The 56,096-nt window shown below is 38.3% G+C and overlaps 1 protein-coding gene across 1 annotated transcript; it reads right to left on the reverse strand.

Moving 5' to 3' along the window:
- Nucleotides 1-3,502: 3,502 nt before the first annotated feature.
- Nucleotides 3,503-52,192, reverse strand: LOC107567202 (protocadherin Fat 2-like). Its single transcript, XM_016252843.1, is given in 26 exon segments — nt 3,503-4,450; nt 5,892-6,400; nt 7,523-7,682; nt 8,548-8,989; nt 13,546-13,700; nt 15,108-15,909; nt 16,995-17,192; nt 19,580-19,723; nt 19,907-20,044; nt 21,412-21,614; nt 24,673-25,062; nt 26,274-26,320; nt 27,385-27,565; nt 28,141-28,294; nt 28,523-28,719; nt 28,954-32,994; nt 33,196-33,406; nt 33,744-34,019; nt 34,510-34,649; nt 37,411-37,621; nt 38,275-38,586; nt 39,958-40,016; nt 43,097-43,408; nt 45,588-48,193; nt 48,423-49,104; nt 52,017-52,192. Coding segments are annotated over 25 exon segments (13,014 nt in total). The 5' UTR covers nt 49,076-49,104; nt 52,017-52,192; the 3' UTR covers nt 3,503-3,977.
- Between the last annotated feature and the right edge of the window lie 3,904 nt (nt 52,193-56,096).

The following is a 56,096-nucleotide window of genomic DNA, read 5'->3' on the forward strand; positions in this document are numbered from 1 at the left end:
AATATGGACTAACCCAACTGTTGGGTTAAATTTTGGTTACATTTTTAAATGAGCTTTTTAACCCAACAGTTGGGTTAGTCCATATTTGACCCAACATTGGGTTGAAACAACCCAGCATTTTTTGGAGTGCAGGGAAGTATGTGATTTCAGATGTAGACATAGACACATTTTTACACATTAAAAAAAATATATTATAACGAATTGTAATTTATGTCAAAAAGAATGTATGACTAATACTAAAAATTGCTGATTTAGAAACACTGAATATGTAATACACATGAGGACATGAGAACTTGTCTGCCAACTTTTGTTAATGGGGTACATCTATGCATGGAAACCATCTGGCATGAAAGTTTTACTGTCATTTTATTGTAAAATATGAATTATTGTTTCAAGCGGACATCCGAAATCCACCAAACTCGAGAAATTACCCAAAATGTGTTTATGTCTCACAAACTCCAATCCACCCTGTTACATTGGTGCTACTTGCCCTTTAAATTCTTAAGCATGTGCCCTAAATCACATGACTTGCTGGAGTGAAAGCAACTCCAAACACAAAGTCACGAACTTTTCTTACTTTTCCTCAGTTTTAAATGGCTTATCTAAAATAGAGCAAAACATAACACGTCCACCCTGTTGTATCGCTTTATACTGGACATGAATTTTTTTTTTCTTTTATCTCTATTAATAGATTTGATATCTATTACAATTTTTAAATGTTATTCTACTGCTAGCATGTTCTGTCCATCCTGTTAAGGTCCACCTTGTTACAAAGTGCATTGTAAAAAATATCATGTGACAAATTTCCTGTATCACATGTGAAATATTTGGTCAGGATCATTAGATTACACTAGCCTAAGCTTGACTTTTGTGTTTTTCTAAATTAACAGACACTATCTCCCTCTGATAAGGCTAAAAAAAAAAATAATAACTGAAATTTAAAAATCTTTACAACAAACCTTCCCACTCCAAAATGCACCAAGCTTTCACAGCATCTAATCATGGACATTAATATTGAAGAGTGCCACTAGTGGATACTGCTTAATATTGCAAATGACATTCTAAACAGTTACATCCTACACTTCAGATGTCCTGTGTACGAGTACAAGATGAGTTAAGGCACTCAGTACTGTTATGAGATGACGGTTATTTCCGAAACGCTCAAGGGTCCTCAGCTGTGGGGTTATGTGAGATCCCTGTACCTCAGGACAGGAGATGTATACATTATGGGACTGCTCCATTTTCACTCGTGCATAAATCTTGGGGAGTTATCTTTATTGTCACTCTGTCTTGACCAATGCATTCTTGCTGAAAAAAAATGACGGATTACTTTTTTTAATTATTACTGAATTTTTGAATTTATAAGATTACAATTAATTAAAATACAACACAGTACATTCTGTATATTAAACATAATTTTATTTGATGTATTTCATACGTATTTTCTACACAGATGGGAAATGGCAAAGACAACACAATTCTCTCACAGAGGAACTCATTTAAAACATGAGTTTCATCCCATATTCAATTTTCAAAATTCAAAAAATTACATTCACACTTACCATACCCACTGCACAAACATACGGCAGATCATAACAAATATTTGCAACAGCTGCCAATAATATGTACATCAACACTGTACTGTGTCATTTGAAACACTATCGACTAAAAATTAAGTAGCAGTCATCGAGAGAAGGGGGCACATGCAATATCATTTGATGACACATGCACCAGTCTACTAAACCAGTCTTCAAAACCAGTCGCATTCAGGTCATCTTTGCATCCAATAAAATGTACTCTGTTGGAAATCCCTATTTATAACAAAAATATTGAACCCTAAAGATGTCATTAATGTTATGAATACAGTTCAAAGACAGAAGCGCTTTAGAATATAAAATGCACTTTGTTCACACAAACACACATACAGTATATATAATTCTTCAATCAGTTCAGTTTGGCAGTATTTTTTAAAATCTTTTTAATGATTAGTAAGCATTATGACAGTTTGTCAAGAAGCATAATTGAGCCATAAAACACTGCATAGAGATTTCTTATGGCTTAAGTTTGATTTCCTTTGATCACTGAAAACTACTAAAACTGCAAAACATCTAAGTGCGCAGCATAAGATAAAGCCAGCACAGAATAGTTCACCCAAAAATGAAAATTTGCTGAACATGTACTCACCCCCCAGTCCATTCAAGAAACACACATACAGTATATATAATTCTTCAATCAGTTCAGTTTGGCAGTATTTTTAAAAATCTTTTTAATGATTAGTAAGCATTATGACAGTTTGTCAAGAAGCATAATTGAGCCATAAAACACTGCATAGAGATTTCTTATGGCTTAAGTTTGATTTCCTTTGATCACTGAAAACTACTAAAACTGCAAAACATCTAAGTGCGCAGCATAAGATAAAGCCAGCACAGAATAGTTCACCCAAAAATGAAAATTTGCTGAACATGTACTCACCCCCCAGTCCATTCAAGATGTAAAGGAGTTTGTTTCTTCATCTGAACAGATTTGAAGAAATTTAGCATTACAGCACTTGCTCACCAATGTGAAAAAGTCCATCCCCTGCTGTGAGAGAAGCATTATAATGGACTCGTATTCTGCCCAGAAGCAACGGTTTAAAATTAAAATGCCTTGATGGATTTATTACGAACACGCAGCTTTTCACTTCACAAGACATTAACTGATGGACTGGAGTGGTGTGGATTACTTGTGGATTATTGTGATGTTTTTAATCAGCTGTTTGAACTCTCATTCTGACGGCACCCATTCACTGCAGAGGATCCATTGGTGAGCAAGTGATATAATGCAAAATTGGAACAAATCTGTTCTGATGAACAAACAAACTACATCTTGGAAGGCCTGAGTGCGTGAGGTGAACAATTCCTTTAACATAACAGTCGAAAAGTTGTACATTTCCCAACAACCAATGACACATCAACTTACCTATATTTGATATTTCATAAACATGCATGTTATATTTCACATTGTGCACTATAATTTTTTTTTGAAACAGCAGGGAGCCAGCCTCTGCTTCAATCGCATGTACAAATCAGCGTAACCTCTATACTGCTGTTTAGCTGTAGTGAAATGTGCTTCTAGATAACCTGCATCGCGAAAAATGTTTACACCATATGGGACGATTGAAAACATCAAATTTCATAGTACACTATTTTGGGTGAGCACATATGGGCTCGTATGTTTTACAAAAATAATCATCCATCCCACAGCTGGATTCCATTCTGACAAAAGTTGTACATTTCCCAACAACCAATGACACATCAACTTACCTATATTTGATATTTCATAAACATGCATGTTATATTTCACATTGTGCACTATAATTTTTTTTTTAAACAGCAGGGAGCCAGCCTCTGCTTCAATCGCATGTACAAATCAGCGTAACCTCTATACTGCTGTTTAGCTGTAGTGAAATGTGCTTCTAGATAACCTGCATCGCGAAAAATGTTTACACCATATGGGACGATTGAAAACATCAAATTTCATAGTACACTATTTTGGGTGAGCACATATGGGCTCGTATGTTTTACAAAAATAATCATCCATCCCACAGCTGGATTCCATTCTGATAATGACATGCAACACTACAATCAGTCAATTAACACATGCGCTGAACATAACATACTTTTTCCAACCAAACTGGATGGGGTGCGATTGAACTCGCAATACCAAATGAGGCCGCATTATCTCTAAACACTAATAACATCATTTATAACCACACCGTAGGCGTTTTAAGGTCATGCAATAATTCTACAGATTCCTAAAGGGCAAACAATGAGGAACGTTGCATTTCACACAGATGTATTTGTTTTCCCTGAAAGTGACTATTAATACTGATAGTGCTTCTGTGGCTTTCAGCCGTTGAGCTTCATATACTATATGTACGAGATGAGCTTCCCCTCTATAACCCCACTCATACGGGACCTTTGATCCACCGCAGTCTCTTAGAACATGACCTCCTCACAGCTGCCATAGTCGCTCTCCACCATATCTGAGTCAGCATAACTGTGAGGCGTCCTTCTAGTAGATCCAGGCCGTGTGGATCCGTCGCCGTCCGCGTATGAAGGCTGAGCCACGCTCAAACGCACACTGAGCCTCTTATAGCCACTGGAGACGTTGTCCAGGCTACAAGTGTGCTGAGTAGGGTAGTAGCTTATGGCAGTGTACTCGTTAGGGCACTGAGAGCTGGGCAGCGGCAGACCATCCGGCCCCAAGAAGTCATCTAAATTCTGATTGCTGTAACAAGGGGGTAATGGAGCGCGGCGGTCAGCACGGTCCAGTGGGAAAGGGAAGCCTCCGAAACGAGAGTTCCTGCGCGACTCTGTGGTAGCCGTCGAGTAGGTGCTTTCCACAATGTCAAACTGTGGGAACTCTTGAACCGTGGGTCGGCCGTAGTAGTCAGGATCAGCAGGATACACTGTGAATGAGAGTTATTATTAGAAATGGTTTATTTCTTGCAACTAGGGGTTGCACAAATTATTTGAGTAGTTCTGACAGTAGTGGATGAGTTGAGTCTATGTCAACTAGTTGTACCACATGATTTCACTTGCACTTAGTCTATACAAGTGTTCTACAAGTAGTGATGCACCAATATTAAAATTATATTTTCATGTTATGGCCGATAAACAATAAATGCTTGATATACACTACTGGTCAAAAGTTTGGGGTTGGTAAGATTTTTGATGTTTTTAAAGAAGTTCATTAAGGCTGCATTTATTTGATCAAAAATGCAATGAAAATAGTAATATTGTGCAATATTATTACTATTTAAAATATTTGTATTAACTTTTATTTAAATGTTTTTAATATATTTTTAAATATAATTTATTTGTGATGCAAAGCTGAATTTTCAGCAGTCATTATTCCAGTCTTCAGTGTCACAAGTCCTTCAGAAATCTCTCTGGTGTTTAAGAAACATTTATTATTATTATCAATAATAGAGTTGTGTTGCTTAATATTTTTGTCCATTTTAAAGTGTCCTTGATGAAGGATACATTTTTTTTAAACAAACAAAAAATCTTAATGAGTCTTAATGAAATCTTAAATCCCAAACTTTTGGACAGTATTTATTTATTTATTCTATATTGCCTAAATAATTTTTTTTCCATTTTTTTAAATACTTTTAAATAAAAATAAAAATGTAAAAAACAATTTAAATGCTACAAGTGAATTTAGGAATCACAGTACAGAATGAGATTTGTGTTATTAAACTTTATTAAAAAATAGTAAAAATTAGTAGTCATATTTAAGTTAAAAAGTAGACAAATTCGCAACTGTTTTTGAAATGCTTGAGTGTTAAAGATGTGCTTGAGAATTTTATGTCACAATTTTAAGTGACGTGACATGTGGCCAAGTATGGTTACCCATACTAGGAATTAGTGCTCTGCATTTAACCCATCCTAAGTGCACACACACAGCACACACACCGTGAACACACCATTTTTAGTGCGGCGCCCGGGGAGCAGTTGGGGGTTCGGTGCCTTGCTCAAGGGCACCTCAGTCGTGGTATTGAAGGTGGAAGAGAGCGCTGTACATTCACTCCCCCCACCCACAATTCCTGCTGGGACTCGAACCCGCAACCTTTGGGTTACGAGTCCGACTCTCTAACCATTAGGCCACGACTTCCCCAATAAATGTGATATACAGCTTTTCAAAACAGGAACACATGAGAAAGTGCTCAGTGCTGCAGCAAACAGAAGATATCATTGAATATGACCTGCACTTCCTTTTCCATTGACCTGCACAAGCACATGCAGCTATTTGCCCTGCAACGCCTTTCGTCTTTTATGATGTGACTAAATTCCAAATGAAGTGAAGTGCCTGTAGAAGCGGAGAAAATATTAATAAATAAAACTCACCTTCGTAGTCGTGCTCCCAGTTGTTTTTCATAATAGAGTCATTATCAGAGCTGGTGGAGGGTGGAGGAGGTAGATTGGGGGCCACGCTGCAAATCACAGGACCCTGAGGCCTCTGGGACCGAGGGCCAACCTGAGGGCCGAGCTCCCGCTGTTCACGAGGTTTGAGGGAACGAAATGGACTGTTATCCAGATCACCTGTGGAGCCAATCAGTGTGCTGATCTCCATAGGAGAGCTGATCTCAGTTTCTTTCATCATGCTTTTAGGCAACGTTGGGAAGTAGCCGTTGGAATCCTGCACGCAGCCAGACTTGTGCTTCTTATGGCTGACATAGTGTTTTCGGAAACACACAAAGGCCACGACGAGGAGGACAAGCCCCAGTATGCCTGCACAGATCTCTGCAATTTCCACATAAGAAGGGGAGGTGTTGCGCTCACAGTGGATGGAGTTTCCCGCAATTGAACATTCAAAACCTTCGCGACATGCATTGGGAGAGCATGCATTCTGACATCTGCAAAGAGAAGGAACAATTGACTGAATGTAGGAGTGTGTGAGTGGGCCACACTGATCTAGATATTCTCACACTCAGTCACAGATACCACAGATGAATTACCATTCAATGGAAACTTGAATATCTTCCTCATTCCAAACGTCCAGTGTATCAGATGCATTTCTTTTAAATTGTCTTTATGTATGCAAACAGTTATGTTATCAAGCTATCATCTGGCTGTTTCCACAACTCTTATTATCTTGAGAAATAAAGAGTATTTTATTTTTTTAATTCGTTCCATATTATTTAATCTGAGATATCTTGATATTAAAGAATGCTACTGTTAACTCTTTCCTTGGCAGCGTTTTTTTTTTAAAGTTGCCAGTCACCTCCAGCATTTTTGATAATTTTCACAAAATGGTCAGAATATTATGTTGTATATTATCGCCACCATATTGCTCAAGCTTTGGTGTTGTATATGAAAGAGGACAATCAATAATGTTTTAATTTGTCAACTCGAAGGCACACAGCAAATGGAAAACGCACATAACACATGTAACCTGTGTGGGCGAGTATTCATTCTCATGCAAATTAGTCCAACTTCTTAATGCCTTCACCAAGGACATAATATGCATGTGTGATTTCAAGAGCTTCGCTGTGTGAGTCTCACCTGTTTCCAGCAATTTGTGCAGAGCAGTTGCAGATGTACCCTTGATTATTTGGCATACACAAACCATTAGCACATGGCTGGGATGCACAAGGATCGATTCCATATTATTTAATCTGAGATATCTTGATATTAAAGAATGCTACTGTTAACTCTTTCCTTGGCAGCGTTTTTTTTTTTTAAGTTGCCAGTCACCTCCAGCATTTTTGATAATTTTCACAAAATGGTCAGAATATTATGTTGTATATTATCGCCACCATATTGCTCAAGCTTTGGTGTTGTATATGAAAGAGGACAATCAATAATGTTTTAATTTGTCAACTCGAAGGCACACAGCAAATGGAAAACGCACATAACACATGTAACCTGTGTGGGCGAGTATTCATTCTCATGCAAATTAGTCCAACTTCTTAATGCCTTCACCAAGGACATAATATGCATGTGTGATTTCAAGAGCTTCGCTGTGTGAGTCTCACCTGTTTCCAGCAATTTGTGCAGAGCAGTTGCAGATGTACCCTTGATTATTTGGCATACACAAACCATTAGCACATGGCTGGGATGCACAAGGATCGTCCGGCAGGATGCCGTTCTCACAGCGAGAGCCAGAGTATGGCAATGGACAGCTACAGTGAAACTCTGGAGGACAGATGGAAAAAATGCATCTTAGAGAAATGGACAAAATAATAATGACATTTCCATAGGAACTTCTCTGTGCTGAGATGAAAGTGTAGACTGACACTGGGGTATTGAGAAATCTTTTGAATGGAGATACAGTGGAGATTATTATCTCCCTAGCTTTATTTCCATATCTGTGTAGTGCTGCTTATATACTCCAAAGACACTACGGCATTTCAGTTTCTTACCAATTTGTTAAAGTACCTTGATTAATATTCAAGAATGAATTCCCTACTTCCAAGTTGTATAACATGAAACAGAGATGAAAACAAAAAGGTGAAATATGTAAGGGGTGAATAGATTTGCACCACTTTAGCACACTTTCAGTAACTACTTCCAACATTAGCACTGTAATAGACACGTAAAAGACACGTTCAGTTCATTTTAGTTAATGCAATTTTAAACTCACAATATCTTTTTTAAAATTAATTAACTAATGTTAATTTAAAATTAATTCATTTTTATCATTTAATTATTATTTTTTTTATTAAACCTTCTGTTTTTATTTGTTGTATACATTAACTAACGTTAACAATTTAAAAGTATTGTAAAGTGTCACCAATTCATTTTTTTTATTATTATTTTCAGCGCAAACCTTTTCTGTTTTTATTATTTCTACACATGATTTTTTTGTAAATGCATTTCATTTTACAGTGATGTTTGTGTACATTTTCTAGTGATCATGGCAGCAGTAATTCATCATATGCTGATTAAATGATGTAGCATTATAATCATCCATATATCAAAACTCAGGTTGTAGACAAGCAAGATGGGAAACTACATTGTGTGCAAAACAATGAAGAATGTGTGTCCATTGCTTTCCCACCTCCACTGGGGTCTTCAACACAAGTGCCTCCATTCTCACAAGGATTGCTGGCACATATCTTCACATCAGAGCAGCACTGGTAGATCCCAAAGAGTCTGCCGGTCTGCGGGCCAGTTCCTGTCATCCCCTCCTCTCCTCTCACCGCCTCTCCGTTGAACTGTACGCTCTCCAAACAGCCGGTGAAGCCCAGTCCCACTGCATCTGTGCTGGGATTGGAGTTGGCCAGCACCAGGGCTCCACCGGACTGACTGAGCCTGCAGGGCTGAGGCAGAACCACAGAGTTGGAGTGGCTGGCATCAATTGCGAGTCTAAGGGTTGAGCCGTTGACCTCCAGAGAGACGTGGTGCCAGCGGCCATCAGCCACAGGGTGGTTGGCCACATGCAGACTGGCAGGGAGCATGTTGCCACATCTATATCTGAGCCACAGCTCCTTGTCCACCAGCTAGATAAACACACAAAGAGTCAATGATAAATAACAGTATTCATGATAAGATCAGGAAAAATCTTTTTTTTTTTAAAGTTAGAAATGAACTCTTTTTATTCATATCGGTTTCATATGGATTTGAAAAACTTTTATAATATTCTTAATAAAAAGGTTAAATCTACTGACTATACAAATGTCATGTGGTGTAAGCATTAAAAAAGCGATAACATATTTTCACTTTGAATTTGAATTTTCTGATTTGAATCAAAAAAGTGATAATGTTAAAAGGTAATTAATTATTCAATAATTAAAAATATGTTTGGGTGCAATTTCGCAACCTGAACTAACGTTGCCTTGTCCTAAAAAGGTCACATTTTCAAGGTCACATGACCTTGACACATAGTCATGAGGACTTTGATACCGTGGCTCCAGCTCATGATCACTACTGCGCTGAATCGGGCTCCATATGAATCACTATTGTGCAAACTCACCCCTTGTCCAAATACCCACGCTTGCAGTCTTTGCACTTGACCACTTGACTACATCTATGACGTATTTCCTGTATTTGGTCCAAGTGTTCAAATGAGTGTGTGTAGAACTTTTCATTACCTGATGGGACACACTTATAGTGTTGTAAAAATGCAAGTGTTTACAGAGCTTTATTTTTATTTTCAATTCTTTGCATTTTAAAATCAACTTCTAAATGTCTGTTCAGTAGTCCCTATAACAGATGACACAATTTCATTTTGTGGTGCTTCTAATTAAATGATAAAAAGCAGTTGCAAATGCTGTACAAAATAATTATCACCACTACTCATTCACACCAATAAAACGTGCAACTCTTTGTTTTACTACCAAATTATATGTAGCTAATATCTAATTATGAATAATATTTGACATAGGCTACATTGGGAAGGTTTCTGTGACCTCTCGCGAGATCTCGGCAAAAAGTCTCACGATTTATTTCCACAACATGGTGCATGATGGGATACACTGAGCCTCGAATACCGCTCCGCAGTGTGGATAGTGTGGATTTAGTGTGCGTTAAGGGCACTGCGCCTTGGCATTTTTAAGACAGTCTTGCACACTTACTTCCTGTCGCGCGCACGCGCACTCAAGTGGCCAAGACCACAAGTGTGGGTATTTGGACAAGGGGTCAGGCTCCAAATGTATCACTACTGCACCGACTTGCTCCAAATGACATCATTTTCGCAAGATGACAGCGGCTATGCTGGGATGTTTTGGCTTCACTTTTGTACAGTGAAAGGACTTGGAGATGTGTCGTCCATTTTTTTTTACAGTCTATGGTCGAACTACATCAACAAATTAACATAACAATCTTAACAAAGCTGTAAAATACACAGATACTCAACAAGAGGTTGCAGAGGTGGTTCAACTCCATAAAATCTGAATTTCAAACTTCAGAAGAAAAGTTCAACACTCACTCTACAAACATACACTTGACTTTATTTATAAACAGTGATGTTTCGGCCAACTTTTAGGCCTTAGACAAAAGAAATAATGTCTATGTTTGTAGTATTCATGTCAATGCATGTATGAATTTCATATTGAATGTATTTTGAAAAGACTAAAGAAAAATGAGCATCACGTCATTGACCCAGAAAAACATCTTCAGTCTGGAAAATATTTAAAAAACATGAAAACAAAAGTAGGCTATACACTTATTAGCTTTAGCCTGACGTCACATATTTTACGGACTGTGCCCAGGTTGCTGAAGAGCCAGCGAAGCTCTTGCTGGAGTATATTAGATAGGTTGTGTTTTTGCACAGCTGGAAGCGTGTGCTCTCTGCACTCGCTCTGTGGGAGATAAGTAGCCCTTTGTGTGCGCTAAAGGTAGTTGTGAATGACAGAGCTCACGGGAGAACGTGGTTAGTTCTCCTTCAATCACACCAACAACTTTGTGCTGCAAAGCATTCAAACAGACGCTGACATTATGCCTCCTCAGCGATCCACCCACAAATAATGGATCACTCACATATGCATGTATTAGTTTCCTGTTCTGTGCATTAAAAAAACATAGCTAGTGTGTGTGTGCACTTCACATTTGAAAGTATTACACTGATACAGAGAGTATGCATTATTAACAATCATCTCCTTCACACCAGCCTCTTAATTGCTGTGGCAGAATCTTCAGAGAGTTGTGCGATGTGAGAAGCCAAGCACAGAGCCTTTTGCTCTGATCTGATACCAGTCAGCCCATGGGTTTTGCTCATTTGCTTTCATTGGACAGAGCTGCTGTTTGATTTTGCTGTGCTGGGCTGAACTGAGTGTGCAGTGATGGTGGGGGTGAGATGAGCACAAAAAAGGAAGAGGAACTTTTCCCAAGAGAACTCAATGAGGGAGAATGTTCGAGCTGAGTTTTGGTTCCTCGAGGGCAATGCTGAGTTTGACAGGTAAGAAGGTTGTTTATCCACCAGAGTCCACATCAAAAAAATCAGCTAGCTAAACATTTATGGTTAAGCAAGCAATGGAGAGTATCCTTAAAGGAGGTGATATTCCCTGCCCAGTTATTTGTCTTGTGAAATGATGACTGCAGAGTATGATGACAAAAATTAAGCTTTAGCGTTAGTTCTGGCAGGTCACGTGAGTCAAGCTTGCATCAGCTGATTCTCAGCTGATCACATCTACCTATAGGAATACGACACCTATCGCGGCATTCCTATATAAGCTGTATTCAGTATTATTCAGCAGCTTTTTAGCTTGCTTCGGAGCAAATTACCCTCCTCCATCCCCAGCTCCACCTTTCGCCACAGTCAGGACTTAGCTTTCTGATATTCCTTGCTAATCAGACTCCTTTATCTTGAATAAAGTGTTACACTTAAATATCATTAAGTACATTAATGATATCTGCCTTGTTCTGTTCTGTTAACCCTGGGGGGGTTATTATTGCTGCTCTCCCTGCTCATTCATGACAGGCTGCATGGATGGGCAGGGAGGTTTTTTGCCCAGAACAGAACCATACCGCCAAACCAAACTTTATGCTAAGTATCTATCATTTTGACGATAGTGGTCCTGACAGAAATTAAATTCTGTTTTGTTGATATGGTTAAACTAACTAATATTCATCATCAATACACAATTCTCTGGAATATTTGATCTTCATCGGTCAGTCGTGGCATTCTGTGGCCAAATAAAAATCATTTCGACATCAATGTGCATTAATTTATTTGGCAAGCAGCTGTGTAATAAGTGAGATAATGTATATTGCGCTGTTCGTTTTAGCAAAATACACCATTTATGGATAGTAAAAATGTCCTGATCATCCTATATACATGCCTGTTGGCCATGACCGCCTGACTATTATCCCTCACTTGATTATTGTTATTATCCCTCAATGAATGATTGGACGAAAGCTCTGTTTCTGCTTTACTGTCCACTGTATTCATATAGGTAGCATGCTATTCAAGAAGTTCCACATTAACAAATAGCATGTGATTTAAACAGGAACAGGGTTGACAGCCACTGGATTACTAGAATAACAATTTTTATTGATACTTTTTAGTAGCGAATGACTCTGATGATGATTTTGTATGAATGTATTTATACTAGTTTGGGGTTAGTAAGATTTTTAAATGTTTTTAAGACATCTCCAAAAATACAGTAAAACAGTAATATTGTAAAATATTATTACAATTGAAAATAACCTTTTTCTATTTTAATATATTTTCAAACATCATTTATTCCTGTGATCAAAGCTGAATTGTCTGCATCATTACTCCAGTTTTCAGTGTCACATGATCCTTCAGAAGTCATTATAATATGCTGTATTAATTAATAACAGTTGTGCTGCTTAACATATTGATTTATTTACAGTCATTCTTTGGCAAATAGAAAGTAATAGAAACAGCACTTATTTGAAATAGAAATCTTTTGTAACATTATAAATGTCTTTACTGTCACTTTTGACCAATGTAATCAATCCTTGCTGAATAAAAGCATTAATTTCTTTAAAAAAAAAAATAATAAAAAAATAAAAAATAAAAAAATATATATATACTTACTGCCCCCAAACTTTATATATATACCATTCATTCTATCTACCCTCTTGGATAAAATGTTGCATTAGAATTTGGCCAAAATAGTGGATCTTAGATGAATCATTTTATACCATGCTGTTGGGAAGACTCTTGGCATCAGAATCGTGTCTGCGATGTCTTACAATGCTGGTAGGTTTCATAACAGACCTCCCGATGTGAGTCCAGTTAGAAGAAAAACCTAATTATTGCAGGTTGATTTATTACTGATGTGCTCAAAAGGTGGGATGTAATCCACATCACAAGCTGTTTCAATCCCTTCTGGAATGTGCTCCTGAATATTAATGCGTTTAATGCACAGTTAGTCGAGAACAAACGAGCTTCTACTGCAAACATTTGGACATTGCATTTGTCCTGTGAAGTTTCCTGTGATCGTTCTATTGTGATCTGGATGGCAGGGGCTTTTTGTATTTTAGATTTTTTTTACCTACAGCAATTCACACAAAGTAAGCTTTTTGTGCACGACACAAAAGAATAAGCTAAAGACGCTTTTGTCAGTGTGTTTGAAAAATGTCGTACCTCTAATTTTCCCCAGTCAGAGGCATTGGAGGACATCACTGTGCCCTCTGCTGCAGACGTCTTGAGTCGAAGGGACAGATGGAAGTTTTCTTTGCTCTCTTCCATTTGATAGAGGTATTTCAGATAACCCTTGCCGTCAAATCTCACAGCAGATTCTGCAACGCAGGAAGCATAAATACATTTGGCGAAATGTGAAAATTCAGTTTTGCATCACAAGAATAAATTACATTTTAAAATACATTCAAACAGAAAACAGTTATTTTAAATTGTAATGATATTTCACAATATTAATGTTTGACTGTATTTTCGATTAAATAAATGCAGCCTTTGTGAGCATATAAGTATTCTTTCAAAAGAATTAAAAAAAAATCTTTCCATCTACAAACTTTTGAACGGTAGTGTACGTGCAAAACGAAATAAGATATTTTGAAAAACTCTCAAACTGCTTTTTACCAGAAAATTAAAGCAAATGATGATCAGGAGCCTTAAAGCTCTAAAAAATAACAAAATAAAAGCACATTTACACTATCAACCTGTAAATACTACAGTATGTGTGTGCTCCTAGTGTATGTAAGCAACAGACTGAAATTAAAGTCATTATTCTTTGAATATCTTTCCCTCTGGCATAGCTCTCAAATCTAATTCATGTTTACATGCATTTAAATGTAAGGCACCACAAGGCATCAACTAGGTTTGATGATGCCAAATGCCATTGGTTCTTGCATGTCTTAAGTTTAAATATGAACAATAATACCAAATGAGATTAAAGAACGGACAATTTTGTGTATAGCAACTTTTTCTGATCATGTAACTTCAGACACATTAGAGTATAATGATAATAAAGTCATATAGACCAATGGTTCTCAACTTTTTGACTCCAAGGCCCCCATTGACTACAACAATATTCAAACGCCCCATGACTTTTCCATGTCATTTGTTATTAACTGGATCATTTTGGGGGGAAAAATTTTAATTTTACTCACAGCATAACTATAAAAATCTATATACATTATAAAACCATTATAAATACCCATTGCATTTAAATATTTAATTTAATTTAATTATTAATTTACTTTTCTAGGTCTAGAATTTACACTATTAAATGAGGCGGGAACGAGCCATGAGAATCCTAGTTTGTCAAAGACAAAAAGTTGTTGAAAGTGTGAATTATATCAAATGTCTTGATTTTTAATTGTTTTAGCTTATTTTAGAGCTTGTTTAGTCATATTTTAATATTTTAAGTCATCTGAACCTGGTTGAGAACCATTGATATAGACTATTGTTTTTGTCCTTACTGGAGCTTAAAAGCCCCAGGTCATTTGTGCAGCTTGAAATTTCTGTGAAACATCTCCTTTTGTGTTCCCTTGACAATGAAAATCTTATGGTCTTGTAACAACATGAGGGTGCATTTAATTTAGGGTGAACTGTCCCTTTAAAGCAAACCCAGAGCAGTCCAAATAAAGGTGCAACTAAGTGAGAAGCGTGATGACATTCAAGACCTCCATGTTTATCTAAATCCTCAGTGGAATCCAGAATAAGAAGCTGGTGGTCTAATTGCCTACCATTGCAAGAGCACACGCTCTCCCAGCTGTGCTGCGGAGTGATGAAGTTCGCCCGTGCGGTGGCGTAGTTACTCATTCTCCCCTGCCTCATCACTACAGCGTTCCTGCAACCCCGAGGTGGGCAACCAGCGCCCACACAACCATCATGCTTCAGTCTCAAGACGTTCAAACCCAGCGTATCTTCTACAGTTGAAAGGACCCCAGTGAGGCGCTGAGCAGACACGGGCTGGACGGAGCCGTCCTGAGCTCTCCGGACCAGCAGTACCTCCATGTTGATAGAGTTCGGCTGCTGTTGCAAGCTGGCAATGCGCAGCTCTTGTCTGGGGATGTTTAGCTCCAAGCCCAGGCTGCGCTGGAGGCCTCTCCAGTGATCGGACACGAACTCTTCCGCCAAAAGTCCAGCCAACTGCAACGTGAAGCCCTGATCCAGATCGTGTTTAGAGGGAGCCCAAACATGGACCTTCACTCCCGCCCAGATGTTAAATTTCCCATCGGACACGCTCACGTTCAAGTGGTACAGGCCTGGATCCAGGTTCTTCTCCACCACGATCTTTCCATCCACTGCGTCCATAGAGAACAGGCCTTGGTCCAGGCCATCAGAAACCAGTTTGTAAGATAGGACATCTTGGGGATCTTGGTCCGTGGCGTGCAGCTTGCCGATGACACGTTTCGAGAACACCCCACCAGCGGTGGTGATGAAAACCTCTAGCGGAGTCACAGTGGGTGGATATCGGCTCTGCTCTGTGATGTTGATTTTCACCACGCATATTGAGGAAAGAGGAGGGTGGCCGCTGTCAGTGACCTGTGGAGATTATATTTATGTGATGTGTGAAAAAACCATTGCGATGTGTGAACAATACACTGACCTTTGAAGAGTCGCTTTAAATAATTTAAGGCGGTGTGGTAGAATCACTGGTCCACAGATAACAATCAAGTTTAAGTCAGGTCGTATTGTCCCATACATGCTATATTCCATTTGAAGGTATAGTTCACATAAAAATGAAAGATTCTGTCATCATTTATTCACTCTATTGTTGTTTCAAACACGTATGACTTTTTGTTTTTCTTCTGTAGAAGACGTTTTGAAAAATGTCCACGATACTCTTTTCTATACAATGACAATGAATGGTGCTCAGGGTCGTGTGCGCTTTATAATTTAATTGAGAATACATTTCAACTTCCAATGCAAGTTTTGAATTAAAATTGAGGTAACAAACATGATTCGGAATTCCAATTCAAATTTGAGTTAAAGGAAGCATAAGTAGAACATTTATCATTTATTTAAAACTTAAAATCAACAAAAATTAAACTAAATTAAATGTTACATTGAAATTCAAGGAAAGTTTGTCAAGACAAATTTTGCAACCTACTGAAATGTGTATTTACAATATAACATAACATATCATAACATAACATAACATAATATATAATATAATTCTGCATCATGAATTGAAGGGAGCAAATTCTTAAATTCTGAACTTTCCCCTACAATGATGAGGACTGAGGTTGCTGAGCTTTAGAAGTGAAAAAAAATTATAATAAATAAATATATATATATATAATTGATTAATAAATAAAGGACTTCTGAAGGCTTGGAATATCCTATAGCATATAATTTTGTTATGTTAGTTTCACTGTGTTTTTTGGACAATTTTTGACAACACCCATCCTTGTTCACTTTCATCATAGGAGAAAGGAGCACCATTAAAAAAAAGAAAAATTCTGAGTTTTCCAGCAGAAAGAAAGTCCTATGGCTTTAGGACAACATGAGGATGAGTAAATGATGACAGTCTTTCATTTTTGTGTGAACTACCACTTTAATTCTCTAAACAAACATGTAAACATGCATTGCACTCGTAACTGAAATAAATGAATGAAATCTTTCACCTGGATTTTTAGCAGATGCTGAGGCTTGCCTCTCCTCCTCAGTGGGGAGGATACGGACAGCAGTCCTCCTTGGTCAATGTGAAAGCTCCTGTCCTCATTTCCCGAGACAATATGGAATGAGAACGGAGGGCCGTTCTGAGGCGTATCTCTGTCTGTTACCAGCAGCTGCAGAATTCCACTGCCCACAGCCTCCCCTTCCTGTGTCCAGAAAAACACCATTCATCAAGCCACACATGTTTGGAAAATACCGTCTGACTTTTAGGAAAGTTGTAGGTGTCCTTTCTTGAAAGTAGATGAACAAATAGCATAAATGTGTTCTTTATTTTGATTAGAATGCAGGTGATTCTAGAGTTTACTCATCTGAGTTTTATTGAATTCTACTGCTCTGGCAACAGAATATATCATGGCGACCAGAAAGAAATTACTGGAAAATAATAATCATGATCAATCCGCCCTGATGTTTGTAGGTTTTTTGCTGTTTTTCAAATCAATAGCGTCACGGGACTCATTTTCAATGCCAGATTCTTCTGTGCACACAAATCTAAGCTTGAAGAAACAGCCCAGTTCTGTCGAAATGAAAACACAGCAAGAACAGATGGTGATTTTTATCACTCCTTCTGCATTTGTCAACAAAGTGCTACCGATTGGAACAACTGGAACAGGTAATTGAAACAGAGTGCTCAGCTGGCAGAGATGAGCCTAATTGTTACTGACCACATACATGGTGCCAAATAGCTGCTGCACTCTGCAAACACAGACACCTTGGGTGGGGGTAAATGGGGTGTGAAAAATATTTCCAAGTCAGCAGAGTTGACCCTATAATTAGAAGCAATGGATCCGGCTGACTCTGAAGGGGTAAGCAGAGAGTCCGAACACTGTTGTAGAAAAAAATGACTATATTATACATGGCTGATTGACTCTTGGCTTCCCGTGTGCTCATGTGCCGCTTAGAGCACAAATGAGATGACAGCTGTGTCACCTTTGATGTCCCACAATCCCATGCTAGTGATTCAGTGCATCGGGGGAAAAATGTAGAATAAAAAATTTCTACACTGATAAAAAAGGGGTCACACTTTACTTAAAGGTGGGGTAAGCGATTTTTCAAAAAAGCTTTAGAAAACTGATTAGCAAGTAGCAAAACAAACTTGTAGCCAATCAGCAGTAAGGGGCGTGTCTACTCATGATGTGGCGGAGAGAGCGTTCAGTGCACAGGACGGACATTAGCGAGCTGAGCGACAGAAAGATAGAGATGGCGGATAAAAAACAAAAGAGGAAAATGTCTGCGGAACAAAAGAAGGCTTAAGGCAAGAAGTAGGACCCGTGTAAATATCGGATCAGCTTTCCAGCGCTGGAGAGAACTCAAGGAGCGGAAGGCCTGCGATCGGACGCCGAGGTTGCTTTGTTTCTTCTCGATAGGTGAGTAACACCGTGTCTGCGCAGCAACAGCTAAAGTCTGTCTAGTACACTGGACGCGACAAAGCGACCATTGAAAATCATTTGAAATTTGTGTCAGTACGTCATGAATAGAACGCAGCAGCAGTTTTCTGTCGGGGATTTGTCGTGTCGTGCCGTGCCACATCCAGTGTAGACCATATAGATATGTACATACTGTATATCTATGGTGTAGACAGCATCGCTGATTATAATGAGTTCCATAGTATTTTGTCACGCCGCGCCACTCGCGTCCGGTGTAGACACGGTGTAACATTGGTTTTGCTTTGTTTCACAGAACTAATCGTTGCCTGGGTTGCGTATGTTTGTGTGGGGCAGAGCTATCAAAATAGGGGCTAGACCCTTTTGGGGTAGGGGCTTGTTTGTTTTGGTGATTTCAAATGTCAACATTGGCTCCCAGAAATCGCTTACCACACATTTAAAGCCTTTATGTATAAAGGTATTCATAATGTACATTGTAATGCATTATATTTTTTCATAAATACCTGTAACCAAAATTAAAATGCATTATAGTATTTTAAGGTTTTATTGCAATGTGTTTTAATGCATTATGCTTTCTAACGGTGTAACAATGAATATAAAGGTATTATAACGTATTATCATATAAATCATATAATGCATTATAAGGTGCATTACAGGACATAATTAATGCATTAAAACAATTTTATAGTGCATTATATATAAAGGCTTTAAGTGACGTGTTACCAAGTGTTTTAATAAAAAAAATTTTTAAGTTATAAATAAAACAAAGACTACTGGAATTCATTTTACAAGAAAATCCTATTTCATTCTTTCTACTTCAAAATCTCATGTTTAATTCAACGGGTTACTAGCATTTTGTTTGTAATTGTGAAATTGACGAGCAACTTCTGAGTGAAAATTGGTTGGTTGAACCTTGTGTCTGATGGATCGGCAAAAAGCAAATATCCATTTTTAACATATTCTTTCATTTCTACCATGAAATAACCATTGTAATCATAAAAAATATTTGCTTGACTATCTCTAGAGCTCATGTGAATTAGTTCTAGATCGTCAGGCGTGATATTTCGGTGCCGTCTGTCTGAAGTCGAAATCATTGACTAACTTGGCAGGGAGGCACAAAGGTAGGGTTTGGACGAAGCGTTTGTTTTTACCTGAAGGACGAGGCTGTGATTGATCTGCGAGAACATCGGTGGGCTGTCGTTGACATCAGATACGGTCACTGTCACCTGGACGGCGGAGGATAAAGGGGGATCGCCTTCATCGGCAGCTTGCATGGTTAATGAGTAGTGCGTTATCTGAAAGATGAGGGGTTGTGTCAGCAGGATTATGAAGATATGAACATCATTGCACCAATGTTCAATAACAGCAGTCAAATATGCACAGTAGTGATTAAAATGCAATAAGAGGATTCAACAGATACAACTAAATCCCTGATAAAACAAGTGAGTGCGTGTTCTGGGCGTCGAAGTGAAACTCACCTCTTCCCTGTCCAGCATGGAGCGCACGGTTATGTGGCCGGTGTGAGGATCGATGCTGAACTGCTGCTTTGGATCACCGCTCACAATAGAGTAAATGATGAAGTTATTTGGAGGCCCATCAAGGTCGATGGCTCTTACCTGAGACAGATGCACAGTTAGTGAAAGGAAGATGAGCACACCTGAGTGGTATTAAACAAAGCTTTAAAGCTCTGGATTACTGCAGATTCTTCTAATCTAGCGGTTTGCATCAGACACGGCTAATGTCACAAAGAATAGCTGAGCTGACTGAGTGCTCATATACAATCACCATTAGCTGATTGCTCCATTCAAAATGTTTTTCTGATTGCTTAAGTGACAGATGCAGTAATTCATTCCCTCGACAGCTGCCACAATAGCTTGCCTCAATCCAGTCACCAAACTGACAACAGCTGGCTTTAATTTGCTTCATAGAATGCATTATGGAGAAAGTCTGAGACAACTTACATTTGAAGTCAAAGGCGATATGATAACAGTCCAGAAACAGCACATTAAAAATCATAGTAGTTTTGTTGTTTTCCATTAAATATCTATTTTTAAAACATGATACATCTAGTTTTAACTAAAAGCAAAACTATTTAAAATGTTCTTTGAATCAAAGCTGAAATCAAATGAAATACGAATATTTGATACATTTTAAAAAATATACGAAAATTAGAAATGTTGCCTTGGCAGCTAACTGAAATAATTTTAAGTGCTAAAATTACTAAAACGAAATAAAATCAATTAAAGCTAAATAGAAATATATATTTTTAAAAAATGACAAAAACACATAATAAAATGATTAAAACTTAAAGAAAATATAAAAAAATCGTATTTGCATATAAATTGCATATATAGTGAATACTATTTAACACTGTATTTATTTGTTTCTTGATTGTTTGTTTGTTTACAAGTTGTGTATAGATACTGTCTGATTTCCACGAGACAGAAATCAGAAAGAGAACGGAGGGCATAACGACAACTTTTTTATTTATTTATTTAATGGGGTTTATGCTTTAAACAAGAAAAAAAAAATTCTGATGTGGTAAGAAAAATTTACTTAATTTAAGATATATTCCCTTAATATATACAGTGGGGAAAAAAAGTATTTAGTCAGCCACCAATTGTGCAAGTTCTCCCACTTAAAAAGATGAGAGAGGCCTGTAATTTTCATCATAGGTATACCTCAACTATGAGAGACAAAATGAGAAAAAAAATCCAGAAAATCCTTGCACAATTGGTGGCTGACTAAATACTTTTTTGCCCCACTGTACCTCTTGATATCTGTATATTAATATCTTAATATGCAATTTTGTATCTTGATATGCAATGTATCTTGATATGTTTAGGGTTTTTTTTTTTTTATTGAAAAACTAAGAAAACGATATGTTGTAGAGCACCTTCAGGAATAACACAGTCAGCTTTAGCCTTATTTAGAACAGTTTTATCATTGGATGTTCAGTGACAGTTACGGGAAAGCATAATACCTGCAGAACCATGTCCCCAGGTGTTATGTCCTCTGCAATCACGCTACTGTAGCTACTGTGGTTAAAGACAGGCGGGTTGTCGTTGACGTCTGTGATATTGATGATAACCGTGGCGATATCACTGAGCAATGGTTTACCCCTTGCAATAGCCATCAGCGTCAGACACCAGTGTATATCTGGTCTTATTTTTATTTTTCATTTGCCTCGAATGACAGAAATAACTCTAAAGCATTCTGTCAGTGCAGGAATCACAGTCATGAGAGATGCAATGTGACACTGAACTGTGGGTAATAAGATGTAAAACTGTGACATCTACTGGAAGATGCAAAAACTGGAAAATTATATTTTATATATATATATATAATAGACAGTAGAATGTCATCAAAATAAAGTGTTAGCAGATTTTAAGCAGACAGTCTACTAATACTCTAATGACTGCATGTTGACATGTAGTTGCAAAGTTACTTATAGCTAGTAAAATGTCTAAAGTGGACTATCAAAATAAAGTGTTACCAATTCAGGAGTCCCTGGGATGACAAAATCGCATTCTTTATCATGTCAGGATGTCTAACAGTTTACATTATACCGAATAATAGCTCCTATATTATCCTCTAATGTTGATGTCACACATATGAATGCTTTCCTGACCATAAAGGATTACTTCCATTCAGCCCACAATGACATGTTGAGTAGCTTTGCCTATTTTCATAATTAGTGTGAGAATGGATAGCTTTACTTGACTGATGATCAACACCCAGATCACAAAAGTACAATCTACTGAACAGACTGTACATTTATCCCTCACTGCCTCATCGTCATTAACCAAAAATAAATAAATAAATATGCCGTTTACCTCAACTAAGGTCTGTTTGGGTGGGGGAAAATAATGCAGTTAATTAGCCTACAGTAACCTGCAAAACGACTCGCTTGCAAAAAATTAGCCCTTGTGGACCTTCCAGTTTTAATGCACATGTAATCATACAAGTTCAACCATTAGCTAAAGCATGCAGCGATATGCTCATTTTTATAGTTATTCTTTTTTTTTTCTTTCATTAAATCGTTTTTAAAATGCAGCAGCAAACTGATTTTTTGAACACTTATGAAATCTTTCGTGAGGCCAGTTGCAGTTATACAGCCATAACTGTTAGGTAGCTCTCCAGTATCCATACTCATATTTTTGTGACATTTCATTAAGCCCCCCAATTTAAGACATTTCTTTTGAAATGTCAGCGGTGTTATGTTGTTAATCATGTGATAGCTTTTTCAGCAAAGTAGGTCAGGTGATTGTTTAATATGGTCACCAATTCTGATATTATTGTATTTCTGTAATTCATGACTACATCACATAAATAATCGTACTCATGAATCCATCAGTGTTACTGGTTCTTTTTGCGTTTAATTAGGTTTAAGAGATTAATCCTACAATTATTCAGTTTGACCTTGCATGAAATGAGAAAAAGGCAAAGAAATATAGTGCAAGTGGTTAATGTATGATTGATGAGTTTCAATTATTTCATGATAAACAAAAAATATTCTCATGTACAAACTGCATTTGATCTGTTATTAGCTACCACTTTTTTGGTAAGACAAGGAGACACTTGAGAACAATGAAAAATGATAAAAAACCTCAGCTCTTGTTCAAAGAAGGGGAGATTTCTATTGAAATGCAGTGGTATCAGGATATACAAAAATATGGTAAAACATGCAAACTTCACTTAAACGGTTCACTGAAAGGAAATATTGCTGACATAACACTAGAAAAACTAGAAAAGGCTTCTGAACTGCAATAAATCATCTATTTTCTTTATTTCTTATACCATATAAAGGTTTGTCTAGATAGTGCATCTAAAAACGAATCACTACACTCAAGGCACAAAGGCAAAGTCCAAAATCAAATTCATACCCAGAAGTTCTAAGCTTGACTGTTATGCGGTTATTGCGCTATGAGACTATGAGCTACACGGTGGACTTGTAGTATTTGGAATGAAATTATCTCTAAATAGCCAATTGATTTCTGCAGAAAGCCTGCTAGCAGAACTCAAAGTTGCGTTTTGTTTGACAACTAATAAAGAGTTTGGCTCAGTCTTGCACTAAAGTCCTACAGCATGAAGGCTCGGAGGAATCGTGATAAGAGGACACGAGCAAGAGAGAAAGGAGAGACTATCAGGAATGAACAGATGGGATTAAACCAGCTGACAAGTGCTTGTGTGGATTGAAAGCATGTCAGCACAGGTTCTTCAGTTCAACATTTACTCGTGCTGAAGAAGATTCCAGCTTCACACAACGGGAATAAGCCACAGGACAAATGGCAGCATGCTAATATATCATGTCTACTTTCTGCAAGTAATGATGAGTAATTCATGTTCTGTACATACATCACAAACATAGTCAGCCTCAAATGCACTGAGTGTCAAAGATATAAGAACTTGCAGACGGTAACACTTTATTTTAAGGAAAAATTCTAACTACACTTAAAAATAAAGGTGCTTCAAAAGGTTCTTCAAGCGATGCCATAGAAAGGTTCTTTAAAGAACCATCTCTTTCTTACCTTTTTATAATCTGAAGAACCTTTTTTCGCCACAAAGAACCTTTTGTGAAACAGTAAGGTTCTTCAGATATTAAAGGTTCTTTATGGAACCATTTAGACAAAAAGGTTATTCTATGGCATCGTGAAGCACCTTTAGTTTTAAGAGTGTAGTATGCATATTTCTAGCTAGCATATTGGCTGTTTATTAGTACAAATAAAGGACATATTAATGCCTCATTCTGCATTAACATATTTTAGATCCCTTAATCCTAAACTTAACAACAACTTCACTAACTATTAATAAGCAGCAAATGAGGAGTTTATTGATGCAAAAGTCATAGTTAATAGTTAGTTAATAGTGAGAATTGGACCTTAAAATAAAGTACGACCAAACTTTTTTGAAAACAATATTAGAACTTTTATACCATTTTCAAGAAAGGAATCAATTTAATCACTTTAAAATGCCATGTAACCAAGTAAAAAGTAAAAACATATTTGAATACATGTGAGTGTATTAAATACATATTCTAGGTTTAAATGTCATTAATTCATAAATTGTTTTTGGGGGGGCTGACAATTATGCAAACTAACCATGTCTTGTTATTTTTCTTATTGGTTGCACTTGCAAAGTGAAAAGTGTAAGTGTAAAAATGTTGACATATTTGATGTTTTGATGTAATGAAATATTTCTTTTACATCCACCAAAAAAGAAAGCTAAATTAAAAAGCCCGTACCTGTCATGGGGTTTATCTTGAATCGGCCGTCTTCATTGCCAGAGATGATGTTGTAACGCACAGGCTCGCTTTCAGTGTCATCTTTGGTGAGGGCGGACACACTGATCACCTCCGACCCGATCTGCAATGATTCTGGGATCTGTACAGAGTACTCCGAGCTAAGAAACAATGGCTGGTAGTCACTCAGGACGACCACGTGTACTGTAATGGTGGCGAAGGAGAAAAGTTGGCGAGGGAGGCCTCGGTCAGTGGCTTTCACTTTCATCTCATAAGTGGCCTTGGTTTCATCAGCTAGAGATCTCTCCAGTCTCAGAATGCCTGAGATTTCATCTAGGGAGAAGAAGCCGCTGTCGGCACCTTGAAGAGAGTATCTCACCTCTGAGTTTATACCTGAAAGAGTTATATCACATAACATTCTCAGTATTTCAGTTCAGGAATAGCAGAGCAACAGATGCCTAAAATGACTTAAAATGTCTTAAAAGTAATGTCTAGTAATAAAATATAATTGGTTGCACTTTATTTTAAGGACCTATTCTCACCATTAATTATTAATTACGACTTTTGCCTCAATAAACTCCTGATTTGCTGCTTATTAATAGTTAGTAAGGTACTGCAGTTGTTAAAATTAGGATTAAGGGATCTAAGATATAGTTATGGAGAATAAGGCACTAATATGTCCTTTATAAGTACTAATAAACAGCCAATATGCTAATAATATGCATGCTAGTTAATAGTGAGAATTGGTCCTGAAAATAAAGTGTTGCCATATAATTATTTAAATGGTTACTGCTGATTTGATTATGCTTTATTTTGAAAGTCCACTTTAGACATTCTACTAGATATAAGTAACTCTGCAACTACATATCAACTAACTCTCATTCAATTGAAACTACATGTCAACTTACTCTCATTAAATTGAAACTACATGTCAACTAACTCTCATTAGAGTATTAGTAGACTGTTAGGTTATGGTTATGGTTATGATTTATAGAATAAGTTGACATGTACTTTACATGTGCAAGATACTTATAGTCAGTAGAATGTCTGTTGGAAGCATCAAGTGTAATAAAGTGTTAGCAAATATTAAGCAGACAGTCTACAAATACTCTAATCACTGCATGTTGACATGTAGTTACACAGTTACTTATAGTTAGCAGAATGTCTAAAGTGGACTATCAAAATAAAGTGTTACCTCTGATGGATGTTCACATTGCAAGATAAAAACATTCTGTTCTTTGACTTTGCACATTTGCGTAATACTTGTGCTTAGAGAGAATAATGTCATTAATTCACTTGAAGACATATTATATAAAAGGCAAAGTAGTTCAAATTCACATGAATCCCTGTGACGGTAGTCAGTACGTGTACTCTACATGTTCACACACATCTCCAGGTGTGGTCTGTCCCGCCCTAATCATTTTTCTCTGGCACAGCCTTTAATCCCTCATCAAACGCTGCATACCTTTAGGATTTCAACCAGCGTGCAATGGGTCAAGGAAAAAACCTGGGGGCTTTGAATGCTTTCTGAGTGGATAAGCCGAAAATAGTCTGTGTTTTTTGCTTTAAAGCAGCCATTCGTGACAAGAGAAGCAGTACCATACCTGTGTCTGGGTCTTTGGCATAGATGACAGGCGGACACACTGATCACCTCCGACCCGATCTGCAATGATTCTGGGATCTGTACAGAGTACTCCGAGCTAAGAAACAATGGCTGGTAGTCACTCAGGACGACCACGTGTACTGTAATGGTGGCGAAGGAGAAAAGTTGGCGAGGGAGGCCTCGGTCAGTGGCTTTCACTTTCATCTCATAAGTGGCCTTGGTTTCATCAGCTAGAGATCTCTCCAGTCTCAGAATGCCTGAGATTTCATCTAGGGAGAAGAAGCCGCTGTCGGCACCTTGAAGAGAGTATCTCACCTCTGAGTTTATACCTGAAAGAGTTATATCACATAACATTCTCAGTATTTCAGTTCAGGAATAGCAGAGCAACAGATGCCTAAAATGACTTAAAATGTCTTAAAAGTAATGTCTAGTAATAAAATATAATTGGTTGCACTTTATTTTAAGGACCTATTCTCACCATTAATTATTAATTACGACTTTTGCCTCAATAAACTCCTGATTTGCTGCTTATTAATAGTTAGTAAGGTACTGCAGTTGTTAAAATTAGGATTAAGGGATCTAAGATATAGTTATGGAGAATAAGGCACTAATATGTCCTTTATAAGTACTAATAAACAGCCAATATGCTAATAATATGCATGCTAGTTAATAGTGAGAATTGGTCCTGAAAATAAAGTGTTGCCATATAATTATTTAAATGGTTACTGCTGATTTGATTATGCTTTATTTTGAAAGTCCACTTTAGACATTCTACTAGATATAAGTAACTCTGCAACTACATATCAACTAACTCTCATTCAATTGAAACTACATGTCAACTTACTCTCATTAAATTGAAACTACATGTCAACTAACTCTCATTAGAGTATTAGTAGACTGTTAGGTTATGGTTATGGTTATGATTTATAGAATAAGTTGACATGTACTTTACATGTGCAAGATACTTATAGTCAGTAGAATGTCTGTTGGAAGCATCAAGTGTAATAAAGTGTTAGCAAATATTAAGCAGACAGTCTACAAATACTCTAATCACTGCATGTTGACATGTAGTTACACAGTTACTTATAGTTAGCAGAATGTCTAAAGTGGACTATCAAAATAAAGTGTTACCTCTGATGGATGTTCACATTGCAAGTGGGTTGTCGTTCATGTCTTGCACCATGAGTGTGACGTCTGCCTGACAAGAGCGGCCACCGCCATCAGTCGCTTTGACAACAAGATCATATTCTGTTTCCTGCTCCCGGTCCAAGACAGCAAGCGTGAACAGCTCTCCTAAAAAAAAAAACATGCATATGCTCGAAACTTTATTGAAATGGCAATAACAGGGGAGGGTTAATCACTGTGTTGTAACATGTATGGTATCTAAGACGAGCCTTGACTAGTTATTTTTTTAATAAATGCGCACAACAGATAATTTACTTGGAGTTAGTGGTTTCATTTCTTTAACGTGGCTACAAAAAACAAAGAAAGTTGCTGTTTCAGGAACTTAACACTATAGAGCTGGACACAGTCCTTTGCTTCTACCTTTGCCCAAAGCATTTTATGCATCTTGTATCTTGGAAACCCAATATAACTGTCTTAATAGATGTTACATTTAGATAGGAGGATACCCTGGAAGAATGTAGGTCACATAAACTTATCATAAATCAAATACTCTCCGTGTTTACAAGGAATTCTAAAAATTCCAAACGCCCTGGGAAAGTTGCCTCTTATCTTTGTTGTTGATTTGATTTCCTCAAAAAATTTAGTAAGCAAAGATAATCTCTAAATGTTTCAAAATGTTATTTTTAAAAGGGGAATGCTACTAGAAATATGTAGGAGGATGTAGATCTAGAGATCAAAATTACCAGTTTTGGAGTCAAGATGGAACTTGTCTGCATTAGGTCCATGAAGAGTGAATGACACTTGGCCATTTGTTCCAATGTCGGGGTCAGAAGCAGAGATCTTTAGGATGAACAAGCCCGATGGGGAATTCTCCATGATGGCCTCAGTATAAAGTAACTGGGAAAAGGGAAAAAGTTACTAAATAATATTTTCCAAGTGGAAAGTGGGTTTTGCCATGCATTCATTGTTTATTTTATTCCTATGTTTAAAATGCATTTTATAGATTTTATTTTCATTTTAGATTTAATTATTATTTTGCATTTATTTTCACATGTCCACAGGGACATAAGTGCCCATAGTTGAAGCACACATATAAATACATCTTCTGGAGAATATCTGACTTACTTGCTCACACAAAGGGCTGTTGTCATTGAGGTCAAGAACATGGACCTCCACATTAGCAGATGTTTGAAACCTTCCATCTGTGGCGATTATGTTAAGAGTATATTTGTCTTTGTCTTCTCTGTCAAGCGGACTTTTGGAAATCACTGTCCACTCCTCACCTGCTGCTGTGACTGAGAATTGGCCCAATGGGTCTCCATCTTCAGAGATGAAAACAACAACAGTATTTGTTTAAAACCAAAATACATAACTTCACCCATGCAAAAATGTTTATACAACAGTCAGAGTTGAAGTGAAATGTCAAAGCTGAATTGTAAAGCCAGACGCTCTATCAGAACGCAGTTTCATGAATAGTGATTTAAACGTAGTGACAGACAACTGTCATCTCTACAGACAATGAGGCATAATTTAACCACACAAGTGACTTTGCATACCTGTTATATAACATACAATCTGTCTATTTTCTGCAGACACATCTTTATCAGCAGTCGTCAGAGTGACAATGGTTTCTCCAGGCCTGCTGTTCTCCAGGATGGACCCTTGGTACAGTTCCTCTGTAAACTGAGGTGGGTTATCATTTTCGTCTGTGATAGTAACCTCAACTAGTACTGAAGAGGATAGTTTGACAGTGTCCCCATGATCAGTGGCCACAACAGACAACCTATAAAGCTGTTTGGTCTCAGAATCAGCCTTCTTTAAGGTAGTAATCCAGCCAGTTTGTGAATCAATGGTAAACATGTCACCAATATCATCTGAGTCCGGCTCAAGCGTATATGAGACTTCTCCATTGACGTTTGTATCTACATCATTAGCTGTCACTTGAATGACTGTGGTGCCAGGGGGCAAATTCTCAGCCAGGAAGGCCTCATAGGGGTCAGCCTCGAACACAGGTTGATTGTCATTAACATCTTGAACCTCTATGTGAACAGATACAAGAGATGCTACATCGGTGCCATTGTGATTTCCTTGAGCGATCACGTCAATCTTGTATACCTTGGTTTTTTCATGGTCAATGTTCTTCTGCATTACAAGAGTACCGCTGTCTTTGTCAACAGCAAAAACATGTTCTTTGTTGCTGTCTATAGTGTTGCCATTCACCAAACTGTATATCAGTGGCATGTCAGTGTCTGCCTTGACTGTGCCTATCTCATATCCGATAGGGAGGTCCTCAGATGCTGAGAACGAGTACAATGGCTCCGTAAACTGGGGTAGAGTGACCTCCGGTGGGACCACCTTGACCTGTACTGGCACAGAGGAGTTGTAAAAAGGAATGCCTCCATCTCGAGCCTTAACTTTGAAGCTAAAAATCTTATTCTCCAAACCAACCAGACTCTCTTTGATGCTGACCACTCCGGTAAAAGGGTTGAGCTCAATAATATCTTCCGTAACCTCTTCCGCTTCTTCTACTGTGTAAGTGACATCAGCATTTTTGCCTTCATCTGCGTCATAAGCCATTATCTGTATAACCGGCGAGCCTTTGTTCACCGTGGATTGAATGGAAACCTGATACTCCGAGGCTTTAAACTGAGGGGCGTTATCATTCTCATCTGTTAGAATAATCTTTACAGTGCAAAACCCCACTCTTCCTCCACCGTCCTTAGCCATGACCTTAATTGCGATCACTCGTTGCGATGGATTTTCTCTGTCCAAAGACTGAGAAGTCACAATTTGTCCGTCTTCGTCGATAGAGAACTTCTCATCAGCAAGCTTGTTAATGATGGTGTAATCGACACTGCCGTATGGACCATCGTCTGGGTCAATAGCAGCCAATCGGATCACACGAGTTCCCACTTCTGCATTCTCTGCCAGATCTGCCTCGTAAATGTTCTGGCTAAAATTGGGGCTATGCTTGTTGCCGTTTGTCATGTCAATGTTAACAGGGGCAGTCTTCTGAAACACGCCGTCGGAAACTGCAACAGTGAGGTTATAAAATGGATCCAGGTTTCTCTTGCACACATTCGAGAATGAGATAAGTCCAGATGATTCATTAATAGAGAAATATCTCCCTTCATTGCCTGACAGGATCTTATATTGGAGGTCATCCTTATTATCGGGGTCTGAAGCCTGAACTTTGATAATGATGTGGCCACAAGTGGCCTTTTCATCAAGAGAGGCCCGATAAGACGGCTCGTTAAAATCTGGAGGGTTATCATTGACATCTATGACGTTCACGATGATTTGAGCCTCACCGCTGAGAGGTGGTACACCTTTATCTGTGGCTTTAACTTTCAGAGTGAACTGTTGTGTGGTTTCATAGTCCAATACTTGCGATGTCGCCAAAATCCCACTTAGTGGGTCGATTTCAAAAAACTCATTTTCTTTGTCAACCAACTGGTAAGTTATATCTGAATTCCTGCCTGAATCTTTGTCAAAAGCTGAGACTTGTAAAACAGATGTGCCTATTGGAAGGCCTTCAGACATATCTGTAACATAAGACAGACTCTGAAAGACAGGGGCATTGTCGTTTATATCTTCCACATCAATCTCTACTTTGGCTTCGGCAAAGGTACCAGTCACCGAATCCGTGGCACGAACAGTCAAAATATGCTTTGTTTGAGTCTCAAAGTCTAGGAAATCAGTGACACTTAAGACCCCTGTTTTGAAATCGATGTTAAAAAACCTGGAGGCGTTGTCTTCCTCTAGATTGTAGATGAGGCGGTATCCATCAGGATTTCTTGCTTGCACATGCAGGATTGTTGTAAATGGCTTAATATTCTCAGGTAATTTCAATGGGTAGTACAGGCTTTGGAATATCGGATGAGAACGATTTTGCACTTGGACGTACAGCGTCCCGGCTGCTGACAGGCTCATCTCACCCTCGTCTGATGCCAGTACAGTGAGAACATATTTATTCACAGACTCAAAATCTAAAGATCTTAGTAGTGACACATCTCCAAGATAATGGTCGATTCTGAAGAGACTGAAATCGTCCTCCAGTGAAAATAGTATAGATCCATTCTCACCGGAGTCATTGTCAGTCGCTAGCACTTGAAAGAGAACATCTCCTGGTTCAGTTTCATCCGTTATCATCAGCGAATGAGGCAAATTGGATATTTCTGGGGCATTGTCATTGATATCATCTATATAGACCTTAACATGAGTGATATCCACACGTGGTGGATGCCTCATGTCTCGGACCTCCACAGCGACATCATACTTATCCCGTTCCTCCCGGTCAAACGGAACGCCGGTGGTCTGCAGGACTCCAGACGATGGAACCACTGCAAACTTCCCATGTGGGTTCAAGATGGTGTACTGCAAGGGCTCGTTCAGGTAGCTACCTGTTGCTTTCAGAACAGCTAACATTTTAATAGACGTACTGTTCTCCAGTACAGTGGCCACATGCATCCTGTCCTCGAACTTCAGACTACTCTTTGTTGCATTGGTGATATTGAATTTCACTATGGTAGTGTCTTTATATAACCCATCTGAGGCTGTGATCTTTAACTCATTATTGGACTGCATTTCAGACGAATCATTCACTGAGATGATTCCAGTGGACTGGTCTATTTTAAAAGCATTTTTATTAGTACTCTCCGAAATAATGTAGGCCACTGCTGAATCTGCATCATGAGCTGTCACTTGGATTACATTCATGTCTTCAAAAACCGGTAAGGTGAGGGCAGTTTCATATACAGGTAAAGCAAATTTGGGAGGACAATCATTAATGTCCAGGACACGAATGTTTACTCTGCAAGGCTTGGATGCACTTAGCGGTGGCTCACCAGAATCCCACACCTGAACGCTGAAGAAAAATTCAGGTGTTGCCTCAAAGTCAACCGTAGACTTTAAGGAGATGGTACCCATGCTTGGATCTATTTTAAATGCCTTCTGAGCTGCAGGTTCAAGGATTTGGAAGATCAGAAGAGCATTTGTGTCTTTGTCTGCATCTGACGCCTTAATCACTAAGGGGGTGTTGTTCTCCCCAGTTACCATGCTGTTGACGGGTGCAGACTCACTAATTTGCCCATAATAAGTGTCCTGATGGAAAACAGGGGCATTGTCATTTTCATCTATCACATAAATGTAAACCACTGCATCAGATGAGACTCCCGCTGTATTTGTAGCTCTTACTGTCAGACGGTAGGAGGAGTGTTGCTCAAAATCGAGTGCGTTTCGGACAGACAAGAGTCCAGAGTTTATGTTGATGTGGAACGTCCCATTGGGGTCGCCATCATTGATCCTGTACATCACTGAAGACGGGCAGCTGGCGGAGACAGACAGTGCAGGGGAGCCAGGAGGCATGGTCTCACTTATCTCAGTGATGTATTCTTCGGAGGAGAACCTGGGTGGTGTGAATTCAGACAGCTTTACAGTGATGGTAACGGGGCAAAGGGCACTGCGCTGGGGAAAGCCCTGATCTGTGGCTTTTACTGTGAGGTGATACTGCTCCTGCGGAAGTTTGTCTAATGCATCACACACACAAATGCTTCCTGTATCCTGGTCGATTTCAAAGGCACCATCCACATTCCCACCTGGATGAAAAAGAGATTAAGAGAATTTTGTGTTAAATGTCAAAAACAGATTAAATGTGATTATAATTTTTTAATGGCCACCCAAGAGTATTTATAAATGCCACACTAAAATTAAGCATTAAGGCAAGACTTCATGAATTTATATTTCTGCTTTCAATGAATGCTTAAGACACCGTAACAGTGCTCCAGGCAAATGATTACCAGAGTGAAAGGAATAAACAATCTCAGCATTGCTCCCTGTGTCCTTATCCAGGGCTTTGACTCTTAGCACTTCAGTGCCAGTGAGTGCAAGATTACTCATGGTGCCCTCATAATGAGTAATCAGAAACGATGGGTTGTGGTCATTACAGTCTTCTACATGCACAACAACCTTCGCAAAGTTCTTTTTTATTGGGATCTTCTCATCTCGTACCTGGAATGATAAAGTACATGGGTCAGTGTATGTGTGGCGCAAGAGCCAGGAAGATAACCTTTGACCACTGATGTTTTTTTTTTTTTTTTTTCCTTTTTAGGTGCTTATGAGAGGTCAGGAATTTTTCAGGAATGTAAATTTATGGTCTTCCCTGTGCTCTGACCCCATCTATATCATTATGTGAGGGACCCGAGATAGTTAACTGAATTCTAGTATGATTTAACTGGAAAAATAACCAAATGTTTTCATGTCCATTTAATCAAAGCTTGTCCGTAATTGTATTTACATACGACTTTGATATGAGAGTCTAGTTGAGTCAAGTCAAGTGTCTCTTTACCATCACAATCAGAGTATGAGTGGAGATGGTCTCGTAGTCTAGCTCCTCTTTCATGACAAGCACGCCGCTCCTTTGGTCCAGGTGAAAGTACTTGAGGCTGTCTGGGTTAAGACTGCTGTGGATGGAGTAATAGAGTCCACTGTTGGCATCTACATCATGGGCACTGATGTGAAGGATCTCCTTCCATGGAGATGTGTCCTCTGGCACTCTCACCTCATAGAGGCTCTTCAAGAACATGGGCCGATGCTCATTTATATCCACTACTTGAATGTAGGCCTAAGAAAAGAAAGACAAACCACTACTCTCTCAGCTGTCCATTGGCTTAAAGTGAGACATATTAAAATGATGCCCTGATGACAATGGTAAATCTTTCATCTCGCATTCTATTTGCAGAGGTCCAAGCTATGAATTTATTGACTCGGCACTCAACGTGTGATGGATTTGGCATGTGTGCTCATACCTGAGTGGTTATGGCCTGAAATCCATCTGTGACTCTGACTGTTAAGTTGTAATGAGATTTTCTGCCGGCATCCAGACGTCTAGCTTTCACAATGCTCCCTGTGTTCTTCTCAATGTAGAAGTCCTGCTAAAGAAAGACAAACCACTACTCTCTCAGCTGTCCATTGGCTTAAAGTGAGACATATTAAAATGCTGCCCTGATGACAATGGTAAATCTTTCATCTCGCATTCTATTTGCAGAGGTCCAAGCTATGAATTTATTGACTCGGCACTCAGCGTGTGATGGATTTGGCATGTGTGCTCATACCTGAGTGGTTATGGCCTGAAATCCATCTGTGACTCTGACTGTTAAGTTGTAATGAGATTTTCTGCCGGCATCCAGACGTCTAGCTTTCACAATGCTCCCTGTGTTCTTCTCAATGTAGAAGTCCTGCTTTTCATCACCACCTGAGATACAACATTACCTATTTGTTAGATCAGTGGTTCTCAACCTATTGGTCAGAGGTTTATTCTGAACTAACCACATAAATGTAACCACAAAAAAGGCTGGTCAACTTTAAAAGGAAGGAAAAAACACTTCCTACACATTTCATTCATCAAATGTCGTGCATCCAATCAAACTTTACGGTGTATATTCATTTGTCGCTTCTCTAGCTGGTCAATTAACCATTGTTCACGTGTTTTAAACTAATATTCCAGTAATAATATTTAATTGTATGCATTTTGATATTACATAATTACAATAATCCATAAAAACAATAACTTATTACAATGTTTGTATACAGACTAGTGCTTTTGATTATAAATGTATGTAACCCCATAGCTTCATTTAGGTTTATATACATGCTTTGAGCCATTGTGAGAATTACTGACAGCTAAGATTAATATTATTTCATATTCTAATTCAATATTATATTAATATTTGGAAGATTAATGCATTATAATGTTTGATTTTAAGAGAACTGTTGTTTATGTTTTTGTACAATTTTGGTTGTGTTTTGGGTCAACACTCAATGTCCAAAGTAAAATCTGCCACGTTAGAAAACCACTGGGCTAGAATAACATGTTTCACACATCTGATGGTTTGCCATCAATACCTCTCAGTGAACCTTTGTGGGTGAACCCGTATGCATTACTTTAGGGCTAAGTAACATGAAGTGTTGTGACAGTAAGATTAAGGTGAACTATAATAAATGTACAATCCTCTAAATCTTGCATGAGCGAAATAAGTACATGAGTAGCAACAAAAAAAAGCACCAGCATACCGTAGATTTCACATTTCAGAATATGGGAACCAATCACACAATTTCTCTCTAACACCTACATGAGACTTTGTTGTTATGCCCTTCTTGGTACAATAATGACTGAAAGCAAGGGCACTCCTGTGACACTGTTCAGATCAGCACTATTGTTTAAGGGAAAACATTTGGCACATATATAAAAAGACCAGACGTCTTACTCAGTGGGGGTAAATTCATGCTTGCTTTAACAGATGGTGTTTATTAAAAATACCACCTATTGAAGGCCTTCTGGTCCTGATTTATGTTTATTTCCAAACTTTACAAAGCAGTCCTCAACTGGCTTTATCACTTTGCTGAAGATCAACCATATATAATACTGGCCTTGGTTGGAGGCTTTGAGATATATTCTGAAGAAAATCTTTAATTAATACATAATTGGCTTCTCGAGGGTTGAAGAAACTGCTACAGTGAAACAAAGCCTTCAAACTAAATGATGAAATGTCAGGGTTATGTTTAAAGTTAAGCACACTAGAGGATTTTATGCAATCATGCAACTTCTAACCAACACTGCACTAAGATTCAGACCTTATATTCTCTATAATCTTATATTCTCATCAAATATGAATATTCTTCCTGCTATGTAAATTACTGCTTTTTATATAAATTATCCTTTGAAGTCCATCATAAAACCATTATAGAATATATATATATATATATATATATATATATATATATATATATATACACACACGTGTGTGTGTGTGTGGGTGTATATATATGTGTGTGTGTGGGTGTATATGTGTATGTGTGTGTGAGTGTGTGTGTGTGTGTGTGTGTGTGTTATATATATATATATATATATATATATATATATATGTTTCAATGAACAAATCAACTATGCACTGTTAATTCAGACATGCAAAGTAATAATCCATAACTTATTACAGTATCTTCATTTTTTGTCATTTATTTTCTTCCAAATTAAACAGGTGTAGGGTCTACAGACCTGTAATTTTAATTATACATTTATTTAATCACATCACTTCTAACTATCTAGCTTCGTTAAAAAAATTAAAAGAAGAACAGAATCAAATAAAAAAATCATAATTTAAAGCAAAAGGTGAATGACATTAAATCATATATATGATAATTCAGAGCAACGTGCAAGTTATCTGAAATGTATGACACTGGTTTCCATATCAAAGAGTATTTTAATCAAATTGACTTCTGGTTAAAATATAATGTGTTGGTATCTAAGAGTAAGATAACGAATGTGAAAAAATGCGGGCCTCGCTGTCATCATATCAGAACCACGCTGAGCTAAAACAAGATCTGTAGCCAACAGCTGAGCTTTCTTCCATGTGATTAATTTTCCCTTCCTACTACAAATGCTTATGATTTATTTCCACTGAAGCTCATTTCTCTCGGAGTGAGTCTGCAGGGCTGAAGGTAAGAATGCGGGAGCAGAGTGATGGTCAGGTTCAGCCCTTAACTGCAGGCGAATATGTGCTGCTTGCACGACTGATGGCAGAGCTGTGAGGAAGGCAGCTCCTCTGGTGCTCTGGCTTGTCATCTGAAGAAATGTGTCACTGCTAAGATCAGCCTCCTGGCACAGATCTCATCACAGACAGAGACGCTATAGCATCACCGTGACACCAGACCCCCTACATGCAGTACTGTACCATGATGACAGTCAACATTACACACCTTCCTTACTGTTTGACTCTTATACAATTACGTTTTTTTTTCTTTTTGCATAGCTTTTTTTTAAACCATGAATTAATTAAGCGTTTTCATGAGGCAAAAAATATAATTTTCCCACTCTTTGTTTTAAGAATAAACCTCACTAAATGTTGATAGATTTATGCTTAAAACTATGACAAAACTATTTGAGAGTGGGGTCAGAAAAATCTTGTTTATGTTTATTTATTGTAAAGAGCAATGGTAAATGATAGAGAGGTGCTTACCGATAATGTCAAACAAGAGCAGGTTCTTCGGGATCTCTGTTCGGATGATTCCCACCATGTCAGTGACAGGATCTGTCTCCATCACCACATAGTTGAAGGGGGGCTCATCAAAAGCCAGCACATCGGAGCTGGGCTCAGGTTGAGGCAGCCATTCAACATGCAGACGGGCCTTAGACATTCTTGGAGGGTGGCCATGGTCTGTTGCTTGAATCTATGATAGTGAAGGAGAAAACTACCTGTTTTTGATTTGAATCAATTTTAAAATGTAATTTATTCCTATGATGGTAAAGCTGAATTTTCAGCATCATCATTCTAATGTGCTGATTTGCTGCTCAAGAATCATTTCTTATTATTAGCAATGTTGAAAACAGTTGTTCTGCTTAAAATGTTTGTGGAAACCATTATACAGAATAATTTCTGAAAGATTATGTGACCCTGAAGACAGGAGAAATGATGCTGAAAATTCAGTTTTGTCATCACAGAAATAAACTATGTTTTAAAATATATTTAAATAGAAATTAGTTTCTTTAAATTGTAATCATAGTTCACATTATTACAGTTTCACTGTATTTTGATCGAATAAATGCAGCATTAGCGAGCAACGGAGACTTCAAATCGTAATTATTCCAAGCTTATGACCTGTAGTAAAAAATGACACCATGTTTTCGAGCCCAAATCTGCGACAGTATGTTGATTCGGATGAGTAAAAAACAATATGACACAACCAAAATATTTCTTACTGGAAATATTCAAAAATATTAAAAATCCTGATTCAATTGGTTGTTCTGAACCAAACTCAAGCATTGTAAATCACACAGATTCCCTGTCAATCTAAAAGTTCACAGCCCTAGTTTGTATCCGTACCGTCAGAATACTGTAGTTGCCCCGAACAAACTCTCCTCTAGCTGTCACCACCCCGGTCTCAGGATGAATATCAAAACGATCCTCACTGCCGTCTTCCAGACTGTAAGTGATCATGCCGCTGGGCCCCACATCATCATCACGGGCCACCATCCTGTAGATCTCCTGAGGCTCAACCGTGCTCTGCCGCTCAGGGAGTTTTACCTGGAAAAGCTTATGGCTGAACTGAGGGCTGTTATCATTCTCATCTAGGACTTCAATGACTACGGTTGCAGTCGATCTTAATGGAGGGGCCCCTTCATCTGATACCGTGACCTAAACAACGGCAGGGGAGGGAAACATCATGTGCACAAATCAAAAACCACATTTGTCTTTAAATAAACAGTTGTTCCACAGAGCATGTAACACTTTGTAACAGTGTTTAAGTACTTTTAGGTAACACTCTGTGAGACACAGTAATTCTTAATCAAACACAAGACAGAAACTAATAAAACTGGCTCTTAGGTTCACTAAACTAAATTTGAATTAAACATTAAATAAATATTCAAAACAAAGATATTTAATAATGAATAATACAAATATACAATATTCTTTATATTAGCATTCACTGCAACCATATCCACAGAATTCACAACATTACTTTGAGGCAACACATTTAAACAGCTTCTTATAAATACTTCATGTGACTGTAACTGTTTTAAAAAGATGTTTACTGACTATGTGATTCAAATGTGAATTTTCATCAAAAATCAAATGTGATTTTTTTTTTTATGATTGAAAAAAGTATTTTCAAAATCACCCCTTAAATTAGGGGGGGGGGGGGGAACCACCCCTTTAAAACTTGCCGCTGGGCCCCACATCATCATCACGGGCCACCATCCTGTAGATCTCCTGAGGCTCAGCCGTGCTCTGCCGCTCAGGGAGTTTTACCTGGAAAAGCTTATGGCTGAACTGAGGGCTGTTATCATTCTCATCTAGGACTTCAATGACTACGGTTGCAGTCGAGCTTAATGGAGGGGCCCCTTCATCTGATACTGTGACCTAAACAACGGCAGGTGAGGGAAACATCATGTGCACAAATCAAAAACCACATTTGTCTTTAAATAAACAGCTGTTCCACAGAGCATGTAACACTTTGTAACAGTGTTTAAGTACTTTTAGGTAACACTCTGTGAGACACAGTAATTCTTAATCAAACACAAGACAGAAACTAATAAAACTGGCTCTTAGGTTCACTAAACTAAATTTGAATTAAACATTAAATAAATATTCAAAACAAAGATATTTAATAATGAATAATACAAATATACAATATTCTTTATATTAGCATTCACTGCAACCATATCCACAGAATTCACAACATTACTTTGAGGCAACACATTTAAACAGCTTCTTATAAATACTTCATGTGACTGTAACTGTTTTAAAAAGATGTTTACTGACTATGTGATTCAAATGTGAATTTTCATCAAAAATCAAATGTGATTTTTTTTTTTATGATTGAAAAAAGTATTTTCAAAATCACCCCTTAAATTAGGGGGGGGGGGGTGAACCATCCCTTTAAGACTATGATACATAACAATACACTGGAAATACAAACAGCAGCATGTTCTCAGCAATCAGCCAGAGAAAGGCTCAGGCCTGAGGTTTATAACCTAGTAAACAGAAGGAAGAAAGTGAACCTACCTCAATGATATGCTCTGCTTTTTGCTCCCGGTCCAGGGGAGCAAGGGTGCTGATAACACCTAAACAAACACAGAGGAAGAACAGACAGGCTGATCAATGCCACCAGCTTCAGATGGATGGCACACCTGTTCTTTCACCCCAGGCTGCCCATTTTACTTTCCCTTCCCACAGGTTTGTTTTTCAAGCTTTATTTGTTTTGTTCCACTGTTTATACTAGGTGAACCTGTGGTATACAAGCCGTGGGAACCATGTTTATTTTTCATGTCCGTGAGGATTTAGCCATCGCTGACATATACTTAAAGACCAGACTTCCCAGTTGCCAAGAAACTGACAGAAAATGAGCCACGGCTTAAGAGCCACTGCAGTTAAGAAGTGTTGTGAATTAGTATAAGAGGTTTTCAGACACCTTTTTACAATTGGGTGTTAAGCTTGGTTAAGTGTGCTCCACGACTCAACAGCTGATTTTAGGCTGAAGGTGGCCAAAATGCACCAGTGATAGTGGTTTACCACCACTGCAATAAACACTTAAGAGTGTCGTTTCAGTAGACGAGGGCTGGCAGGAACCCACAGTGTCTATCAACTTGTGCAGCACTCAAAACAAACCCTGCTGAGCTTTTATGACAGCCTGTATCTAGGCAAGCAATCCTGAAAGTGTGGTTTTGGCATTAATGCCCACCTGTGGAAAGATTGCCCAATCGTGCATGGGACAATAGGCAAATGCATGGATTAAAAACACGTCTTTAGCACTTTTAGCATTCAAAATATTACAAAGCAACAATTTTTTTGTCTCTATTTTCATGCCTTAATCTCCCCTAGAGCATTTGGCTTTTGATAATGTAAACTCCGTTCCTAACCCACAGTTTGTCAAATATTTGTCTTGCCTACATACTCACTAGAAAGTGTTCATATTCGATAAATACTATGGTTTAGTGGTGCTAAGCTGTTAAGGCTGTTAGCTTAGTCACAGTGTTCATTCTAGTGATTAGTCATCTCAGGCCGTCCTGTCTTGTCCTGTCCTGACAAAAAAACTCCAGAGAACTCTAGTCCCTTTAGCCCTGAGGGAAGCAGGTTAAACCGCATTGAAGTCTGATTTGTTACTGTCACCATCTCAAGAGCCAGATCTCCAGATCTTTATATTCATTTAGCATTCTCCTTTATCCTCCTGACCTGGACTATTCAGTACACGCATCCAATATTTATAGAGATCTCTTAAAAGTAATGCTTCACACCAGTTGGGTTTTTGAAAGAAGTTTTCACCTCAAGCTTCCAGCCAAACCCGCCAGCACTTTAACAATGGAAATGCAAACATCTACATTTTTTGGCTAGTCTAAAACATCTACAAACTAACATTTTAGTGAGGTAGATCCTTCATATAATACAACCCAACCCCCGGTATTCTTTGTAATCCTTGTGTATTAGCTCAAGGTAGGGCAGATGAAACAACAAAGAGACGAGACTTAGTAAAGACAAGTGCAAGCTTGCAATGCTGGTTAATGTAGTTCTAATTTTCATAGCTAGTGTTCAAAGGCTTGAGCTGCAAAAAGGGTCAGAGGTGTTGCAGTTTGTGTGACTCTGTGGGCCTGCTTAACAACTGTCCTCACCCTTGACATAAAATGACACACACTGATTGTAGTATTCACAGTAATTAGAGGTCCTATTCATTGTGCCCGTCACGAGGCATACCACCCTTATATAAAACATGTGCTTAGACACGTTTAATCAATCATGAACCACCATTTTCACAACTTTTGCTGTTTCATTATCCCTATAAAAAGCCAAAACCTTATGATCAAGTACTTTCTGACGGATCATTTGAAGTATGGAGTTTACCTGTTTTTGTGTCAATGGTGAAATATACGCGCTGAGAATCAAGGATCTGGAAAGCTAGCTTCCCCTCAGAGGACTTGTCCATGTCTGTAGCAGATACTTTTAGCACAGATTTGTCCTTTGGCAAATTCTCTTGCACTGAGCCAAAGTAGACAGGCTGGGACAGCTCAGGAGGATTGTCATTAATATCCCAAACTTCAATGTAGACCTCGGTCCAGGATACCAGTGGTACAGTGCCCAGATCTTTTGCATAAACTGTCAGCCAATAGTGTGGCACAGCTTCACGATCCAGAAGGCCTGCGGTCCGAATAACACCTGCAAAATGTAATTGTCCAGAATCACTAACCGATAGCAACAGAATGTCTCCATATAATGTTAAACATTCGGTAACACTTTATTTTAAGGACCAATTCTCACTATTAACGAGTTGCTTATTAGCATGCATATTACTAGCATATTGGCTGTTTATTGGCTGAATTCTGTCATTAATTCCTCACCCTCATGTTGTTCCATGAGAAAAGTATTCTCGTAGCTTCATAAAATTAAGCTTGAACCACTGATGTCACATGAATTATTTTAACGATGTCCTTACTACCTTTCTGGGCCTTGAACGTGGTAGTTGCATTGCTGTCTATGCAGGGCCAGAAAGCTCTCGGATTTCATCAAAAATATCTTAATTTGTGTTCCGAAGATGAACGAAGGTCTTACGTGTTTGGAACATTATGGGGGTGAGACAGAATTAATGACAGAATTTTTATTTTTGGGTGAACTGTCCCTTTAACAACTACCTTACTAAATATTAATAAGCAGCAAATTAAGAGTTTATTGAGGGAAAACTCTTAGTTAAAGTTCATATAATACAACCCAACCCCCGGTATTCTTTGTAATCCTTGTGTATTAGCTCAAGGTAGGGCAGATGAAACAACAAAGAGACGAGACTTAGTAAAGACAAGTGCAAGCTTGCAATGCTGGTTAATGTAGTTCTAATTTTCATAGCTAGTGTTCAAAGGCTTGAGCTGCAAAAAGGGTCAGAGGTGTTGCAGTTTGTGTGACTCTGTGGGCCTGCTTAACAACTGTCCTCACCCTTGACATAAAATGACACACACTGATTGTAGTATTCACAGTAATTAGAGGTCCTATTCATTGTGCCCGTCACGAGGCATACCACCCTTATACAAAACATGTGCTTAGACACGTTTAATCAATCATGAACCACCATTTTCACAACTTGTGCTGTTTCATTATCCCTATAAAAAGCCAAAACCTTATGATCAAGTACTTTCTGACGGATCATTTGAAGTATGGAGTTTACCTGTTTTTGTGTCAATGGTGAAATATACGCGCTGAGAATCAAGGATCTGGAAAGCTAGCTTCCCCTCAGAGGACTTGTCCATGTCTGTAGCAGATACTTTTAGCACAGATTTGTCCTTTGGCAAATTCTCTTGCACTGAGCCAAAGTAGACAGGCTGGGACAGCTCAGGAGGATTGTCATTAATATCCCAAACTTCAATGTAGACCTCGGTCCAGGATACCAGTGGTACAGTGCCCAGATCTTTTGCATAAACTGTCAGCCAATAGTGTGGCACAGCTTCACGATCCAGAAGGCCTGCGGTCCGAATAACACCTGCAAAATGTAATTGTCCAGAATCACTAACCGATAGCAACAGAATGTCTCCATATAATGTTAAACATTCGGTAACACTTTATTTTAAGGACCAATTCTCACTATTAACGAGTTGCTTATTAGCATGCATATTACTAGCATATTGGCTGTTTATTGGCTGAATTCTGTCATTAATTCCTCACCCTCATGTTGTTCCATGAGAAAAGTATTCTCGTAGCTTCATAAAATTAAGCTTGAACCACTGATGTCACATGAATTATTTTAACGATGTCCTTACTACCTTTCTGGGCCTTGAACGTGGTAGTTGCATTGCTGTCTATGCAGGGCCAGAAAGCTCTCGGATTTCATCAAAAATATCTTAATTTGTGTTCCGAAGATGAACGAAGGTCTTACGTGTTTGGAACATTATGGGGGTGAGACAGAATTAATGACAGAATTTTTATTTTTGGGTGAACTGTCCCTTTAACAACTACCTTACTAAATATTAATAAGCAGCAAATTAAGAGTTTATTGAGGGAAAACTCTTAGTTAAAGTGAATATGTGTTCCCTTAATCTAAAGTGTTACCAAACATTAATATCAAGTATCAATATTTGTTTTTGTTTGTTTTGTCCTTTAATTCTGAATCACTTCATAATCCAATGTGCACAACAACTGCAAAACTCAAACCAATTATAATGTAGTCAAAGAATAATAGTTTATGTTACAGATGTTAAGGATGTGGCTTTTCAAATGCCTAAAATCTTTCAACACATGCAGGAGAAAGTCATGCCTCATTTTGTCTTTACATATGTTTGGAATGCCTAATGACTTATCTGTAAATGTTTGAACACGCAGTGTTAACCCAAAATGCTCAAGGCAAGTACTATAATAGAAAAGGTCACGAGTTGCTTATTAGCATGCATATTACTAGCATATTGGCTGTTTATTGGCTGAATTCTGTCATTAATTCCTCACCCTCATGTTGTTCCATGAGAAAAGTATTCTCGTAGCTTCATAAAATTAAGCTTGAACCACTGATGTCACATGAATTATTTTAACGATGTCCTTACTACCTTTCTGGGCCTTGAATGTTTATTTTAAGGACCAATTCTCACTATTAATGAGTTGCTTATTAGCATGCATACAGTATTACTAGCATATTGGCTGTTTATTGGCTGAATTCTGTCATTAATTCCTCACCCTCATGTTGTTCCATGAGAAAAGTATTCTCGTAGCTTCATAAAATTAAGCTTGAACCACTGATGTCACATGAATTATTTTAACGATGTCCTTACTACCTTTCTGGGCCTTGAACGTGGTAGTTGCATTGCTGTCTATGCAGGGCCAGAAAGCTCTCGGATTTCATCAAAAATATCTTAATTTGTGTTCCGAAGATGAACGAAGGTCTTACGTGTTTGGAACATTATGGGGGTGAGACAGAATTAATGACAGAATTTTTATTTTTGGGTGAACTGTCCCTTTAACAACTACCTTACTAAATATTAATAAGCAGCAAATTAAGAGATTATTGAGGGAAAACTCTTAGTTAAAGTGAATATGTGTTCCCTTAATCTAAAGTGTTACCAAACATTAATATCAAGTATCAATATTTGTTTTTGTTTGTTTTGTCCTTTAATTCTGAATCACTTCATAATCCAATGTGCACAACAACTGCAAAACTCAAACCAATTATAATGTAGTCAAAGAATAATAGTTTATGTTACAGATGTTAAGGATGTGGCTTTTCAAATGCCTAAAATCTTTCAACACATGCAGGAGAAAGTCATGCCTCATTTTGTCTTTACATATGTTTGGAATGCCTAATGACTTATCTGTAAATGTTTGAACACGCAGTGTTAACCCAAAATGCTCAAGGCAAGTACTATAATAGAAAAGGTCAGCAATATCCATTTAGGGTATCCAATAGGTATTTTCCTATCTAGGTAAAGCATCTGAGATATGTTGTAATCACAATCATACCTGTTTCTTCCTCAATTGTGAAGATGCCAAGCCCTGAGCCATCATGGATGTAATATCCGACTACTCCATCTCGTCTCAGGTCGTTATCTACAGCAGTTAGTGTCAATACTGAGGTTCCTACTGTAGCATCCTCCATAACGGCTGCTTTATGCACAAACTGGGTAGGTATTTTCCTATCTAGGTAAAGCATCTGAGATATGTTGTAATCACAATCATACCTGTTTCTTCCTCAATTGTGAAGATGCCAAGCCCTGAGCCATCATGGATGTAATATCCAACTACTCCATCTTGTCTCAGGTCGTTATCTACAGCAGTTAGTGTCAATACTGAGGTTCCTACTGTAGCATCCTCCATAACGGCTGCTTTATGCACAAACTGGGTGAAAAGGGGCCGGTTCAGGTTTTCGTTTACATCTAACACTTCAACCTCAATAAAGCATGAAGATGATAAAGACCGGGGCTTTCCGTGGTCTACAGCGCGAACAGTTAGATTATAAAACTCCTGCTTCTCAAAGTCCAGTTCATGCTCCAGAGTCAAGCACCCTGTGGATGTATCCAGGAAAAACATCCCTGCTTCGCTGTTCTTCAGGTTGTAGCTTATAAGACCTCCACTCTCCAGATCTAAATCAAAGCTTTCGACCCATAACAGCACTGTGCCTGGAGGAACGTCCTCAGGAACTTTGATCCTATAGACTGTGGGTACAAACTTTGGAGGATTGTCATTGATGTCCTCCAGGACGACCATCAGATCTGTAAATGAGAAAAGCTGTGGGTCCAGCTTGGCTTGATCTCTGGCCTCAATTGTTAGGTCATATCTACTAAAAGTCTCTCTGTCTAAAGGCCCAGTTACCTTCACCACCCCTGTGACTTCATCAATCTTAAACAAATCGGTGAAGGTTAACAACGAATATTTAAATGCTCCATTGTCTCCAGAGTCAAGATCGATTGCATTGACTTTGAATATGCTTTTGTTAACCTCTGTGTTTTCTGGGATGTTCACAACATATCTTGGCTGAGAAAATAACGGAGGATTATCGTTTGCATCAAGAACATTAACAGCAAGAAGCTTCCACGTAGAGGTTTGTGGAGATCCCAGGTCATACACGGTTATGTTGAGAATGTAAAACTCTTTTTGCTCTCTATCCAAAGCACTGATTACCTTCAGTTCACCTGTGTTCATGTCAATAGTAAAACATCCATCCTCGTTTCCACTGGAAATTGCATAGACAAGCTTTCTGTTAAAGCCAGAGTCATTGTCAGTGGCATTAAACTGCAACACAGATCTATTGAGAGCAAAGTCTTCCCTGATGTCAATCGAGCTTGGTGTACCCATAATAAACTTCGGAGGGTACTGGTTAATTATATGAACATCTGAGATGTACTCTTCTTCTTTGGAATTGAGAGACGGCTTAAATGACTCAATAAGCTTCTCTGTCAACTGCCTTGTAATTCCAGTCTCCTCGCAGTGTGTGCTGGCGCCTTCACCCTTGCTTGTGATACGCACAGTCACAGTGTTGGGGTCGGCACTATATTTGCCATCTGTTGCTGTTATTTTAAGTATATATAAAGGATTTTCTGTGCCTTCGTTATTTGAGGGAATTGCTTTAGCAAGTTTAACAGAGCCAGAAACAGGGTTAATTGCAAACAGTCCATCATCATTCCCAGACTCTATCCTGTATATGATCTGCTGCAGCTCATCCAGATCGAGTGCTGACATCTCTACAATACTCTCCCCTACAGCAAAGTCTTGGGGTATAGAGGCATTGCATGCCACCCGCTCAAACACTGGAACATTGTCATTGACGTTGGTCATGGTGATGGTTGCGGAGCATTCGCTTACTCTGTTGAAAGGGCTTCCACTATCAGAGGCCCAGATTCTCAGGTGGTACCATCTCTTCATGAGCTCATAATCAAACTCATGAGAGGTCGAAATCACACCGGTCATTGGGTCTATAATGAAAGGAACAGAACCTGTGTTTGCTATGGAGTATGTTACAAAACCGTTATTATCTTTGTCCACATCAATAGCAGAGACAGCAAAGATGCTTGTTCCGATTGGGACATTTTCAGGCAGAGAAGCCTGGTATGAGGGCAACATGAACCTGGGGGAATTATCGTTTTCATCAATAATATCCACAACGACACGGGTAAACGCTTCTCCATCATTTGCTGTGACATCAAACTCATAGTGATGGTGCTTCTCAAAGTCAAGAGTCTGAGAAATCATAATCACACCAGTTTGGGCGCTAATTTTGAATTTATAGCTATCCAGGTTTTCTTTGATGCTGTAGGTTATATTTTTGAAACTCAAACCTACAGATACTCTAACTACCTGACTTTTCGGGGGAGAAAATTCACTGAGAGTGACATAATAGAGTTCTTGTTCAAATGTCAAAGGTTTAACTTGAGGAGGTGGAGGGATATGCACAGTTTTTATTGGTGTTAGCAAAGGAGGGTTTCCTCTGTCTTTGGCTTGAAGGGAAATGTTTAGTCCAAATGGGTTTTGCGACCAATCAATCCATTTTGTTGAGACCAGTTGAAAGCCACCATCATGCAACATCGATGGAACAAACTGAAAGCACTTCAGTGGATCTCCTTCAACTATACTTAAAGATGCCACTTTCTCCTTCTCCTTGGGTTCCATTTTGATGTTCAAACTTATTTTGTCATCATCCGTTTGTGGAGTCGCTGCACTGGAGGGTGTGATGAGGGTAAAGTTTTCTCTCACGTTTTGTATGGTCACAACAACCTTTGCTACATTTCCAAACTTCTGTACGCCAGAGATTTTCTTTGCCCTGTCCTCTGCCAGCACAGTCAGCTCATACCTGTTTCTCTGACTGGCGTCAAGTGTCTTGATAAGTGTAACGGTCCCTGTGAAAGGATCAACAGCAAAGGGGTGTGATCTAGTGGTGATTGAGTAATAAAATTCTGCATTGCTGCCAATATCAGCATCCGTTGCACTTACTCCCACCAGACTCGACTTGATCGGTGTGTCTTCTTTGCACGCCAGAGATTTTCTTTGCCCTGTCCTCTGCCAGCACAGTCAGCTCATACCTGTCTCTCTGACTGGCGTCAAGTGTCTTGATAAGTGTAACGGTCCCTGTGAAAGGATCAACAGCAAAGGGGTGTGATCTAGTGGTGATTGAGTAATAAAATTCTGCGTTGCTGCCAATATCAGCATCCGTTGCACTTACTCCCACCAGACTCGACTTGATCGGTGTGTCTTCTTTGATTAGCACATGATAAGAGGCAGGGTAGAAGAGCGGTTTCAGATCATTTGTATCAAGCACTTGGATTGATACCTTTGTTCTAGCTCGGTTGTCATAGGTGCTTTCTGTAGCCTCGATGGTGAGAGTGTAAATATCTCGTACCTCTCTGTTTAGCACAGCTGAGTTGCTGCTTCGGGTTTTGATTCTCAGAAAGCAGAAATCTCCTACGGTTACCCCCTCGGCTTTGAAAAGGCCATCATCATCACCAGAGACAATCTTGTACTTAACATCCCAGAAGGGATCAGATAGTATGATGCCCATTCGGACCGGGCTTTCAGTATAGGTCCTGGGGGCAGAGTTCTCATAAATGCTGGCATTATATAAATGATGGGTGAACCTCAGCAGAGAGTTGTCTTTAACCAGGCTCCCCTGACATCTGGTTAGCGTTCCTAGGACTGCTATGACGATGAGAATTATGGCTGTGTCTGTGAAAGCCATTCTCACTGTCTCAACATGGACCCACAGACCTGAAGAGAAGGGAAAAAAGGTTTAAAACTCCTTTATTTTTCTGACAAGCAGACCATGCTGTGTCACAACATGGTCTTACCATGAGCTGAGATGTCAAAGTAATATTACAACGACCATTATCACATACCAAAACCAGAAAGCACAAAAACACGCACACACATACACACACACAGATTCATCTCATTGTCTGTTTCACCTAGTGAAAGACCATAGTCAGGTATTTTTTCTACCGTTTTGACATGCCTTGACAAGCTACATTACATTGTTTAACCATGAGAAGAGCACCAGAACTCTTTAAACCAGGTGATACATTTTCACATGGTTGAGCCAGTCTTCTTTAACTACAAGTCAACTACAATTGGCATATGAAAATGAGTCTTGTAACTTATGCATTGGGATGCACTTCAAATCGGATACCAAAATCATATATTTGGGGGGTGCCTGACAGTGAGTTTCCCTTCCTCACCCTCTTGGTCGACAGTCATTTTTAGCGACAAGATTGAATTTATCTTTCATATCCCACCCAGCCAGTTTCAAATAAAATTGTAAGCTTTGTTCGACACCGGAGCTTACAATACGCCTACGTCCTACCTCATCCACTTGAACGCAATTCTCTAATGAACGTGCGTACGACAGTTAGCGGAAGCTAGAGATTATGGTTTAAAAAAGTTCTAAATATGGATATTATTCTTACACAAATGCATCACTTCGTTAACCCCCTGGAGCCGTGTGGAGCACTTTTTATGATGGATGGATGCACTTTTTTGGGCTTCAACATCTCGATCCCCATTCACTGCCATTATAAAGCTTGGAAGAGCCAGGACATATAATCATACAAATCTGATTGTATTCGTCTGAAAGAATAAGTCATACACCTTACGATGGCTTAAGGATGAGTAAATCATGGGGTAATTTTCATTTTTGGCTGAACTATCTCTTTAACTATAATACAGTGTGTGACACCACGTCAAATAAATAAATAAATAAAAGGAGACTGTAAAGAAGTACAAACAAGCTGAACTAATTTATGCTTATTCAAACTATTATTCTCTGTCAGTCTCCTGTATATTTATATAGGTGCATCTAATCTAATAAATCTCTCTAGATGGGGGTGGGCGAGATGGAGCTATATTTCCCAGAACGCATCTATGGGATAGAGGTACTAACAGAGAATGAATTAATCAATTAATTAAACTGTCCCATGCTGGTTAGACTTAAATAAAACTTGTTTTTCTGTGTGGGTTTCAGTAACAATACTTCTTACTCTTTTGAAATCTCCCGAAATCCAACAGGTAAGAGTTGTGAAATCCCTCAAGGTGAGTCTGTTAGCAGTAGGATGTGCAGTGTGTTGCCCTCCAGCATACACTCTCACAGCTACCTGCCGCCACACGTTCAGCCAGGCGCGCACTCGGATCAAATTTCACTATCAGTTCTCACTTTGCCAGTTTTGTTAGATTTAATGACATTTAAGGATACCGTGAACAGTTCAGCATGCTTGCACTCTTGTAATGGTACTGTGTACTATGATAAATCAAACTTTAATTGTATCAAGCACTAATAATACTCAAGAAACTCACATCAAAGCAAACTGTTGCATGTGTTTAAAGCATGTACTACTGTAAACCACAAGTAAGCCAACAAAGAGCAGTTTTTAGCTATTGCACATACAGCAATTTTTCATTTGCTTTTTAACAGATGCTACAGCAGTTCTTATTACATTCCCTGAACGTTTAATGCTTTGTGGTGCATAGGATTACACTAGCTCTTGTTGTTGGTTTATTGTTTGCAAAAGTTGTGGCCAGAGCCAACCATCAACATGCCCACATATGAGTAATTTTTTTTAACAGAACAGCTAGCTCGATGGTGCAGAGACATTACAGATGACGCTGAATTTAACTTCCTCCCAAAATGTTCTTGAACTGCCTGCTAATTAGATTATGATAAACACAATTATCTTTGTTTAAAGCAAAGCAATGAATGCATGGTTTTTTTCTGTCGTATTCTATCGAGATTAAAGATTAAATCCTTTCCTCTCGCACAAATTCTGAAAAATCTTTACAACATTTTTGTGTGAGTAGGTTCCCCATCTGTCTGTGGATATCAATCCACCTCACATCCACAATTAGTGCCACAGGGAGGCAATTATCTAAATTGCTAGGAGGGCTTCAGAGAATGGATAGTTAAGACAAATGGTTTAAACCCAATATACGTGGACCTTACTTAAGGTGACCACCTTCTTGTTATCACCAAGGTGTCCACCTTCATGTGTCACCACCTTCTAATCATACCACAAAATGTTCAATATGTAGTCAACTTAACATTCAATATATAATATCTAATGATCACACCACTTATAAAGGCCTTGATGGATGAGATGGGAAATTGATAGGTGTATTTAGGAAGAAATAATATTCCATATTGAACGAGATTACCTTAGGCCCCAGTCAAAATATGTTCAGAATAGATGATAGCTTCTTTTTGTGTTTTAGATGACAAGTCGAACATTTGAAATAATAATAATAATATTAAGAGAATATTAGTTTGTTTGAATTGCTAAAAAATTCAAGAAAACTTTTAAATAAATGTACACAGACCTGTGAAGTACACTTGCACAGTCGTCACATTAGTAATTACTAGCACCCTTATATTTGCACCAGGAACTATTTTAATTTTTTTAAAGATTTTTATCTGTATTTAGAAAATGCTGCAACGCTGCTTAACTGCGACGTTTGACTGCAGCCCAAAGAAATGCTTAGCAAAGCAAAATAACAAGATTTATAAAATCCCACAAAGCACCACCAACACACTTTTGGATGTAGATTACAGTATGTGCTAAAATCCACTTTCAACAGAAATGAGGTGAAAAAGTTTGGCAAACTGACACCGCATGCCTGACATCTCAAAAACTCACCTGACGTCCTGGACTGCAGCTATACATATAACTTTTTCCCAAAGTCCTCACACCTTTGGTATGACAGTATTCCAGTGCGGAAATAAAGCTAATCGCTTTTCATCCATAATGAACACTAAAACTCTGCCAGAAAAGCCAGTGTTGACGGTTCCAGCTAATTTAGCATGTTCACGAGAGTAGAGTTGCAAGGCTGTTGAGACACCTCATTCCCTGAGGAATCAGGTTGATCTTCTCCTCCCCAATCCTGATGACATTGTCCCTCCCTCTAAAACCCTCCCCCTCCACCTCCCACTAAACTCAGTCAACCATCAGCCGGGCACACAGATTGGAGGTGTTTTTACCCTTTCTCTCTCTCTCTGTCTGTCTTTTTGTTTGTTTTAGCCTTTGGGCAATGTAGATCTCTAAGTTTTACACAAAGTCCCTTTCAAAGTAAATACACACCTCACAGGTTTCATATTGCTAAGTACATTACAGAGTCTCTGCACTGTGCTAGATGAAGTCACCTCAATGCTTTTGAAATCTGTGGACAAATTATCGAAACAAATCTCTGATTGAAAATTAGTGCCTGATTAACTCACGAAAGCTAAACACAAAACCGCTCCAACGGAAGGCAACCAGAAGGCAATTGCCTATTATTAGTGCTAGCACTACTGCTAACAGCCTGAAGCACATAGCTTTGTTTGACTGTTATGTAAACAGTGATCACCGTTCACACTCAGGCTACCTATAGTGTAATGCGTATCATGTTGAGACGCAAGGTGATCAGCATTCCTTTAGCAGATTCCCCAATTAAAAGTTCTCCACAGTCACCTCATGATAAAGAGCCGAAATGGCTTCAGAACTGTATGTTGAGGTACGACAGCACTTTTTCGTCCAGCTACCCACCAGAGATGATGTAAACAGACCCCACACTCAGTGCCAAAATCTGCCGTGGAGTGAGAGAGGATGAGCACATGGAGCAGGCATGGCCCACAAATAAGACTCAACAGACGGTGGGCACCAGGCCACCGGCAGCAGGTGGACTTCGCCGAAGTGCATTTTGAGGATGAAGTGAAAAATGTGCAACCCTAAGGGCACGAGAGAAATCCACATGCATCTCTATTTCACAATGCTGCTTATTTGGACAGTTTTATGAGTGGATTAAGCATGTTCATATCAGTATTTAATGACATCCTGTCTTTTAAGAGCTTGTGGACTGACATGATTTCACACCATATCTTGATAATGGATCAATCATCACTTACAAAATGCAAGGAAGGAAGCCAAACCCCTTAATCCCAGGATCCACAAACTAAAAGATACAAAGTATTTTTTGGCACAGCCTCAGGGCAAAGCATTCACTGTCAGTCAGCAGAAAAAGCATTTTCATCTGGGTTTGACAGACTTGAGTGACAGCTCTGTTTTATCTGCATCCTCTCTCTCTTTCCTCTTAGATAATGTGTTGACCTTTCTCATTGTGTGCTTCTCTGATTCTTCATGTCCTCAATTGCCTTGAATTTACATTAACCGTCAGAAGATTGTGAGAGCGTGAAACAGAGTGTGTCGTTGTGTTCAGCTTCCCTTAAAAAACTCTAAACTTTAATTAAGTCATTGTAATCACTCAGGATGTGAACATTTACATTAAGTCACCACCAGTCTTTCCAGACGTGCTGTGTAAATTAGGAGCATTTTAAAAAGAGTGATGCTGTACAAATAAATTGCTACTAGAAGACACTTTTATTATTTGTTATTTTTTTCTAATGGCTGCTGGCAGACAATTAATCCTTGAATTTCTCTATGTTATTTCTCTATGATTATTTATATATATTTATGCAATAATGTTAATGTACCTATGACCCTACAGAAGATAAGGAGTTGGATGGATGGATGTATAGATGGAATTTTGCACTAATAATAATGTTAAAAATGTTAATGTACATCTAGAGTAACATGATATAGCAGACCAATCAGTGATCATTTTTTTAAATAAAAGTTTTTATTATATTTTATTTATATTTTAAGTATTTCATATTTATTTTTTTCCCCCAAACTGGCCTAAAAAATAATTTATTTTTGTTTATCAGTCTCATTTGCCCTCTTCCCATTAATATTCATTTATATGGTTTCACTGCTTGACCGTTTTCCAGTTTTAATTGCATTATTGTTGTTTTTTCATCACATTTAGTAACTTGTTGGCTTTTAATGTCATGAGTTTGTCCCTGTTATCAGTTAGTACATTTTTCCCCTTTCATGTACCAAGTAATGCTCACAGCATTTTAATGCACTTCATAAATGTTTTTAGTCTCTTGAGTGTCTCTGCGATGAGGGTTCATCAGATATTGTCAACAGATAATTACTATGCTCTCAATGACAACTTTTTAAGTGTTTAAAAATATAGAAATAATTTCAAATTCAATTGAATTCAACTAAAAAACAAACAAACATCCAGAAATGGACTACTCAGGACTGTAGTGTACTGAGTAATAGCTAACATGGTTAACGTGGAGAGGAAGTACTATAAACCACTGTTCATATTTACTAGCTGTCAGACAGACCTAGTTGTTTGTCTGTCAAAGTAAAGGAGCAGATGAATGACTGAAATTCACAACTGTCTGCACTCTGTAAACAGGATCCTGCACTCACTGACCACATGGCCATCAGGAGACTCTTCACTAGTGTTTACATGGGCGCAGTGCTGATGATTGCCGGGAAAGGGGTCAGTGGTCATTTCTGGACAGGCAGACAGCCCTGTGTTCAGTTCAGTCACAATCAGCAGCTATTACAGTCAACATTATTTTCTGGCTTAGTATTATTAAAAGGATATTTCACCCATAATAACAATTCTGTAACTAATCACTGTTTCAATATTGCTGTTTTTTTCTGTAAATACTTATGCAGCTCTTTCCCGCATACTGCAACAATTCATAGTGATCAAAAAGGCTTTATAAAGGACAAAAACACCCTAAATGTAGTCTATATAATTTACATTTATTCATTTGGCAGAAGCTTTTATCCAAAGTGACTTACAGAGGAATACAACAAGTGATTTACCATAAGATGGCAATAAACACCAGAAGTGCCCGTTATACAAGGTTTCAGTCATCGTTTAAAATAGTAAAAGCTAGGACAGGAAAGGATAAAGAATAATAAAAGAAAAGAAAAAATTAAGGCATAGAATCTTTTTTTTAATGAGGAGGCAGTTACATGCTCACGGAAGAGATGAGTTTTCAGTTGTTTCTTGAAAATTGTGAGGGATTTGGCTGCAGTGTTAATTTTGACAGCAAATTTTGATTTTGTTTTAGTCATAGTCTTTTGACTAAAATGCCATTTAGTTTTAGTCACCTGAATTGTTTTTAGTTTTAGTCTAGTTTTAGTCGACTAAATATCATAAGATTTTAGTCGACTAAATCGACAGTAAATTTAGTCGGCTAAAATCTAATGGGTTTAGTTATAGTGTAATGCCTTTATTAAGCATTTCTCCAACATTTCCAAACTCATTATATAGGTTTGATATTAAGGTTTTATCACGATAGACACCGATTTAACTGCGGTGACACATAACATGCCTTTATCTTAAAATTAAATAAAACCACTTCTCATAACGAACAAGAACATGGTCTTCTTTGTAATGAAATGCCAATGGTTATATATGGCTAATTATGCATTCTTTATAGCAACTTGTTTACCATACTCTTGATTCTTTCAAGCAGACATATTTATTTCTGTAAAATAAATTTAGATTAATCTTTAGGGCTACTAAAGTGTTTCAGTCATGAGCAGTGAGTGATTTTCTGTCTTTCTGTTGTTGCTTGATTAACATCGATGACGCGTGCAATAGCAACTAAATTAGCCTGCTATCCCTTTAAAACCGAATGCACAGCTGCAATGGATGCAATGTACTGATACATGTTCTCCCTGCCGTTTGCGTTCACTTAAGACGTACTGTGTTTACGTGAATACTCGTCAAAATGGACAATTCGACATGATTTTGTGTGTAATTCTCCGTTAATGCGACGTGAAAGAGTAGGCCTACTCGCGCGCTGTGAGAAGCGTTTCTGTGTGTGTATGCTTCAGTGTCTGTGCTCAGAAAACCAGACCGAA

The sequence above is a fragment of the Sinocyclocheilus grahami genome, unplaced genomic scaffold, assembly GCF_001515645.1.
Source record: "Sinocyclocheilus grahami isolate Dianchi unplaced genomic scaffold, SAMN03320097.WGS_v1.1 scaffold1133.1, whole genome shotgun sequence".
Lineage (NCBI taxonomy): Eukaryota > Metazoa > Chordata > Actinopteri > Cypriniformes > Cyprinidae > Sinocyclocheilus > Sinocyclocheilus grahami.